Genomic DNA, 72,089 nt, shown 5'->3' on the forward strand with positions numbered 1-72,089 from the left:
TTTAGCCTATACATGCCATTATAACCAAAATTAGTTTACTATATATACCGAAGAGTCCGAGGGATAGTGTGATGTAGCTCCGATCAGCTTCCAACCTTTACGAGCCTCCGAGTTCTATAAAACAAAGGAAATAAAACAGAGTAAGCATTTATTGCTTAGTAAGTTCGTATAACGAAAAATTAACTTACCATTTATTTTCATTAAAATAAACATACAAAATGCATCCAAGTAAGTTGGCTAATAGCTTAAACACATAACTTCATCAAACATGTTAGTCATTTATTTCACATGAATATCAAAAGTTATATATGAGCTCATCAACATCAAATTTCCATGTATTTCGTGTATATACAGATAATGTTTCATTTTGAATTCATATATTTTCTTATATCAAGATTTTGCCCTTTGAATCATATAAAATATCGATGGATACCCGGGAAGTACACAGGAAGTGTACAAATCTGAGATTCGTCAATTCATATATGGGAATGCATATATGAGCACATAAACGGGAAGCTCATGTGAGCCATGTAACGGGAAGCTCCAGAGAGCCATTAACGAGAAGCTTACAAAGAGCCTTTAATCAGGAAGCTCACGAAGAGCCATATATCAGGACGTTCATAAAAGCTGCGATGTGTCCACAACACATGTAGGATCAAAACCAAATTGGGATGCTCCGAAGAGCTATTAACGGGAAGCTCGCAAGAACCATTTATCGGGAAGCTCATGAGAGCTAATAACGGGACGCTCTTTCGAGCTGTAGTGTGTCCGCAACACATGCAAGACCACAGCCAACCGAAAACCCCGTGTCCATCAAATTTCATTTATTCAAATGGGACTTAACATGTGTCGGATATATTTGGATGTGTGTTCAATTTTCATACATGTCAATTACACAATTTAATTCACATACACAACATTCAATTCAAAAATATAAATATACAATTTAGTTACACGAACTTACCTCGACAATGTTCGTGTATGCAAAATCTACTAATCCGACACTTTTTATTTTCCTCGATCTAACTCCGTATTTGGTCTATCCAGGTCTATAAGAATGAATTTAACATCAATTTAATACAATTAATACTCAATTCAATCCAATTCACATCTTAGAAAAAATTATCATTTTTCACCTATACTTTTAATTAATCCTGATTTCGTCCTTAAGCTCAGAAAATGAAAGTCATGAAATTTAATCTTCATTCCAAGCCTAGCAATTTTCATATATAAAAATAGCAACCCATGAATTCCATAAAATTCAGAATTTTTCATGAATTTTGTATCTTTTCAATTTAGTCCCTAAATCACAATTTCATCAAAATTCTTTAACAAAATACTTTAAATTACTCATCGACATCTCAAATTCATCATTAAATAACTAAAATCATATAAAATCATCAATGGAAACTTCCAAAATTTTCAAATAAATCAAAAATTAAGGTAAAGGTTAATTGGACCTAATTGTAACAATCTCAAAAACATAAAAATTTCAAGAAACGAGTAAGAATTGAACTCAATTGATACAAAAATATTAAAAACCAGCTTGAGCTCTCTCCCTTGTCTGTTTTAAAACTGAAATTTGGAGCCTAGAATGCTTTTAAAATTTCAATTTGTCTTATTTAATTTCAATATAATTATAATTTTACCATTATTTCTTTTTATTTTATTATTATTTTATTCATATGCAGCCTCATCCATTAATTTAGGCATATTTATCACTTAAGTCCCTTCTTATTTATTAATCAAACCATTTAGTCACTTTATTATAATTAGTAAATTTTACATTTTTTTCAAATTAGTCCTTTTTAATTAATTAACTGTCGAAATGTTAAAATTTTTTAATGAAAATTTAATACTATCTTAATAACACTCCTTAAATATTTATAAAAATATTTATGGCTCGGTTTATAAAAATGAGATCTCGATATCTCATTTTCTAAAACCACTTGACCTAAGTTTTTACCACTCGAACCTAATAAATCATTATAAAAACATAAATTATCAATTCAAAAATCTTTTTAAAACTCTATTTGACTCATAAATATTAAATAAATAAAATTTATGAACTTACTCGTCAGATTTGGTGGTCTCGAACCACTGTTTCCGACACCACTGAAAATCGGGCTATTTCACACTTAATCTTTTACTTGCTTATTTAAATTGATTAGTTGTTTGAATTGACATAGTGAAATGTTCAAGAGATTAATTAATTTAGTAAGTCTGTATGTGCTATAGTTAACAAGTTATCAAGTTGTCGTGAATTTATTCGTAACAACATGAACATTGTTTTAGTAATATTAAGTTAAGAAATGTAATTAATTTAACACAATTATGTCATCTTGATTAAAATCATCTTCTGAAATTGTGCATTGAAATTTTTATTTTTATTTTATTACTTAGGTAAATTTCAGTTTTTAATCACTTTCTCAAAATCAAAATATTTTTAATCACCAAAGTGTTTGAATTTCATTTTATAAATAATTTTTCTTTAACACTCTCTGTGGGTACGATAACTTGACATTTACTTGTCACTTTATTACTTGTTGCGATTGTGTACACTTTACACATTTTCATCGTTTCAAGTTTTTGGCGCTGTTGTCAGGGACTATTTTTAAAAGTCATTATTTGTGAAATTGTTAATTTTGCATTTTGGTTTATTTTTCTGTTCAATTTTAACTTAGTCAATTTTTCTATGTTTGTTTCAAGTGTTTATGAGTATTGATCGAATTATCGATTTACTTCTCATAGATCATGAGAGTGAAAGAAATTTTCGACAAAGAAGAAGACAAATAGCTCAAAGAAGGACCGAAGAGATGAACTTTGAAAATCTGAATCAAGGAAACGGAGCAAACCTTGCTCAAAATCCTATCATTATTCCTGATGATAGGAATAGAGCTCTAAGGCAGTATGCCGTGCCAATATTTTATTATTTTAATCTAGATACTAGGAGACCCAAAATCGAGGCACAACAGTTCGAGTTGAAGCCAGTCATGTTCCAGATGCTTCAAATAGTGGGCTAATTTAGTGGAATGTCTACCAAAGATCCTCACCTTCACTTAAGACTGTTTATGGAGGTGAGCAATTCTTTCAAATAAGTCGGTCATTGTTTAATTAAATTTATTTTTATCTATAATTTTATATTTTACATTGTTTTTGCATATATTAAAAATATTATGTTAAATTTAGGTTCATTACAATGTCATTTTTTAATTACATAACTACTAAGTGAGTATTTTTTATTTAAAAATGTGACATCAACAAAATTGACAAAAAATTTAACGGTGCCAACAATTGGACTTGATTTTTAAATTTGAAAAGTAAAGGGACTAAATTCTTGAAAATAAAAGTACAAAGAGTAAACTGCAAACATATGAAGTGTACATAGACTTATGATATATTTTAACCTTTATACTACAAAACATTTATTATTAATATATTTATAATTGTAATAAATATTTATTATTAAAATATTAGTATTGAATATTTTTAATAATATGTGAATGATATTATTTAAAATTATTATTTTTAAAATAAAATTGAAATGTTAAATAATTTATTAAAATAATAAATTATTTTTATTATATTAATAATTTATTATATGACTAAATATAAATAATTAAATATGTATGTTTAATAATATTGAAAAATATAAATATTTTTAAATATATATATAATTTATTATCAATATGATAATATTAAGCATGATTTAAGTTAATTTCATATAAAAATAAAATTATTTATAGATAAGCTCTTTTTCGGAAAATGACTTACGCTTTTCAAAAGGGTAAGTCATTTTACAGGAAAAATAGCTTATTTTACGTTAACCTGTAAGTTATTTTCCGTTGACTAAGTTGTTTTCTATGAACCAAACACAGGAAAATGCAGAAAACATTTTCCGTAAAACCTTTTACATGTAAACAAACGGACCCTAAGTTCCTTCAACCTCTCTAGCCATGCCCCGCTCCGTCAGGTTTTCGAAAATTTGCATTAGTCTCTTGAATTTTTTTTTTTGAAAATTTTAATTAAATCCTTCAAGAATTTAAAAAAAAATTCTGATTAAACCTTCTACAAAATTTAGAACTTTGAATTAAACCCTTCAAATTTTTGTAATTTCCATTAAGCCTCCAATTTGTTTTGAAAGTTTTACTAAAAGTTCTGCAAATTCTCATTAAATCTAAAAAATAAGATAGATTCAAAAAATTGAATGTCAAAATCCATCCCTGTATTAAACTTAAAACCATAGCTAAGAAATGTCAAATTCACTGTCAACCGACCCCAGGTGAGCTCCACCTATTCTCGTATGCTTGTTATAAATTTGCAACATAATTTTTAATGAAACAATTTAAAAAAATAAACGTGTTAAAACTTTAAGTCTGTATACAAGTTGTAGCCACATGTCTCTTTATTTTTCTTACACTGCATGTCGGAAAAACAGGTTAAACAATACAATAGAAATAGAAGTAGACAAGGTGTACAAGTATTTTAATCCGAAATCAGTGTTGGGATTTACATTTGGACCTTCCTTAATTGCTGCTTTCAAACCTAAACGAGTCATGCCCCACTGCCAACCCACACCCCACTTTCCTAGACTCCGGCTACGTTGGCTCAGAGTAGGATGTTTTAATCTTCTCTTTCAAAGGTTTCATAAATCGAATAAGGTAGGTTAAACATCAAATTTTTTTAAAAAAAATTAGGTTATATAAGCTGGTTGATTCTAGATGAAGAGTTATTTTTTCAAGAGCTAAGTTAATCCAAGTCTATCATATTGATTTAAATTAGACCTGTCTAAGGATCAGGTTAACTCGAAAAGTGGTAGGATATGAATAAAAATATAAGCCAAAAAAATGGGCTTTGGTAAAAAAAATAAGACCCATTTAGAAATGAGTTGAGCCTCGAGTAAGGTTTTTTGGCCCTTGGGCTTGACCTGAATCGAAATAGTAAAAAATTTTACTTTTTTTTTGTTTTCTCATTGTTTTGCTACAATTTCACTATTATATTATTATTATTTTGTTGTTATTGTTTCAATATTTTATAACTCTTATTTTATTGTTAATTTTGTTACTTTTTTAAAGGTATTTTCTTGTTAAGTTACACCTATGTTAGTGTTATTTAAGTATAAATATTTTTTAATTTCTTTTCAATTTGTTGAGAAACATTTATTTTAATGTTTTTAGTATTTTTGATGTATTATATTAAAAAAATTATATAAAAAATTAATCCGGTCGGGCAGGGCCAAACCTAGGTTTTGACATTTTTATCCAGATTGAGCTTGGACAAAATTTTAGATCTATTTTTGGAGTCAGACTGGACTCAAACCTAGCTATAACAAACCTACAATTTTGGTAAGGTCCGATTTGAACTGACCTGACCTGACTCGGCCCATGAACAAACCTAAATCCAGACTTGCTAAATTGATTTGGATTCATTGAATTAATAGGCTCAATTCAAAATTATTAAATTAGAATATTATCTAACCTTTAGACAAGTCTATAACCTCAAGCAATAACAAAATGCTTAATACTAAAATTGCAATGTTTCATCATCATTACTCAACCTCTAACTAACTGCTTAAAGCTACTAATTTCAACTCAATAAAACATAATTTAGTGATAAGGAAAAGCAGAAAAGCCTTTGAAATTGTCTCAGGATAATTTGTTTTCTTTCCATATCATCATAATGGGCGTCACTAGTTGTCAACATAAGAGTAAAGTTTTCCATTAAAGGAAAAGGGGGCAAAGGTATAGCCAAACATCAAAGCAAGCTATAGCTGAAACCTCAAGCTCACGAGGCTTCATTAACTTAGCTAAAGAATCACTTGAGTTAAATATGAAAAAGTTAGGCCATTTCAAGGTAGACACATCAAAGTCCACATTCAGCTAAGTAATCTTGTCCCAAATGCCCATTTAAATTTGGACTGATGTTAACAAGCTAACTCAACCACCTCCAATGACTAATAACTAATATTTTAAAGAGTTTACAAGTATATAAATAATATATATTTAATTAATTAGAATCAGAATTAATTTAATACGACGCATGATGGCTTGAAATTTAGAATATATCTTGACAGAGTTTACATATGATGGAACTTAAATTCAAAATAATCTAAAAAAGAATACACGCATAACATTTATATATAATGAGCTCAAACCTAAACCATTAAAACCCCAAAACCTCGACCTTATCGATATACCGGAACATCATTAGTATAATTAATAAATAACAAAAGATTTGGCGCCACATTGAGATATTATTCATCAATGATTAAATTTATGAACTATATGATGGTGAGATGTCAAATAGGTGTTAATGAGTCAAGTTAAGGTCCGATTTCAAAAAAAAATCTAAGCCTGACTTCAAGCTCGGCCCACTCAAATGATTTATTTTTTATTAAACATAATAAAAAAATATATTTAAATTTAATTATAAAATATAAAAATATTTTATGTTTTTATTGTTTCTAAATAATAAAACCAAACTGAGCCGTGGGATTGATGTAGTAGTGAAGTAGCTCACGGAGGGTTTCATAAACACACGCCAAGCCACCTGAAACACATGAATTGTACCATAAAGTCAAACCTAATAATTATCTTTTCTGTTTGGTCCATTTCTCACCCTTTCCTTTTTCTAAATAAGTTAGGTTTGACTGATTTTTGAGTTAATTTAAATTTTTAAATTTTTAAAATTTTCGAATTATTTTGGGTTTGATTCTTTAGACTTTTTTTTAATAAAATTTTGAATTATTTTGAATTTTTAATCGGATCTATTTTAGTTGAGTTTGTTTATCAAAAATTTTAATTCAGTCAAATTTGATTTAGGATCGTTTTAACGCAAAAACAAAAGGGAAGAGACGTTATTTTGAGTTTTTATTTTATCCCGACATACTGTTTCAAATCATTGCATATTTAGATAATTTTAAATTCAAATTAAGCGAATTTAGATAGTTAAACTAGATTAAATCATATTAAAATTCGAGTTAATTAGGCAATTTGTATATACTTAAAGTTAGAGTTATATATTTATTTTTAAAAAATTATAAATTTCCTAAACTATCCTCTAATCTGCCTAAACCGTTAACTAATTACTCACTTGAAGAAAGTCATTAGACGCCACCTTCAAGAATCTTCATGAATCTTTGATTTTTTTTTATATTAAAAATTGAAGGTTAATTCTGCTATTAGTCCCTGTACTTAATAAAAATTGTAGATTTAATTCCTATTTTTTAGTTTTGTCTTTGTACATTTTGGATTTTGAAACTTTAGTCCTCATTAAACCTTAAATTCACCCAATTAAGTTATGTATTCCCAAAACCTAATGATACAAGAATATCATCATGTGTGATTTTATGTCAGCTTGTTATTTTCATATATTACTCACTGAAAATTTCTGTTAATAGATTTACTATTGTCATTCGTGCCAAGATTGAAATTTCAAATTTTGAAGAGTATTAAGACTTAGAATAGTCCAATTAAAGAATATAGGCTAAATCTACAACCGCATGCATAGCACAAGACCGATAATTGAATTTAACCAAACAAATTTAATTGACCCTGCTTAAGTCAAGACTAAAATTTTAAAATTGTATTGGGACTAAAATTGATCAATTCAAAAAGTACAATGACTAAAATTGACCAATTAAAAATAAAGAAACTAAATCTATAATTTTTACAAAATAAAGGGACGAATAGCAAAATTTAACCAAAAATTGAAATGTTATGCCTAAAAAAGTAAGACTAAAATGAAACAGAAGTACACGGTTGCTTGCGTTTCATTCATGACAGCTAAAGCAGATTATGATTTAATTGTAAGGAAAGGACAAAAACATGAAATGGGAGATGGATTTTGCACATAAAACACCATCTGCAACAAAGAAATGTTTTATATACTAAAAAAAAATAAACTCAACAATGAAAGCAACATCACACCATAATTTAAAAAAGGAAGAGGAAAAAGATGCAATTTCCATTTTCAATCTTCCACGAAAGAGAGATGACGGTCAACTTTAAACATCATCATCATCATCCATTAACTACTGTGGGTCTATACCTCACATGGGTATAACCAACAAGATGCATTAACTGACAAATGAGTTCCCATTTCAATACAAACCATATGTACCCAACAAAACACTCACAATCAGATGCCTACCAAACATCATCATGGTAGTAAACTGATAAAAAAGTTTTAAGACAGAAGGTAATAAAGAAAACAAAAACCCCATACAGACAACACATCTAACTTATTTATGAGACAGTAATATCCTATGTAAATCAGTAGCAAGATCCTATGCGGCTTTCCGTGTTTTTTTTTTTTTGTTTTTATTGAAGCCCCATATGAAGAGCTGCTAAGCTTGCTTAAACTTCCTACAGCTACACACAAGGAGGAAAATTACAATAACCAAGTGAAAAAAAAAAAAAGGGTTTCAGCTAGTGCATGTTCCGACAGGCGTTACAGTCTTACTGGAACCAGATTGAAACATCCTGCCTTGGGATGGTGTCCATCCCAACTGTTTGAAGATCTTCCTTGTAATCGAAAGTAGACAAATCGAATGGAAACCCGAACATCAGCGGGAAGCTGTTGTTGTTGTTATGTTCGGTCTCAAACAGAGAATTCAGGCCCTTGAACCGGTCAAATTGACCTTCCCCTTGTGGAAACATCTGATGGTTATTGGGCATGCTGGAGTCCTCGAAGAAGTTTCCTTGACCACGAAAGTATTCATCCTGTGGCTGTTGGATTTTCGGGTGAAGAATATTTTGGCCTTCGGCGATTGGATTGTTACTGGGATTCATGTTTTTGCTGCCTTGAATGTTGTTATCGTAAACCGACATGAGTTCGCTGATCATTTTCTGCCCATCTTCCGGAACTCCAAGTCCTGAAAGATCAAATGGTGTTGAGACGGAAGTAACCGCTGTTGCAGTTGGCTTGGATTGCGCAAATGCTTGAGGCAAAATTACAGGTTTCACCTCGTTAACATTAAAACTTGAACCACTAAACAGTGCAGAGGAGTTTCGATACGGACATGTTAATTGATGATTGTCCCTGGCAATCCTGTCATGAAAACCTAAGCGATGTTCACTATAGGGACATTGGACGAACTCGCATTTGTAGATCTTATGTTCCATGATGTTTGAATCATTGCTTGGTTTCCTCTTTCGCATAAAGTCCAAATTATTGACAACTTCTCCCTTAATAGAATAAGGTGGTTGTTGGATGGCCCTCATTCGATCCACACTCAAATCAGATGAATTTAGATTCCCGGGTTTGAGCTCTTGCACATCGAAGTTTGGCTCGTTGTCTGCCCCTTCAACATCATACTCACTGCAGTCATTTATAACCAAAGATCCACTTCCTCCACCGGAGGACAAAGGTGGGCAGGACTCGGGGTAAAGCTCTCGAGCCAAGGTCTCCTCCTGGTTGATGATAGCAAGCCATGTTGCACTTTCCTTTGCAGTCATCTTGTCCTGCAAGCACTTAGACTGCCTTACAAGCTTGCGAATCTTGGCTATATCGGGAGACATGTGCTTGATTACTGCTGTGAGAACCCCGACTTTCCAAGCCTTCTTCAAGTCATGAGGTTTCTTATAAGGGGGAGGGCCTTGATCTTTAGGCAATCCGAGATGCGGCCACCATTCCTCGTTACCAGTAGGCCACCACGGTGGGTGAACACCTTTCTCTAAAGGAAACCGCCTCTGAGGAGGATCACAATGCTGCATCAGTGCAGACAAAAGGGAACCGAGCGTTGTATCTTGAAGTTCTTGCAAGGTGTGTGGTATTGGACCAATTGGGTTACACCCATCATTGTTGCCGGGAATCGAATTATTAGCCTGGTACTTGGCAATAGCGGCAGGACCATTACGATCAAACCTGACTTTATCCTTCCACCATTCCCGAAGATTATCAGATGCCCCAGTTACCGGCTTTCCTTTCTCCGGGATTATTCCGTAAACAAAACCTTGAGCCTTGCACACTTCCATCATCTTCAACATGTACTTCAATATCCCATCTTGCGCCCTCGACATCTTCTTTTTCCTCGCCTGTTCTTGAGACTGTCTCTGTTTCACAATATCGACCCCATCCTTGCTCTTGTTCTGTTCTTTAAGTCGTTTGAGACGCATTTTGTCCCTCCACATCCTTCTCTCAAGTTCATCCACATCAATCTCTTCATCACTATAATCATCTTCCACTGTGGCCTCTGGTTCAGTACGCAAAGCCGCCAACGTTGCCGTGGCCGCATCTTTTTCCCCAAAAGGAGCACTGAAGAAATCCATATCCCCACAAATTCCCATATCATCAAACATCATCATTGTTCCAAGATAAGCCTGAAACTCAAGGGAATCTCTCAATCAACCAATAAGCTTCAACTTCCCCAAAACTATGTTTTCTCCTGTTACCAGTAAGTGCTGATATAAATTCAAATCACCCACAAACAAGCCTTTGTTAACCTGTAATAATAACAATTATAAATTACTTAACAAAGCCCATCTAATACAAGTCAGATTACCAGTAAACTAATTTTTTGATTAAAAATACCCCATCAGATATAATCAAGACCTCAATTTTATCAATCAAGAACAGAATTTTTAGGGGTTTTTTATATAGTAGGGGAAAAAATCCAAAACTAGGCAATTAAAACCTCAGCTGCATCAACCAACAATCAAAAGAAAAATAAATTAACAAAATCAAAAACCTCATCTTTATCAATCATGAGCAAACACAAGAAGGAAAACTATCAAAAGAAACCAAAAATAGAAATCAAAACCTGAAATTCCATGGATCAATAATCAAAACCCAAAGAAAGTAGTGAAACAAATTCATGTGCATGTAGATAGATCCACTCAACCATATCTAAAAACAAGACTCACCAGGAAAAACCCACAGTTTGGGTTTATTCCAAAAAGCTGAAAGAAGTAAATTCAGCAACAAACAGAAGATTTTCAGACAGAGAGAGAGAGAGAGAGAGAGAGAGAGAGAGAGAGAGGGAAAAAGAATATTATTCCTTTAGTTTGTTTTATAAGTTGGAACCTTTCTACTAGTGTAGAGAGAGAGAGAGAGAGAGAGTTATTGTTTATTGAATAGAGAGGAGATGGGAGGTAGGGGGAGGAGAGGGTGGTGGCTACTTATCTCCCTGTTGCTGATTGTGAAAGGAGGGATATACGTGGAAAGAAAAAAGAGAGGAAGTGGGAGAAATTATTGGAGTTTTGTAAATTATTATATACGTTTAATTCTGCTTTTAATCCCTATACTATTTGAACTTTTAACATTTAATCTTTCTATTTTTATTTCTAAGAATTTAGTCCTTTTCTAATTTAAAAATGTTAGCTTTTTAATGTTTATCCCTTTTGCTACTTTAGTCTTTTTTTTTTTTGTTAAGATAATTTTACCATCAACCTTTAATTTTAGTCAAAAGTGTTGTTTTTTTTTAAATAAAAGCTTATTGGAGTTAATTTTTTTAATGAATTTTCTAAGTTTTTAAATATTTTTTAATATTTTAGAATTTTTATAAAGTATACATGGACTGCCCCAAACTATTAGTTAGTCATTAAATTTTAAAGGTTTAAAGAGTTTTTTTATTGTTTTTAAAACTGGATTGGACCGGCTGAAAAAAAAATAAAATAGAAAGTATTGATTTTTTTATGAATTACAAGAAGAGAATAAAGTCCTAACAACAACGTGATTAACACGACTTGAACTTAAGCCAGACATGCAACGATAAACACTTTAACTATGAGGTTAACTTAACAGTTTAGAAAGAAGTGAAAATGGAAGAAAGCGAGCAAATGTCAGTTTTATCCAAATCTTATTGAATCTTCAGACAAAAATATAGTTTTTTTTAATATCTAAAATATATAGAAGGGTCTAATTTTGTTTTAGTCCTTTTACTATGCTATAAATTAAGAATGTAATCCTTAAAGTTTAATTATTTAAGGGAAAACTATCAAAATAGTCACTTTTGTTTGCCTTAGGTTACATTTTAGTCACTTATGTTTGAAATATTACGTTTTAGTCACTTACGTTATCGTGTTGTAACATTTTAGTCACTGAGTCGTTAATTGCCAACAATGGTGTAACGGTAAGCTGATGTGGCATGTTAAATCATCATTTCAAACAAAAATTTTAGGTTAAATTCTACAATTGGTCTCTATATTTTTTCATTTTAAACAATTTTAAAATTTTCTTTTAAGTTCTTTTAACTTTTTTTTCTATTATCTTCTGCTTCTCCCTCTATTTTCCTCCCTTCTTCATTTCTTTTAACATAATTTTTCTATGTTTTCCATTTGTAACTAGTCCAAAAGCTCGCCTCACTCGAAAAAATTAAATTGTTCAAAAAAATAAAACATAGCAAAACTATGTTGAAAGAAATGGAGAAAGGAGGAAAACAAAGGGAGAAGCATAAGAGAATGGAAAAGAAAGAAAGTTAAAAAAACATAAAAGAAAAAATTAAATTGCTCCAAACGAAAAAATATGGGGACCGATTGTATAAATTAACCTAGAATTTTTGTTTGAAATGATGATTTAATGTGCCACATCAGGTTATTGTTACACAGTTAACAGAAATTAACGGCTCAGTGACTAAAATGTTACATCATGATAACATAAGTGACTACAACGTAACATTTCAAACATAAGTGACTAAAATGTAACCTGAACCAAACAAAAATGACTATTTTAGTAGTTTACCCATTATTTAATTTCTTTACTTCAGCCATTAGTTGGTCCAAATCAGATGCATAGGGAGCGGGGCAAACAGCGTCACTGCCCCCCTCTTTGTATATATAAATTCCTTTATAAAAAATAGATTTTTAATATTTTTACGCCTAAAATAGTTTAAAAAATTATTTCGTTCTAAAAATTTTATGATTCGATTTTTTTTTATCTTAGTCCCTTCAATATTTTTTTTTTTGGGGTTTACTCACTACTTGTCCAAGTTAACATTGGATCATTCCGATTAAAATAATATATTAATAAATTTACTTTTTAATTTTGTTAAATTAGTCTTTATTTTTTTAAAGAAAATATTGACTAAAATATTAATTTTTAATCATGTTGGAGTAGCAATTCACGCGACAATCTATTTCTACTCCATTCTAATATGACACTATTTGTCTTATATGCCATGTCAATAAATAAATAAATTTTAACATATTAAAAAATAAAAATTTTAAAAATTAAAATAAAATATACATGGATTATCATGCGGATTGTCATGTTTAAAAATATAACGTTTTAGTAAATATTTTTATTAAAAAATTAATTTGACTCTTTTTAAAAGATTAACAATTAAATTCAACTTTTTTTAATAGGTTAAGGATAAAATTTAGCTAAAAAATTAAATTGATAAAAAAAATATTTTTGCGTTGGGGTGAGTTTATCGACATATTAATAGAAATAATTCAGGGAATTAACTATTTAAATTAACTAATAGTAATATAAAAATAAATTATTAAATTATGTTAAATTAAAGATAAAACGCTAAATTCAAAATTGAGTAAAGTAGATGGACTGATATCAGAAATTGACCAAAGTGTAAGGCAGAACCTGAACAGTCACCAATTATTTCAGGCCTTGGAGTTAGGGAGGGTACTGGTTTCACTTCATCCTATGTTATCTTCTTTTATTATTCAATGTAGGGCATCTCTTTTATTGATTAATAAATATATTATTACGAGGAAAAATATTAATAAAATATATTATTAATTATCTTTGTATGTATTATATGAACATATATTATGGCATATAATACTTGTTTTTAAAGGGTTTGTTTGCAATCACGGTCCCCAAGTTTTAAGGAGGATTATGGCTAAATCCACATCATTGATTCTTTTTAAAGATTTTATTTTCAATATTTAAGACCAATTTAATATTTTGTTTACAAAATCTTGAAATAAAAACCCTTAAAACTCTAAATCCTATAATTTTAGACCCTAATATTTAAACCTTAAAATTATATCTATATTAAATTAAAAAAAACAAAAACTTAATAAAAAAACTTTATCTGTAAATTTCGTGGAAACTTAGTGTAAAAACAACAGTGGCGGTGAGATTAGATACTGTAGCGTGAGACAAAAAAGTAAGCTGAACGCACCGCCCCTCCGAACCCACCCTTATGGATTGTGAGCTTACCAACTCTTGTTAGTAAAATAATAAGATTTTTAAATATGGATTTGCATTTGATATGTGATGTGGGTGAAAAATAGTATAAAATATATTTATTAGCAGTAAAGGCGAAGCCAGAAATGTTTAGTGAGAGCTGAGATTAAGTTATATATTTTTATAAGAGTTAAAATCTAATTCACTTTTATATTGATTTACATATTTATAGTTTTTAGAATTAAATTAAAATTTTATTAATTTTGAAGGATCTAAATCACAATTTTTCGATTTTTGGAGGCCAAAGCCCTTACCTATGCAAATTGAAGCTTTGGTTTAACTAGTGAAATTAAAATTTTAATTGTTATGGGTTAAAGTTTGAAGCTTTGGTTTAACTAGTGAAATTAAAATTTTAATTGTTATGGGTTAAAGTTTAAAATAAGTGTCTTTTTATTGATTTAATATAAAAACGTAAAAAAAAAACAAAATATTCTCAATGAAATAATTTATTTTATAAAAATACGAGTTTTAGTCATTTCACAACTGAATTGAGATTCAACTAATAGGTGACATCAATTTAATCAAATGCTTAAATAATAGTATCAATAGACAATTATGAACTTATATTATCGGAATGCATTATTATCAAATGTAATACTTAATAACTTTATGCATCATTTGTACTTGGCTTAATATAACATTTGGTAACTGAACTTGACATTTTTTCCTAATCAATACCTAAGTTTTTTTTGGTTCATTTGGTGCTTGAACCTAACATTTTTTTCCTAACTTGGTACCAAAGCTTTGTTAATCCATTTTGGTACCTAAACTTGTTAAATGTCATACAAATTACCCCAAAACAATAATTGTGTTAATTTTTTACGAGGGTACAAAAATAACTCATGCATATTGACATGTTACATACGACATGCAATTTAATGGCAAAAATGATAAAAAGGGACCACATACTTAAAGCATGGGTTGGTTTTTATAAAGCTCTCAATTCCAAAAATATATTGTCAATATTAGAAGAATTTCGTGTTCAAAAATCGTGCTTTGAGTCAAGCTTAACAAATTGATATTTAAGAAGAAAACAAGAGTTTTAAAAACCTAAAATAAAAATAAATTCATTATGTTAAATTAAATTTTAAAATAAATTAAACTAGAAGTAATTGAACATTTAAAAAACAAACAAAAAAATCTATGTCATCTACTACATGTCGGTCATACATTGTGTAATACCCCTTACCCGTATTCGTCGCCGAAATATAGTATGATTTTACCGAATTTTTTTTTCAAGATAGATTTATCATATTCATAAGATAATTTCATCACATACCAAAACCAAAATTTGTTAGTCATACCAATGGCTAACCATAAATTCATTTCACATTAACATCTAATTTACTAGCTTATACATGCCATTGATTTCCAAAATAAAGTTCCTTTATGTACCGAGATCTCGAGATTGATAGTGTGAGGTGTCTCCGACCAAATCCGACCTCCGAACTCTTAACTCTACAAACAGGGGAAAAAGAAATAGGGTAAGCACTTTGTGCTTAGTAAGTTCATGCAACAGGAATTATACTTACCATACTTATACATCCATCATTTAATAACACAAGCACACATCCAATTCACATAAACATATACCTATCACATACAAACTCAACCTCATGCAAATTCATTACAAAGATAAATGATTGATGAGCTCATCAATTCCATGATTTCCATTTCCTTGTTATTTTTCCATATTTATCCCGTTGAATTACTTGGAATTTCGATGGATTTTCAGAGGTACACTTTAGTGTACAAATCCGGGTCCGTCAATTCATATTCATGTGCGCACATTTCCGTTTCAGAGAGCACACTCCCGCGAACCTCATCCTTACAGCGGGATTACCAGTCCAGGCTAAATCCCCTGTAATATAAACTCATAGAGTATTGTCGGGATTACCAATCCAGGCTAAATCCCCTGCAACGACAATTACTCTAATGAGCTTGGATCTAAATTACCAGTCCAGGCTAAATTCAGACCCTAATTCGGATTACCCGTCTGGGCTAAATCCATTTTCCACATATTCTTCAGGAGGGCTATATCAGGATAGGATCACTCGTCCGGGCTAGATCCTTTTTACCGTCAATTCCTTTTTCAGAGATCCGTCGAATTTTTCCTTTCATTCAACCGGGATTTATTTCCTCTTTTCATCAAGAATATCAATACTTCATCAATTATCATACATTAAACATCCAAATCATATTCACATCAATAACAAACATTTCAAGCATTTATGAATATAATTCAAGTTACATGAACTTACCTCGACAATTGTTCGTAAACAAAAATCTACTAATCCCGAACTTTTTCTTTTCCTCGATCTTGCTTCGTATTTGAATTTTCCGGATCTAAATAAATAAATTTAATCATTAATCTAATACATTTCATGTTCATATGTAACTTTCTCTACAATTCCATTATTATTTATAGTGCATTCAAAGTTGCCTCACTGAGTCACAGTCACTAAATTATTTATATCTTGAGCTACATAACTCAAAATTAAGATCCGTTAATTTTCCCTAAAAATAGACTCACATATATTCTTACCATAAACATTTCAGAATTTTTTGTTTAGCCAATAAGTACAGTTTATTCTTTAAAGTTTCTCCTATTTCACTGTATGACAATTCTGACCCCTCTTCACTAAAAATTAATTATCTCACTGTATAGAATCAGGATGATGCTTCCCTTTATTTCCTCAGAAAATAGACTCATTAAGGATTCTAAGCATATAAATTATAACTCATAACCATTTTTGTACAATTTTTAATGATTTTTCAAAGTCAGAACAGGGGAACCCGAATTCATTCTGACCTTGTCTCACAAAATCTATTATATCTCATGATTTACAATTCCATTGCTTACACCGTTTCTTTTATAAGAAACTAGACTCAATAAGCTTTAATTTCATATTTTATTCATCCTATAATTCGATCTATACAATTTTTGGTGATTTTTCAAAGTTAGAGTACTGCTGCTGTCCAAAACTGTTTTAGTGCATGGTGTTAATTACCATTTTTCCCCTAAACTTTCAACAATGATAATTTCGTCCCTGCTCAATTAACCTCTCAATTGAGCTGATTTTTCTCAATCAACACTTTATTATATCACTTTAAACTACCTTATAACCTTTGGAAATCAGAATTTCAGCACTAAACTTTAATTCCAAACTTTTTCACAATTAGGTCCTACAAATCAATTTCTATTGGAATTACCTAATAAAATCATCTCATAAACAAATTAAAGCATCAATTTCATCCTATTTCCTCATAAACTTCTAGCACATATTCATATCAACTTTCAATATCATTCATAAAACCAAAAACTAATGAATTAAGTAATAGGACCTAGTTGTAAAAGTCTTAGAAACGCAAAAATTACGAGAAAAAGGCAAGAATTAACTCACTTGGTGAAAAAATTATGAAAAACCAGCTTGAAGAAACCCTTAGGACGTTTTTGGCTGATGAGAGTGCAGAAAATTAAAGAGAAATCTAGATAATTCCACTTTAGTCCTAACTTTTAAAGCAAATTTTGTAATATTCCAATTTTACCCTTATTTCTTCAATTCTCCTGATTTTTCTCAGTGTATGCCGCCCAAAATATCTCCTTTTGGGGTTATTTTCAATTAATGTCCCTCCTCATTTCACAATTGAGCTATTTAATCCCTCTAGTAACTTTTACATTTTTTTCAATTTAGTCCTTTTCACTTAATTGACTACCCAAACATTAATATTTTCTAACGAAATTTTAATACCATATTACTAACACTTCATAAATATTTATAAAAATATTTTTGACTTGGTTTTACGAGATCGAAGTCTCGATATCTTATTTTTACCTAATTCCTTCAATAATTTCTTTTTCTAACTAACCACTTAATCAGTAAAATTTTTCTATCGATATTTTCATACGATTTTTCCTATCATATCAATATTCATGCAAAAATATTAAAATAAATTTCTCTTTAAATCGGATTTGTGGTTACGAAACCACTATTCCGATAATTTTGAATTTGGGCCATTACACATTGATTACTTTTACTAGCTTATAAAAAACACTATTAGCACGTTGGAGTAGTTTATATTAGGCTTAATGACAAATTTGGCCACTAACGCTTGCATGTTTTGTCAAATTGGTCCTAATTGTAATTTTGAGCCTTTTTTGGCCATCAACCTTTGTTCTTTTTTCAATATGCTTTTTCTAATAGATTTAATGAAAATACAGTTAAAAAAGTTAATAAGAATGATGTGGAATTTCATATGTGAAATATTTTTAATGAGATATAATTTATTACTTAGATAACCCAATAAGATGATTACACGTGGGAAATAATAAAATAAATAAATAATACATTAAATTAAAAAATAACTTATAATTTAAAGAAAATAAACGTAATTGTCTAAAAAAATTAACTCAATAGAAAAACTTCTCAGTAAACAAACATAAAATCCACTTTTAACTTCCTTTCTCCATAGCCCAACAATCTAAAATGTTAGTTCAAATTAAAAGTGATATAATATAATTAAAGTTTGTTGAGTTTTAACCATTAAATAAAATATCAATCGAATATATGTAAATACTCTGATAACTTCTTTTTAATTGATGATGGGCTAACTAAAAATTAAGGTTAACGTTCTAACATTCCATATTCAAAAAAAGAGATCCACATTCTTTAAAGTGGAAGATCAGAACTATAAAACTAAAAAATTTAAAGAAATCTATGGATTTAAGTACGCTTCCATATTTTATATTTGTTCTTGATGATCTGACATAATAGATTTTAATTCAGATTTTTATAGTTCTATCAAGTGAGACCTAAATCTCGTCGTTTCAAATGGTTGGAAATAAATAAATAAATTTTTTAATTTTTGGAATGATTCTCTTTTTAAGTTTTATGGATTTTATGTTATGATTTAATATTTCGATTAATTGAATGTTTGAAATTCATGGTAAAAACTGCAGGGCTTCGATATTTTATTTAAGTGATTTTTGGTTATCATGCTTTAGTCGATTTTTGTATAAATTCATTGTTATTCGCTATTCACAAGTAATAAATCCATTGGTATTCAAGATTCTGGTTATAGTACCATCAGCTTTCGTGTTTAATTCTACTATTATATATATATATTAATTATTTGTTTGTATTAATTATTTATTAAAAATTTAAAGATTAAAATATACTCTAAGTCTTCCACTGAGTATTAACTCGGTTGGTATTGAATTTTTTGTCAATATAGAAAGATATAATGCATTTATCCTCCTATTTAAAGGTGGGAAGGGATTTTGAATAGTTCTAGACATTGTATCAATATATATATATACTCTAAGTCCTATACACTTTATAGATTTGGGATTTAGTCGTCCTACTTTTGTTTTAAAGAATTTAGTCTCTCTATTTTTCAGATCTAAAATCTACTTTCAAATTATATATAACCATAGAACATGTTAATCGAAAAGTTAACGATATTAATTATTTAGACTAATTAATGACATTATAAAAATATAGAAACTAAAATTATGTTAGAAATCGAAGCATAGTATTAAATCTCATATTTAAAAATAATAGAGAGATTAAAATTGAAAATTAACCAATTTTCTACAATGTAAAGGAAAAAGGAAAAAAATTGAAAGTTAAAATATGCTAAGTTTGAAATTTAATCTCCCTATTTTTATTTTAAGAAATTTAGTTGTTCTACTTTTTCAAAATTAAAAATTCAGATCAGATTGTTATTACTATTAAAATCCTTTAATTAAATCTACTTTTTTTTAGCTATTAATCAAAACGGAAAATTTACAAATCAAGTCCCTAAATATTTTAAGTCAACACATTTCAATCTAGTGCAGCCAATATGTCAGTAATACTATAATAAATTCTTACTTTTGTAATTAATTATTTTTTATATTATTTAGGTAAAAAAAGTCCAATGATGTCAGTGAAAAAAATGTGTAATAAAATTAGAACATATAAAATACTTAAAATAAGCTTTAATTGAAACAATAAATTTTGTTTTGTAGATGCTAATGACATGGATCAAATCTCAATAAAATTTACCTTGATTTATATTGTTTTATTGAAAATATAAAAAAGAAAAAAGACAAAAATTCTCTCATAATCGTATTACTTATTTTATACATGTAATGGTATGTCGTAATTTCTCTCCGACTAACTAAATTGGTGATCAATTGAATTGTGACACTAACTCAATCGGGGTTAAAATATTGCTATAAATAAACCACTTACCATGCTTTGAACCAAAATAAATTCAGAAGTGATATGAGAAAAGATGGGCAAATAAGGATGCACGCAAGAAGTAACCTTGTCGCTACCATTACATCAAATACTAGTTTGTCTGAAAACATCATAGGAAGAGCATGATAGTTTTTGTTACATATGCTAATAAATTCTGATTTACAGATACTTATACGAGATTGCATTTCCACAATTACCCCATTATACTCTGATAATACACTTAAAAATCTTGTGACTACATATTTAAATTCCAAACTTTTGTAGCATCAATCGGTTTCTTCACGAGCAGTTTGTGTCGTAACTTGCAAGCCCCAACAACTCCGGGCCTTCGAGACGAGGGTTTTCCTCGAACCTATACAATTTGGAACAACATTTAAGATCAGTCACTTTTGCATACAGGGAAAACAAAAATAAACAAATGGCATAGTTCCATAAAAGTCAAAGCATCTTCACATGGAGGTCCCACCAAAGCAAAAAAACACAAGAATAGAAAGGATTTTAATCTATGCTATTCGGACTCGGGGATCAGTATCCGGCACAGGTATGGCAAGATTTTTCCAAGTTTTACATATTTGGAGGATCCTTGGAAGTCTATCCCCATATCCATGAGTGTCGGAATCGGGTACCTTAAGAAGAATGAACAGTTCAAGCAACATAGTTTTCAATGGGGCATGTTTTAAAAACCTTGAGTACGGGATGAAATATGAAAAGGTGCACAATTGGGAAGATATGTCGATACCAAGGTATAGTTTATGCAAAGGAAATGACGTAGTATCAAGACTAGCAAGCAAGGTGCCTCGAAGATACATAATTGCACCATAACATGCAGATACTTCCAACATGCAGATACTTGATCGAAAAAAATAAAGCAAATAAAAGAAACAACGGTGAACTTACTTGTTCAAAGGAATGTGCTCAAATGGACCACTGGTAGGAATTGTTCCACACAAATCATTGTTTGAGACGTCGCTGGAAGAAAAGAGGTAAATGTTTTGATAACCATGAGCTTTAATGCTTTGCAAAACAATACCAGAGAATTGTATTTTGGAAATAAACTATTTGAAAAATTGCAAGACTTACACAACTTTGAGGCTTGAAATACCAACAAGCTCCCTAGGGATAGGTCCAGTTAACCTGTTGTCATTAAGCCGCCTGTAACATGAAACAACAATGAGAGAGAGATTAGTGTTTATAAATTAGAAATGACTAGCATTCCAGTTTGTGAAATGAGAATTAACTAGGAATGGCGTAATCATGGTGGCACAGAAAGAACTAGGAGCTCGTAGCTTAGGTAAGCCCCAAATAATCTACTATTAATTCATCATTGGTTTTTCAAGTGAAGCCAATAAGGGAAGACAACCGAGAGAAATAAAGCTTCATGATAGTCCAATCATGCATGAAGAGACAAACATTGAACTTGAACACTCACAAGAATACAAGAGACTTAAGTTTCCCGAGTGAAGGAGGAATGGTGCCGGAGATGTTGTTGTTATATAAGTCCAAACTGATAAGGCTCTTCAAGTTGCCAAGCTCAGTAGGGATGGTTCCTCGAATGTTATTTTTGTAAAGCTCCCTGCATGATAGGAAAAAAAAAAGTTCAAAATGAATAACAATACTTGAATACCAACAGTTGTATCCCGTAAATGTTGGAAACCCCAAAATGCCTCTATTAAGGGTGAGCAAGAAAAAAGTTCAAGAGAAAAGAAGCAGAACATACAGATACTGCAAATGCTCAAGCTTCCCGAGCTCTGGTACCAAATGTCCAGATAGGTTTGAATTACCTAAATCTCTGTACAAAAAAGGGGGGAAAGAAACCATAAGCGATTTACCATTGAAAAATCATCAGAATACTACTTACCAATTTGGAAACTACAACTAAGATCATATACTCAAAACCATCAAGCACCTAATTGTACCATTTTTATGTCAAAAAATTATAAACATATTCTTCTAAAAAAACATGTAAACCATAAGCACATCAAGAAAAACCTGAAATTTCAACAGAAAACAAAAACTCCAATACAACCCAATGCTTAAAATGGAGATAATACATAAACATTTCTTATTGACAGAGTCAATTCTCCAGCTTTTTTCGACTCGAACACACCTATGCCAAAGAAATGCTAAAGTAGATCAGCTTATAACAGCCTAAACATGATAATTATTGCATCCAATACACGAATCTCAATAGACAAAAGCATTAAAACACTATTTTAGAACCTAAAACATTACCAAAAACTTCTATAAATAGTGTTATTATCCCAACTCTATCATTAATCCAGATTGAACCATTTTTACCACCATATTTGCCCTTGTTCAATAACTGTTTATGAGCAAAATACAAACTCATATACAAGCCAACAGTTCTTCAGTGAATTCACCAACTTTTTTCCCCCACCATAACATTGCCATAAGCCCACCAAAATAAAATCTACAATCCCAGGTAATCTAACAGTTTCACAGTGAAATTGTAACCATCATTTCTTCCCTCTAAAAAGGGGTAAAAAGCCCATATAAAAGATAAAACAATAAATTAAATTAAATTAACTAAAACCCAATTTAAGCAACGAGTTTTACTACCATCAAACAATGAAACTAAGCCCTCTCCAGCCAAAAAATGAAAATAAAAAGAAAACCCATATAAATAAATGAACCCAAAATCAAAACATTGTAGATCTTCAAAAAGAACAAAGAAGGGAAATGAGCATACACTCTAGTGACTCGATTATCTTGATTGCAAGTGATTTGGAACCAAGTACAAGGGTTAACAAGGGTGGGATCCCAGCTCTGGAGCACGTTATCAGGATCCGATAGGCTTCTTCTCAAAGTATAAAGAGCATCGCCTTCTGAGTTTCCCAAAACGGAAGGAAATAGAGTTAGGGCTACGTAAAAAGCCCATACCCAGATCGGTGCCGCCATGGGTGATGATAGTTGCAGCTGCTCTGTTAGAAATTAGGTTTTTATGCTTTGAAAAACGAACCCAGAGTAAAGAAGGAACAATAGAAAGAAAAAAAAAGTTAGCTTTTTTAGCACTTTTTTTTCTTTAAGATTCTATTACTTTACTTGTATCAAAATTTCTAAAGTAGAATCGGCTTTGGAAATGGCAGCGAAAAACATGGAACTCTTTTGCTTTTTCTGGGTTTTTATGTTAAGAGAAAGGAAAATTGAATTTCATGTGAATTTATGGGAAAAGAAAAACCTTCGACTTTGGTCTTTGATTTGGGTTGACTGAGTTAATTTAATTATTGAGTTTTTTTTCAATAATTAGTGAATTTAAACAGTATAAAATTTATTTACGAATAATTTAATCTTAACTCGATTAACATAGATATTTTAGGACACTTTTAGAGAAATGTACCAAGTACAATAACTAATCAAGTAATTTTAAAAACATGTGTACAAGCTCGTAATGAGGGACATGACTTTGCTCACGAGGATAATGAAATTATCCGCGAGGCTAGTAAATGGAGTCCTAAACTAGCTATTGCTTGTGAAGTATAGAAGGTGATCAAATTTGAATTCGAAACAATGTATACTTTGTAATCCAGTAATTATTGCATGCTACTAAATTTGTTATTTTTTTTAATAAATTTAAAATCGTTAAGTTTTTTTTTCAAAATTTTTATGTGACAAATGTACAATATTTGTTTGTTATTTTAAATAATAGTCATAAAATATTGATGTTATTTTAATTAATGTATTTAACTAATTTGAATCATAATTAAATTTTAAAATAAAAACTAAAAGTGATCAAATTGAAAAGGAGTAATTAAATCTAGCATTTATGCATAACACAAGATTAAAAGTAAAATTTGATCTAATAAATTTAATTAATATGAGCAAGACCAAAATTTTAAATTAGAAAAGTACAGTCATTAAATTTTATTAAATTAAAATATAAATACTAAATTTGCAACTTATGCATTGTACAAAATTAATAGCAAAATTTGATTAATTTAAAAATGTATTAGTTTAATTTGGTTTTAGTCCTTCTGTGTTAATTTTTGAAAATTAATCCTCTAATTTGATATGATTTAATTATTTATTATTAAATAAGTTTTATGAAACCAGAAGACTTAGGCTCCTTAAAATTTTGAGAAATTTTTTTTTCTTTGAAATTTTTAGAAAAATTTAATTAAACTCTCTTAAAATTTTTAAAAATTCTAATTAATCTCACAAAAATTTCAATTAGACCCTAGAATTTTCTTTTATAAGAATTCATTAAACTCCTAAAATTTTTGAAAAATTTACTAGGCCCCTCAAAACTTAGTCCTAGGATCCACCATTGCGTGAAACCAATTTCATTATTATTTGGTTGCAAGATAAAAATCACATGAAAATTTAATATAACCATATTCAACCAATAATAATTTTATATGACAATAAAATCTTTAAGTTAAATAAAAATAAACTTCCGGACATCATTTTAACACAACAATTAACAATGTTAGTAATTTAGACATACTAATAATTATAAAAATTTAGTGCCGTAGGTAGACTAAAACCATAGTTAAATGTTTATATATTTTAGAGATAAAAGCAATATTTAGTCTTAAATTTTACGATTTTTTTTAATTTTGGTCTATGTGATAATATCATAAAAAAACTATAAATTTATTTAAAAAATGTGATGATTTGGGATAACTTAAAAGTGTCAGTTCATCGTATGGATCAAATTTGGGAAAGTTGCCAATTTTCAAGACTAACATGAAAAGAAAACAACAATAAGTTGAAAAGATGGTCAAATGTAGGACTAAATGTTGACTTATCTCTATATTTTATTATTTAGACATTAAAAACCTTGAATTAATAGGTCAATTTTTGGTACTACTCCCTAAACCATGCGCAAGTTACATGTTCTAATTAATCGTTTTTACTTTTGAAATTTCAGCCCCCAATCAACCGATAGTCAGTAAATTTATTTAAGTTAAATATTGTTATTTCTAAAATATTATATGGCAAATATATTAATAGATGTGTAAGTGACATGTCAACTTAATGTTTTCGTAAAATATCACAGGAAAAACAATTCATTTTAGTTAATGGATTTAATCGCTAACGCTTTTGAGTTTAGACTAAAATTTCAAAATTTTAAAATATATAGACTAAAAATGATCAAATTACAAATTAATTTAAATTTAAATATGAATAAATCAAATTTTAAGTAAAATTACAAATTTAATAATTCAATAAATACAAATATTTGACTCGATGTCATTTCAATTCAAAAGGTGCGACCCACTAAAGTATGGAAAAAGACAAGCCTAGCAATAGCTGGTCCATTTGCTTTATATATATATATATATAAAAGTTAACAAAAAACACCTAAAATTATGCACATTGAATGGGTCATAATTATTTATCAAAAACCCAAAAACACGAATAAAAAATTAATTATATTAAAAATATTTAATATAAAAAATATTTAATATGGATATAGTTATATATGTAAAAATTTATAAATATTTTTAATAAAATAAAATTTTAAAATATATGTTAGAATTAAATAAAAATATTTTTTAAAATTTAAGTTTTTATCATATAGTGGGACCATATGTATTAATTAAATAAAATTTTGAAGATTTTTTAAAAAAAAACACCTCTTTAGGTGGAATTTAAAAAAGGAAATTGAGTTATTGAGAATACTCATCAATTTTGAAATTATCCGATATATTTATCCAAATAAATAAATTTATTTTTAGAATTTTGAAATTTTTGATATAAATGAAATGTTTCCTACAAAATTTTGATATAAGTTTTTTATAAATACAATAACTAAAAAGTTTAAAAAAAAACTCTAGAAGTTTATAATTAAAAAGAGTAACAAATATTTTCAATCTTTCATATCTTCAAACATTTATTTAAAATTTTGAAACATTATATGAAAATTTGTATTATGATACATATAAATTAAGTATCTGGAAATTTTGATTAACTGAAAATTAATATTTTTAGTAATTTAATTTTTTAAATGCGTTAGATAACTTAAAATAAAATCTATTTTCAACAAGTAGATAAGAACTATTTATCGCTCATCGCTTAATGAATAATCTATTATTTAATTTATTTATTTTAAAGACTATATTATCATTTAACCGTTTTACATTCTTGGTATATTCTTTCATTCTCTTAATGATTTTTTTTTCAAATTAACTTTAAAAAGGGGAAAAAAAAAAGAAACCCTAATCCAAAAACAAGTCATAATTGGGAGAAGAATCCATGGCAAACAAAATTAGAGACAAATTGGTTTCAAAATTCAAACATTGAAACAAAATCATACACCTTTTTGTATGAAAAAGTTTCATCATTTTTCAGGCAAATGGAGACAACTGTAATCATCAAATCGTATTTGGTGTTTTTTTTTCAATTAAATATTTATGTTTTTTAACTAGAATATGTGTGTCGGATATGTATTGAACTACATAATTTTGTTTGATTTTGATATCAAATTGAACATTAAAATCAAACTCAGATATTAAATAAAATCTTTTTAACTCCAAAATAAATAAAACAAGAGTAATAATTAGCTCAATGTTTTTTGTTTTTGAGCTGCCTCATGTTTTGAGTACTGCTAATAAAGAAAACAATACTAAAAACACTTTACTCCCATTTAAAAATTTTGCCCAACTCGATTTCAAATTTAGTCCGTATCTAATGTAATTACTCATAATTTATATAAAAAAAAGTTGAAATATCTCATGGGTTTATATATTCTTCATAGATTTAGAATTTTGTCTTTGTACTTTTATTTTTAAGAATTTATTCTCCTCACTTTTTGTATTTCAAAAATTAGGTCTGATTTTTAACATTGTTAAATTTGGTAGTGATGTAAATAAAAAAACAGTGTTCTAATGAACCTAAATTTAATTGAACAATTGTAACCGTATAAATAATTGAATCTAAATTTTAAAAAATAAAAATAAAATAATTTCTTAAAATTAAAAGTATAATTTTTTTTAAATATACACATAAAATCACCGAAAAAGGTTGATTTATGAGGGAAAGGGGGAAATTAGGGACGAAATTTTGTGCGACAATCAAGGGAAAACATGCTTGTCATATGAAAATGACGCACAAAACTGTAGCGCCTAATTATTTTCTGACTTCGGATTGATTATAATATGAAATTATGGTTATTTTAATTTTTAAAATAATTGAACTGTATATTAAAATAGTGTTTATGGTATTGCCATGGAATAATGGATAATTTTGGACTCCACATTTTGTGGGAGAAAATGTTGATTTTAAAATATATTTAGGGAAATGGGGTTCGCTCTTAATTTGATTGGTATGGACATTGTTGTTAAGGTAGAAGGATGTGGTTCGAGTGTGCTGAAACATATTATCTTCTTATTTATGGGTTAGGAAGGGACTATGGATAGTTTTAGGTATTATATAAAAAAAACATATATGATTAAATTTTGGAGAGAGAACCAGAAAACGTGGGAAGCATTTTCTATTGAAAATACGTACCGTAGGATGCATTTTTTAACTCTTTTAATACATTAGCTCATTTGGTCAAATGATTAAATGTTAGTGGTTTTGTCCTTTAATCTCGGGTTCAATTCCTCCCCTATTCACATTTGTATTTTTATTTCATTTTGTTTCAAGTTTTGTTTTTATTTTTAATTAATGTTTTTAATATATTAGCTTCTTTAGTTAGATGGTTAAATAATAGTGTTTTATCCTTGAGTTCTAGATTCAATTCCTTTTTTAAGCACATATTGTTTAATTTGTTTTTAATTAATAAACATATTGTTTTCAAGTTTTTTTTTCTAATTCATATTTTTAATTAATATTTTTTATTTATAAAATCAAATAATTATTTTTAAATATCATTATTTTTAATAAATATAATTTGTATATGTGTAATATTTATTTTTTTAATCCATATCATGGGTGTAGTAAATTTTAGTATTATATATATTTTTTATGTGTATTTGAAATATTTCACATATAAAAATATTTAAAGTATCATACCCACGACAAAAAATAATTATAATATTTTACATATAAAAATAATAATGATGTTTGAAATAATTATTTAATTTTATAATATTAGAAATCAACATACCCACAATATAGGTGGAGAAAATAAATATTTGACATATAAATATTATATATAAAGAAAAATATATAAAAAAATTAGTTGATGTTTTTAAAAAATAAAATATATTTAACAAAAATGATAAATATCAATTTTATCAAAAATATATTTTTTATTATCTAATTTACAATAATTATTTGATTTTATAAATAAAAGAGTTATTAATTAAAATAAAAAAATTGAAAACAATATATTTATTAATTAAAAATATAAAAAAAGCTTGAAACAGTATGAAATAAAAAATATAAATGTGCATAGAAGAGTAATTAAACTTAGAACTCAGATTATTTTACTATTATTCAACCATCTAACTACAGAAGTTAATATGTTTAAAATAATAATTAAAAATAAAAACAAATTTTAAATTTTTTATATATTTAATATATAAAATATTAACAGGAATTAATTTAATAATTCAAAACTATATATAAAATGAAGGTGATTTGGGTATATGATTTGTTTTCTTTTATACTATATGAAAATGTTAAATTTCAGTTGTAGTTACTTTATCATTTGAAATTTAATTTTTATAATTTAATTTTTAAAATAATTTTATCTCTATATTTTTATAATTTATTAGTTAGATTAATTAGTTAATATTGTTAACTTTTCTATTATAGTATTACATGATTATATATAATTTGAATGCCATTACGGTCTTTGCTTGGGTTTGCCTTTGTTACATTATAATTAAATGGTCAAATTTTAGTTTTGGTCCCTATACTATGTTGAGACTTGGATTGAGTCCTTTTCCTTTAATTTTTGAGATAATTTGTCCCTCTATTTTTGTAATGTCATTAGTTAGCCTAAATAGTTAATAATATTAACTATTTCAATTACAATGTTTATGTCATTTGTTTCTTAAGAACACTATTACAACAACAACAACAAAATTATTATGACGGCATTGAATGGGTGTTTTTAAGAAAAAAATCCACATCAGCATTTTCAATGTTATTTCTTTTGTTACATTAGTATCAAATGATTTAAAAAAAAATTAAAATGTCACCCCAGTAAATTTAACAAAAGAATTTTAGCGATGATAGCAACTAGACTTGGATTTTTAAAATTGAAAAGTAGAGTGACTAAATTCTTAAAAATAAAAGTAGTGAGATTAAATTTCAAATTTATGAACTATATAGGGATTTGAAGCATATTTTAACCTTCGTACTCACGTACTCCCGCACTGGCAACAATGTCAATGCTAATCGAATTAAGATTTAATCTACAAAAATTATATTAGTTAAATATTAAAGGTAACTGAATCAAACCAATATTTTACGAGTTATTAGTTTCTAAAAGTTTAAAATATATATACCCTTTTAGTTATTTTCATTCATTTATATATATGTATATATATTAAATATTTATTTTTCTGTTATAAAATATAAAAATTTAAAACTAATTATAAGCTAAATAAAAATATAATTTTATTCGGTTTGGATAATAGAAGCTTTTTTTTTTAATCTTATATACTAAAAATTGAATTGAATCATAATAATTAAACCGAAATTGATAAAATCAAATAAAAATTAAAAATTTTTATTTTTATTTTTATTTTCTTAATTTTTTTTCTCAGCCCTATTTCATTCACTGCAATAGGTGTTCTTAAATTATGAGTTAATATTTTAAATTGATATAAACTTTAAAATATTTTAGTTGAATTATCAAATTAAAATGGATAATTATATAATGTGAACTTTTTATTGATGGTATATTCACCCAACTCATTATAGCTTAACTTGAATTATTATTTTAGGTCGACCTGATTCCATACTCTATTCACTGATTAACTTTAATGGTTCTGATTAAATTACAATGAATATGATTGACGTGTCGTGTTAGTTAGGAATTATTCATGTTATATTTTAAACTGAAGTCACATAATTTAATTAAGCCCACTTCATAAAATTAATCTCTTTTCTGCTATTACAAAAGGACTATTTTGCTTGTTATTATAAAGTAGAGGGATCTTTGCGGTCATTTTAAAAGTATAAAAATCAAGATTTTTGTACTATGATGCATAAACCTGTATCCTAATTAAAATCTTTCCATTCAAAAAAAATTTTAGGAGGCGAAACTAAATTGAATATTTTTGCAATAGTAAAAATATAATTTTATCATTTTAATAGTCTATATTTTTATAATTTTTAAAAGATTAAATCAAAATTTTATCACTTTGAAGGACCAAAATATAATTTTACCATTACTAATTTAAAATTTTATAAACTATAGAGCTAAATAAAAAATTTTCTATTTTAAGGGACCAAGACTCCTACCAGCCCCGGCCACCGTCTCTAGCCCTCAACATTTTTAACTTATTATTATCATAAAAGAAATATCATAGATTAAGTAGCATACACATCATGATACATAACAACCTTTGCGATCTCAGAATGCAGAAAAGGGATCAAACAGGACGGAGAGACATCACATTGCCCGACAAAGAAGGGATCTAGTAAATGCATCTAAACGCATGCCGGAGAAACCTCAAAACAATAAAAAGCCAATCATTGGTAATTCATAAATAAAATCCAGCCAACTTCATCCACAATAAACCTTTACCATACCAAATATATATGATCTCATATTAGCAAGTAAAAATGAGGTGAAAGAAAATGATTTACAGTGTAAGATTAAGAATTAAATCTCTTATTGTTCAATTTCCACCAGGTTTTTACAACGTTTTTTTTTTTTGGGGGGTGGGGGGCTTAAAACTTGAAACTTGTCCAGTTTCCCTTATGTACAACAATTTCAAGGGGGAAGTTAAAATGATCAAAGAAAAACACAGGCATGCCATTGGAGATGGCATCTCCACAAGCTTGGCAGATCACTCAAGAAAAAAAGATATACCCTCGAGCCAAAAAAGCCTACACAAATATCAGGAAACACAAAAATGGATAGCCTCCAGAATCGGCAGCCGCACCAGAATTTATCTGACCCCCTTCCAATATACATTACACAAAACTCATCTTCCCTCTGCATTCATAAACCAAATCATAATTCATATAGACCTTGAACTCCTTCCTACTCTCTGATCCAGTCATCAGAGTTGCTTGTCAAAATTGGGGTTCAATAACACTAGGGATCAATTACGTCACTCATCAATGGCGCTCCTCTCTTGTGCTACTAGTATTCTTCTCTTTGGTACGGAAATCTTCCAATCGCCGGTATTCTTCCCTCAGTAACCTATCCAGTTCGGGATGTTTCTTTATCGGTTCTTTCTGATCTCGGAAGTGATGGAATGCCCTGCCGGATATTTGTAAATACTAGTTCAATTAACAGCCTTAGATTTGTAAGCAAGAAACCGAAATATTATTTCATCTCCAAGAATCAGGATTCTTTTTCTACATACTCATTTTCAAACATAAGCATGCAGCGCTCGTTTCAAAGCCATAAATGTTAGGCAAAAAAAGGAAATTACCAGTATTTTTCAAGGCCATAAAGATTGCCCTTATGATAGAAATCAAGGGTAAGTTGTTCAAAATCGTTATAAAGATCATCTCGATATTTCTTCTCTAGACCATAACTGAAAAAAATGAAGAACGTAATCAGTACACATATAGAAAAGAAAGAAGTAAAGAAAACAACTAAAAATGAACCAAAATTATCTTTTTTTTTGGATACCATCAATGTTACCTATAAAATCTGAAAAGACACTCTATCCCATAATTGTAATTTGCAGCTGCATCTTCAAGAGCAAGTTTCCGGAACTCATTATACATAGAAGGGACAAACATGTCCCTGAGGAAATACGACCAAAATCTGTATAGTGAATTCATTTCCTGCATGCATAACCAAGGGGAACCATTAGAAAAGTTATATTTCTTAACAGCTGGAAAAATGCATTCAAATGCTTAGCTATAGTAGCTTTGCAGCATTGATGATGATATGATTTAAAGAAACAAGAAACATGTCCAAACAGATATGAAGTCTTAGGAATACCATATATATGTGTATACGAGGATAAATCAGCTATTAAACATTAACACATATTCAGGGCTTCAGCTTCCGTTAAGGTACAGTGATTACAAATGGCAACAATGGGGCAAAAAATGGAAAGAAACTGAACAACTCATTTTTTTGTAACGGAGATTAAACAATATAAGATGTGCAATAGTGGCTTTTTCATTTAATGTAAAACAGTTCTTTAATAGCTCAGAAAGTTCAAATATAAAGTCAACCTCACTGCATCCAATTCCCGACTTCTTCCTGTCATTCAGGCAGCGCTTGTGAAACTTTAGGTACCTGAATGTAAAAATATAACTAAATTAGCCAACTTTTCTTCACAAGTGCTCTCTCTCCATCGCTCCCTCCCCTCTGTAAGGAAGTACAAGTGCACGCTGATGGACTCAAGAACAAACCACAAAGTATATTTTTTTGTGCAACAAAAATCTCATCAAGTCATGATGAGCATAAGTATACACAAATACATATATATTAGGGAAAAGATCCACCATTCCTTACTTCTGTTGCTTAAAACCATTTTCTTCTAATAGCTGATGACTTGGATGCTGAAAAGGTGGGAATGACTTTGGCAAGGAACCGACTGGTGGACTGCTGGAAAGAGTCCCATGTGGTGAACAGCTCAACTTCGAAGGCTGCCTAGGGCTGTAAAAAATTGAAGCTTAGACATCAATTAACTCGGGAAAATCTCATCATCTAGTCAATTTAATTAGGTTTAATTTATATTTGAAACCTATAGTAACAAGTCTATATTCTTGCACTCTATAAAGTAAAGGAAGTTACTACTGAAAGAAAGCAAAAAGAACTTACAGAAGTCGTGATATTTAAAGTGAAGAAATGGTCACTTATAACTAACCCGTGACTATCTGGGGGAGTAGAACCAAAGAAATATCCAACTGAATTACTTGGTGGACTTTCTGATATTATTGCAATGGAATTACGACTAGCTCCATGATTCTTTGAATTGCCGGAGAAAAATCTCTGCTTATGGAATGACTGTTGCTTGGAGAAGCCTTTATTTTGCTTCCTTCGGGAACTCGATCCTCCAGATTCTTCAAGATTACTGCTCCCAGCAGCATTTTCACCCGTCTTCAGATTTGATACTCCTAATGCACCCCTTGGAGACCTTGGATTTCCGTCTTTATTTTCATAATTAGAATTATTCTTTCTACGCCTAGATCGTTTAGTTTTCAGCTCCTGCTTGCAACAATCATGTTCCAATAATTAGATTACAGAAAATAAAACAGCAAACGAGAAATTTATTAATAAATTAGAAAAAACTAGTGCCAACCTGTTCATAGAAGACAAGACCATCATTTATCATAGCAGCAAGCTCACTGGATATGGCCTTTGAATCTTTTGCACCAGCTTTTGATCCTTCAGTTATCCCACTATTCTGCACATCAGAAGAAAAGATATGTTCCGTAAAAATAGAACCACAACCATTCTACAGTTTAATACAAGTAAAACATTACCCAAAGAAAGCATACGCTTACAGGCATAAGCTAAAAACAGAGAGAACATACCAGTCCCAATTAAGATTAAAAAAAGTGGAAGAAATTGGGAGGTAAGAGATGAAAGGGGAGTAGGGGTGTAATGAGACACCGATGCTCGCAAGCTACTTGAGTTTGACTTGAAAAGAACTCAAATTTGATTCAGGAATTATTGAGCCGAGCTACAACTCAAGTAGCTCGAGCTATTGATCAAAGCCCAATTCGAGCACCATACGGCTCACATGCCTAATCAAGCTTTTCATTAAATATACTTTTATATTATGCAATGACATTCTTACCCTTATTATATAGAAATAGTTTTAAGTACAAACAAACTCGAGCTTTTGAGATTGAGTAGCTCAATTAAGTCTCGAGCTGAGTTTGAGCTTAGAAATTGATGTTTGATCAAGCTCGAGCCTTGAATTTCAAGTGAAGCTTGAGCTTACCACTATTTGGGTTTGACTCGGCTTGATTACACCCCTAAAGAGGAGGGGAGAGGAGTGAGCAGAGCCAACTATTCGCTCTTAATGTCTCTAAAAGCTAAATCACTACCGATGTGAAAAGGAAAAAAAGTTATCCATCAATTTCACCTGAGGAAGAACACTGTCCCTCTTGAATGAAGTTTAGAATGCTTCAACTTCACAAAATGGAAGCATTACATAATTCATGTATATGCTTCATAAATTCAATGCCTGTGAAAAAACTGATTTAGATGGGGTAATTTTTCTATACATATGTATAATCTTTTTTGAATTGGATTTCCATTGGATAGCAAATATAAGTCGGGGATTCTTATCTTCTCTGATGATATTGAACAATCAATATGATACTATTGAAGGTCATGATAGTAAGAACAACTATTATAAATTACTAAGTAAAAACACAAACTTAGATGCTCCGATGCACCAATCTTTAAACATTAAATACAATAATAAGGCTGAAAAAGAATTCATACAGAGCTGTAAGACATTACCTGGGTAACAATCACAAGTCTCTGAACATCCTGATCATTGACCATGTCATCCTCTTCCTCATCCAGTCTGAAAAAAAAATGCCATTCAGATGTTCAAGGGATCATTATTAGCATTTGAAAGCATCGAAATAAGCCTTTATTCAGATGCAAAAATTTTCCTAGCTCAACACTGAAAGAGATAAGCCATTAAATACATACACAATCTAGTACCTGTTAAATGCAGAAAGAGTTTTTGTTGTTTTTTGCTCCAGCTCCAGCTCTTCATCCAGCATAAATGTATGTGCAAAATCATTTGACAGGTCAGCAACATTCTGTACTACTACAGCTGGCGATAATTCCACACTTTCAGTTCTGTGGTAATTGAACCTTATGCGATCAATTCCTTGTAACTGATCAATATCTGAGAATTTAATGTTGGAATCAACAGTTAATTTCCTGTTCAAGTTACCATTTCCACCAGAAAATGCTCATTTCTCACCATCTAATTGAACTTGCACGGCTGCATGTTTTCTGTTACTTTTATACATCACTTCTGCATGATTTCCCTCAGCTGGTACATGATCCAAGCTCCCACTTTCCAAAGGAATATTGAAGTTTTCTTCACAGATGTCCTTTGAATTATCTTCATTCAGATCATTTCCACAGGAATCAGTAACATTCTCTTTTGGCTGGTACTGAGTAGCCTGAGCTTCCGACGACAATGTTGTTGTTGAACCAACTGGGATCCACTTGGACCACTCATCACGTCTTCGTATCTTGTCACCCTATAATATCAATTACCAAGTAGAGACAAGGTCATTGAGGTGAAGAATAGCATCAAAAGGCAGTATCACTAACCAATGTACCCACACAACAATGACAGATAAGACACAATTTAAACGGTATGAAAATAAGCACCATCACCACCATCAATTCATAATTATAGCTAACCAAACTTACTATGAATTTGGTTCAATGGGTAAATTAAAGCTAACCATATGGAGAAGATAAAAGTATATCAATTCAGAGGTCAGAATTGAACATGTGGCCTGATCCGAACTTGCATACATTAGTAAAAGATCAAATTTCAGAACAGTAGACCCAAAAGAGAAATAAAAGTCTTAACCTGCACTTCTACAGTTCTAGAACTCTGAAGAGCATCAAGGATAAACTGTATGTCAGTACTCATTCTCTTAACCTGCAACTCAGAAAGTGAAAAAACCACACAAAAGCTTTAGTTCTCAGGCTAAGGAAAAAAAATGAAGAGATAGAAAATCTATTCAATCAGTTAATGATGCAACAACCATAAATAAAACAGAAAAAACCCAACGACACAAAATACAGCAGTGGCACACGCCGCCATATAAGCTAAGTAGTAGTGAGTTAACATACTCTTTTAAAGTCTGCAATTGTGGAGACTGGAACCCATCCTTGATCATCCATCAAGGAAATCAGGTAATGGTCATTTTGAAGATTTTCATCACTAAAAAAATAAGAGGGTAAGAAAGGTCAACAACTAATACAAAGATATGCGCATTATGTAGCGCTGGAAAAACAATTAAATCTACAGCAATCATTAATGAAAAACAATCAAAAAGTTCATATTTTTGGCCTCTTAATGTGAGCCAATTACATGGAGCATGAAACTTATGCCAAATACCTAAGACTATGATTGCTATACCAAAAACTCCAATGACATACAAAAGATAATTGATATGAGGTCATAGAAAACTTTCTAAAGTGGCTACCACAATATCAGTTTTATGTAAGAGTTCTTGTCCCTCAGTGGCCCCATTAATAACGTGTGCGCACAATCAGACTTGGAAGTGCAAAGATTTACAGCAAATGAATCAATCACCTACTAGCAAAGCACTAAGTAAAAATACCCATAAATGCCAACATTGATAATGGCATCTATAAATGGGGGAAGTGGAGGAATTTAGAAGCAATTCTAGACTGCGGTACCCAGAAAAAAAGATATTAAATAAATAGGAGGCAAAGAAGCCTTCCTCACCTGAAATAATACTCGATTTGTTTCATTATATTAGCCCTCAAAGTTACCATCTCCGGAGGGAGCACAGTAGTCTCTGGATTTATAGGGTATGGAACAAAGCGTGGAGAATGCGGTCCCCTAATGGAGCCTGGAGGAGCGATAGGCACATAGCACAAAGCTCCTGAAGGTCATAATAAAAAGGAGTTTACTCCATGAAAGGCATAATACAAAACAAGAGCTGAAAAAAGAACAAAAGGCAGTATCATCCGAGAGGCTGAAATACACACCTTACCTTGCTGGCAGACATAAACAGCAAGGAAGCTTGACAAAGTAAGAAGTAATGAAACATGTTGTAGTGTTTTAAACAAAAATACGGGGATTGAGATATTACCAGGGTAACCTGGACCAATCATGAACCCAGGAGCTGGACCAAAGAATGGAGGTCTAGCAAAAGATCTCGGTCCAACACCTGGCTGCATGGGAATGGGTTCTCTAGGATTAAATGCCCGTTGATGGTTCCAGCCAGGATTAAAATGTCCACCAGGTTCTTGCACATTGGGTCTTCTATTAGGGAAGTTGGCAGGATAAGCATTGGGATCTCCTCTGGGAGGAAGCTGCATATTTCTGCTGGCATCAACACCTTGAACTGGGGGACCAAAGGCTTGCATTGTTGTCTCAGATCCAGATTTTACCAACTGAGGATCAATACCGGGAAAAGGTCCAGGAACAGGGTGGTAAGCATACCCGGGTCCAGGAACTGCAATGTGTGGTGGAGGTACCATAGGATGAAAAACAGCTGGCACCGGTGGTTGATAATAAGGTAAAGGTACAGGAAAACGAGGCCCAGCATTAGGATTGCGTTTAGTGTCTGACTTCTGATGGCGTGCTGATGAATGCTTATAATAAGCATTGGGGTTTCCAGATCCATTTGATTTCGGCTGCCCAGCTGCTCTCTGAAAGACCCAAAAAATGAGAAAGATGATAAAATTAAGGTACACTGAGACAACAATTTGTTCAATTTTTCTTCTTAATTGCAAGGAAGAAAAAAAGAAGTACATTGGCAACAACTAAATATATCATGCCTCAATATGATGACCCGCAATATAATCATACATAAAGGTAACAGAAAATGCAAAGAAGAAGCAAACACAGACAACCAGACTGACTGAGAATCAGAGATGGCTCAATGATGTAGGGAATTCTTCAAAGGGAAGTTATATTCCACAAAGGTTTATTAAGAACACTCATCTGACATATTTCAATTCTTCTTGACATGTGAAAACAACTCCTACAATCATCCTTTTAACATGTCTAACAAGCGGACGTCATGAAAGGGTGGTCATTGCTCATTAGTCAATATAGCTTAGTCTCTCTAGAAGACTTTTAATTGATATAAAGTGATCAAAGAAATTTAAGAAACCAGAAAGCAATTGACTGATATTCAAATGAAATATATAAGTAAAAGAGGCTAAAGACCTGGTCTTTCAAATTGTCCTTTTTAAAAAAGAAAACACACACACACACACATTAGCACTAATAATTCCATAAGACACACTTAGTCTACCAAAACAAACTCAAATTACACCTAAAGCTAGATCAAATTTATCCAAATTTCACACTCATAAACGTGATCAATCACCAATGCAAAGACTAACCTGACCTACTGAAGGGTTGGGAGATAAACTGATATTCAAATCAAAATTATAAGAGGCTAAAAACCTGGTCTTTCAAATTGTCCATTTGAGATCACATTAAACCTAATAATTCCACATGACACACTTAGTCTACCAAAACAAACTCAAATTACATCTAAAGATTTCAAATTCATCCAAATTATACATTCACTCCTAAAAGCGATCAATCACCAATTAAACAAAAATAAACCCCAAAAAGCAATGACGAACCTGCTCTACTGATGGGTGTGGAGCTGCTGGGGCACACACATCAGCAGCAACCTGAGGGTTGTTGTTTAGAGGGGTTTGTTGATTCCCACCAAGGTCAGGCCAAGATTGGGTGCCCATAACAGGAGCATCACCCACTTTCTCCCCATCAATTGCAGGAGTCTTCCATGGTGACTTGACCTCGTTATGACCATCCCCTGCTTCATTATCAGCCATTACCATAATCTCTACAACCACCCACCAAAATTCTCCAACAAACCAAAAAACAACCCAAAGTCAGTAAATCAATTCAATTCGTAACAAGAAAAAAAGAGAGCATACAAACAAACAAAAAAAGCACTCTTTGATTCACTAAATGAAGGTGTTATTCAAAAAGATCAAAGGTTTTGGGGTGGGTTTTTAACAGTATTAAAAAGTGGGGTTTTTTTGGGGGAAGTATTTGAGAAAGATTGACAGTTGCAGATAGAGAGACCAAGGAAGTTTGCAAAAGTGATTAGTGAGGGTTAAAAACTTCAAAAGGCCAACAAAGGCATGAATGTCTGCTTTACTTTTTTGCTTTGGTTTTATAGTATTGAGAGAGAAATAACTATTGCCAGGGCAAGTTTTCACTATTTACACACTTGAGCTAACGCAATCTATATAGCCGGAGACGAAATAGAATTGGATTGGAAGTAGGAAAAGAAAACGTGGCTTGGGAAGATAGATTTTGCGTAGGATGGGTCACATCAAAAACCCTAGATTCAGAGCTTTTGGGTCGGCCCGGATCCGTTTCTATAATAAGAGACCCTTATATATTTAGAAATGGCCCAAATTATGTAGGTTATTATTATTATTATTAAATAAAAAACTTACCTATAGTTATTTAAAAAAACAAATTATGAGTTTTACTTTGATTAATATCCTTTTATATCAATATAAAAGGGCGTGAGTTCGAACATGTTGAAACATGTTTAAATTAAAATCACGATAATAAAATAAGACGAATGTAGAAGTGTTACAAAAATATTATTATTTAAATTTGATTATAAAAATATATAAATATTAATATAAATTTATTTTTTTTACCAATTTTAAATTTTTGAATGATGAATCAAGTCAACGCTATTTAAAAATTAAACCCAAGTGAGCCGTTCGACCCGTAAATGCCTTTTGATGAAGAAAAAAAGTTACTCATTTAAATTTTTAATTTTATATTTTAAATTTTATTTTATTTTTAATAATAAAAATAACCATTCACTAAAAAACATTTTTATATTTTAAATATTAAATTATTTATTGAATACAAAAGAACAGCTAAATGTTATTAATACTCGTTGGATTTAATATCACTAGGACTTGTTTGATATTTCATTCAAAAGGATTTTCAATTTATCTATACTATTATCTTAACTCTTAATTAAGGTGGTGTTACTAAACAGCCGAATACTAAATTGATTAAAAAATTACTATGAACTTTTTATTTTAAAAAAAATTTTAAATTAAGAGTTTCTATCTTTTATATTTTTATAAAATATTATTTTCAATGTTCTCATTTAAAAACCTTTAAATATTACATTAGAAATTAAATATCAAGAGGAAATTACATTAGAGAGTATTCCATAAATAAGAATTTAAATTAAATATTTTTTATTAATTTGGATGTTAACTTTTTTTTATTTAATATTTGACATTTTTAGTTTTCTCATTTTTAAAAAAAATTATATTTATCAAATAATATATCATTTTCAACACTTAATTTTCAATAAATGCCATACTATTAATGTTTATTACACTCAACATTAAAAATTTAACTTTTATTTCCTAATTTATCAAACAACACCTTTATATCACCAACTCTATTTTAAAAAAAAAATAATTTAAAGTATTCTATACACTTTCATTTGAATAACTACCTTTATTAAAAATATCACTTGCATTATAACCTATCATTCATTTGGAAAATATTTCTTGCCCACAAATAGCGTACCAACTCATTTTAGTATAGATGAACAAAGACATTCAATTGTGTATTTCAATATTAATCTATAGTATGTAAAAGAACGACCAAAACATCATTTATTTTTATCATGTTACTAAATTGATCAATATTTAAAAATATCGACCATATAAAACTTTAATAAGGATATCTTTTGTACTTATCATGAACCATAAATATAACATATTGTTTTATCTTTGCTATTTTAACATAATATTATAATTTACCTTTCTAAACTTTTATATTTTTTATTTATTTTTATAAGTTAAAAAAAACGCATTTTATGAGAAAAGAATCTAATATGCTACTTAAAAAGTCAATGAAATTCTAAAACCATATCACAGTCGTTTACTTAAAATTAATTCATAGATAAGAAATTTTTGTTAAATTAAATTTTTTATATCTTACTAGAATACACATCTTCCTACTAAATAAAAAAGAAATTAAGTTAAACAAATACTAAACAACTTTCCATCTTCAAAAACATTAAAATTTTTATCTCTAGTTCTAAAATTACAATATATTGTAATGCCATGACATTGTGATCACAATGCATGGAGTGCCTTGTTTTTGCACATTGTCACGATGAAAACATTACCTGCACAAATCGATTTCCTTTCTATCTTTAACACTTATCTTTCCGTATAAACATATGTATATAAAGGAAGGCATTAATATTAGGGGCAACCAATTTAAAGATGCAGGCAGGTAGACAGTTCTCTTTCATAAAAGGGGTGAGGACCAACCAAGACCAGTTCCATACCTGGAACAAAGTAGATCCTTTGCCTGTCAGGTCCCAGCAACTCACCTAACAACAAATTCTTTGCCTAATGAATCTTAACTCAATTAACTCAAACAAGATGAAGGCACAATTTCCAGACATGTTGGGCACTTTTTTTTGTTTATTTTTACAATAAACAACAGGTCAGAGCATCCTCAAAACATGTTGGCTGGTTCCATTCCCCATCTCGAATCGAGTGCAAAATATGTTGACCAAAATAATTTACATGAACAAACAATTGTCACTGAAGACAAAGGTGCCAGTTCACAAGTCGTTGTAGAAAGGAACACCAATAACTCCACTTGTTCATTCTGAAGGCAAGGATCCTCAACCACCGAGAAATATATGGAGAAAGGGGTTGGGAACTTGGGAGATTGGTAGGAGCTGGGGGTGCCTAAGTTAGGAATATATTAAGGCTTTGCTTTGTACGAATGATGAAAAGGAGTGAAGATGTAAAATTTGTTAATCAAATAGTTTAGATCCATAATCATTTTATACTTCGTAGCTTAATCATTAGATTAACAAAATATCCATCTGCACTCTTTTCCATTCTTCATACCAAGCAAAGCCTAAGCATGAAAGCAACGGTCAGGACCATATATAGCCATTGTACCTGCAGTTCGAAATCTCATTTTGTCCAATACTTGGAGCTAACGACTTCACAATCTGGTATGCTACACAGACTACCATCAAAGTAATGGAAACAGCAATCTATATGAAGTTAAACTTGAGGAACGCCAGCAAAAAAAAGGGCAATTTATGATAAGGTAAAACTAGTTTAAAAAATCACAAGAAACCAAGAAAATGTAACAATACCTTGGAAAAGTTTTGTCTCGCATAAAACTAAATTAAAAACATTCTGATTCATATAAGAAATAGTCACCATAAAACATCTGTCAATTTAAGAAAATGTTCAAAAAGAAAAAAAGAAAAAAAAGGTCATTGTTTGCGTAACACTTGAAAGCCTGAAAACAGCAATTGTGTCCTCTGCGAGGAAATTCTACCTGTTCCCCAACACTTTTCAAGAAACGAATATCCAAGCTGAAATAGTACATCTTTTTTTAAAACAAGTGAGGGGGAAAGAGTTCTAAATAGAAATAAAAATACAGGTTTGAGGTTGACTTTTGTTACAAATTTAAAGACCACATTTGCAAAGAGTGCCAGTAACTTCAGAATCACCAGAGTCGAAAAAAAAATGATTGATGCATCTATGAGAGAATCTGCACAATAAATAGAAGCATAAAAAAGAGTATAAAACAAAAGATTCATGGAAAAATGGTACATGATAAAGATGAACTAGAATTTCATATCTTAGGCAAAACCAAATAAGACTCTGTTTTCATGGTTTAACTAACTAAAATTTCTAGTCCAGCAAATGCCAGAATACAAAATGAAATTCAATAAATAAAATAAAGTGAGATGATGTTCTCTTAACTTTGAAAGGAACTAAATTATGAATGAATTTTAAACAAAATGTTGATGATTATGAAAATTGATAATAACCCTTCATATCAGTGGAGATAGATAAGCTAAGACTCAATATACCAGTCTTAAGACGACCAATCTTTCTCAAACAACAAAACTTAGTTTGCAAAACTAGTGTTAAACAATTAAATCCAAAGTTAAAACATACTAAGAGCTTTTTTTCAGTTGTTTAATACTCGTTAAAAACAATTAATTTTAAAGTTAAAATATCAAACAATATAACACAAGTCATCTCAAGCAATCAACAATTGAACTCTTTAGAACTTACAGAATAAACACCTACGTGCTTTCAGAAAGGCAAAGCAAGCTTGTACTACATTTTTATGCAATTCCTTTTTAGGCTTAGAAATTACATAACCTGCTCCTAGACACTACTCATCTCAAACAGTGTGAGATCATGATTAGCTTTATACAGTATCACAAGTCAGTCAATTATATTAGGTTTATCATTTTGACGGTCAATTACACATGCAAATCAATAGCTATAGAAATGATATATAAGTAACCACGAAATTATATACATTTACCTTGGGGCTTACCTAATGGCCCATATAAGGAGCACCACCACCAGGTTGAGACCTACCAGCACCGCCCTGCCCCAATTGTGGGTTATGATACCCACCCTGCACCCCCATCTGGTTTCCGTAGCCTCCTGCAACCTGATTCCCATAACCGGCAGCATGTGCTCCCTGGTTCGCAGCCGCACCAGTAAACCCTCCAAGCAGATTACCGATCCCCAAACCAGCTCCCTGTGAAGTGAGCAACGCAGTCAAAGCTTGTCCCAGAGCAGGGTTTAAACCCGGTGCAGCAGCAGCCACTCCAGGGTTAAACCCAGCAGCAGCAACACAATGGTTGAACCCAGCTCCAGCAGGCCCTGATGGTGCCATCAAATGACCAGTCTCTGACCCACCAGTCGAATACTTTCCCTTCTTAGCATGATGGTAATGAGACTGGCTCTGATGTTGCCCTTGGTGATGATGCTGATACTGCTGATGATGCCCACCAGAAACACCTTTAGTCTGTTTTGGCCCATCAATGGCCTTTTGGCAATGAAGAACATGACCTTGAAAATTCTTATGAGGCTCCTCTAACGCTTTTTTTGCACTCTCGACCGACCTATATACAAAAAGAGCAAACCCTTTAGGTTTCCCTGTCTGCTTATCAAGCCCCATTGGACCTTCTTCAATTTCCCCATACTGTTTAAAAAACTCAAGCAAATGCTCCGGGTCCAATTCAGGCGATACGTTACTAACAAAAATCTTCCTCTGGGTATACTCGGAAACCGGTGGACCAGTGGGAGGCGGAGCAGGAACCGGTCCTTGCGCTGCCAGCTGACAAGAAGTGGTTCGAATACCGATCTTCTTCTGTGGCTGTTTCAAAGCCCGCCGCGCCCCACTCCTATGTTTAAATAGAATAAAAGCGTACCCTTTCGATTTCCCGGAAACCCTATCAGTAACCGCTTTGCATTCTTCGATCTCGCCGTACTTTGAAAACTCGGCGGTAAGGGTTTCGGCAGTGGTATCCCAACTCAACCCGTGTACGAAGATCTTCCGATGGGCCGGGTCCGCATCCGCGAACTCCCGAACCGACGAGATAAAATCCGGGTGATTCTCGACCGCTTTTTTAATAAGGGTAATCAATTGATCTTTAGCGAACGGTTCTAGAATTTTCTCGACCGGTTCGTCGTCGGATTCATCTTCTCGACCCGCTTCTCTGGGTGCTCCGTTTAAGACGGCCGCGTATGATGAACCTACTAAGGTTTCGTTTTCCGCTTCTTCGTCGTCCTCGTCATCTTCCTCCTCCTCCTCCTCCTCCTCCTCCTCCTCCTCTTCAAATTCCTCTTCTACTTCTACTTCTTCTTCGATTTCCTCTTCCACTTCTAGTATTTGCTGTTCTTCGTCCACGTTTGGATTCGGGTTCGGATCTTCGGGTATGTATACAGGTTGTTGCCGCTGTTTTTCTTGGACCGGTTGAGGTTCCGACGCTATTTTCGGGGGTTCTGAGTCAGAGGAGCTTTGCTTTCGCTTTCTGGCCATGGAGGAATTCAAAGATTTGCAAAATCAAATTTAGGGATGAACTGAGAATCGGGACAACCTAGGGTTTACTCTTTAAGTACTGGTATCATATTTTGTATGGGTCGGATCGGGCGCCCATGGTTTCTTTTGGGCTCAATAAACTTGGCCCACGCCTTTTTATCTATATTTATATTCCCAGCATCTTAAGAAATTTTATGAGTGAATTTTGACTCCAACCAAAACTTCAACTCCATCCCTTTCAATTTAAATTCCTTTCAACTTGAATGGTCGTAAAAAGACAAACACCTGAAACCTCAATTCACTCGAACCCAAAATAATGTCGTATTGACATAACTCCACTTGATACGCTCCACACTTTCAAAATTTAGCAATATTTTTTTAATAAAATAATAAAAAAATTTAATACTTAATTATTCAATACCTAAATTTTTAATTTATCAGAAACAACTTTAAATTAAACCGATACACTCAATTTAAACTAAAATCAATTCAACCCACACATTGAAATGGGTCAAGTTTTCGTTATTAATTCAATCAACTATTCCGATTTTTTTAATTATTGTCTAAATAATATTTTTATATTAAACATTATATATATTTAAAAGTATACTTAATTGTACTCCAAGTAATTATCTATTGATAAGGTGTTCATCTATTTCAAAAATTATCTGAATTCGAAATATCGATAATATTTTATAATTTAAGAACCTAAGAATATATATATCTTAAGGGCATATAAATAAACACGACAATGAATTTTATTATAGATAATCGAGTTTTTAATACTAGTGATAGACAAGAGCAATTTAGTGCCTTCATGATCATATATATATTATAGTAATATGAGTTTAAAAAAAATGAAATAAATAATAATGTTTGTATTAGAGTTTACTGGCACATGACATTCTATTTGAAACACTTATTTATAATTTGGGTAAATTACACTTTTACTCATTTCTTTTAATTTTTTTAAGTTATTAAATATTGTTTAATTTTTTTCTTTATAAATTTTTATATGTTAAATATAAAGTTAATTTTAAATAAATTATCTCTTAATTTTAAGATTTTACTTAATTGAAATAACTTTTAATATTGTCGTTATAAAATTAATGAATATTAAATTATTAACTTTAAAATATAGTTTTAAAAAAATTGATAAATTTATATTTTTCAAATATAATAAGAGTTAATCATGTTGATTGATTAAAGCAAAGTAGAGATAAATATAAAATCACAAAAACCAAATTACTGACAATTTTAACATTAAAACAATTTAATTTAACAATATATATAATAAATAACATGTAAAAAATTATTAATTATAATATTTAAATTAAAGTATATTATTATTAATCTTAAAATTATGATGAATTTTTGTATTATTTTAATATTAACTATATATTTTTAAAAATTAAATAACATTAATATAACTGATTCTAAATCAGTTAAATATTTTTAAAATTTTAATTTATTAATGATTTGTTTGAAGAAATTCATTAAAAAATTTGAACAATAAAAAAATATATTATAAATTTAATATACACAATTGACTCACGCATCGCATGGGAATACAAATTAGTATCATATATCTATAATATATATAAAAGCACGAGTTTAAATAAACATTTGAATCAATGGGAACACTCTTTAATGTTCATTTAATTGCTAAACAAATATTAAATAAATAAACCTTTTTAAATAATAGAGTTTTTATTCATTTGAACTATGCAGTTATGAATAATAGATAAAATCATATGAATTTTTTTTATTGAATAGAGTTTATATTGGTTTGAACTATAAAATTGAGGATATTAATTATTAATAATATATATTATTTTAAATAAATTATCATTTAATTAGTGTTACATTTATATACTGGTTAAAATTAAGATTTATCATTATAAATAGCATTCAACATATGGAGATTATTAGTATTAGTACGTTTGAATTGTCTAGAAAATAATGGAATATTAAAGTGATGATTTTTCTAAGATAAATCAAGTCATAGTCAAATGATAATAACATCGAAAAGTGATGAAAGATCATTTTAATTAATGCCGAGATAAAAAATTATAATATTCATTTATCATCGTTGCACATTTATTTAATTCGTAATACATGTTATACTAAATTTATTTTAAATTCACCCCTACTTTCCCTTATCATTTTCTAATGTAAATGTTCTGATTAATTTTAATTTATATTATTTTTTAATTTAGTATTGTAATTGTAATTTGCAATTCTGAAGCAATTAATTGCACCAGAAGTCCAATGCCTTAATATTGATTGAAGATAATTAGATCTATTCATGAGTTGGGCTCGGTAAAAAAATGAGTAGGTCTAGATGATGATAGATTGAAGAAGAAAAAGATCAATATGAAAGACGATGATAGTTATATTGTAACAATATTTTAATTTGACATGTTTAATTTAACATACTTTTAAGTATTAATAATTTTGTTGATTGAGTTTGTGTCACAAGTTAACTCGACACTAACTCAAGTGATCATCAACGCAAGATTGATGACAACACCATGATAAATAACTATAGTGCATTTGGTATTATTAATATGATGTATTAACGTGTTTAAATTTTATTTTACTCACAATTTAATTTATTAATTAGTTTCAAACCGCACATTTCATTATTTATTATATATTATTTTTAAACTAACCTCTGTGTTTTAAATACTAGTTTCCACAAGAGTAGGCATGGGATAGACTTTGTAATTCTTAAATAAAATTAGAAATCCTATCACGTGTATGCGTGTGGAAACCATATATTTAGAACATAGATACGTGTTTATATATAATATACAATAAATAATGAAACGAATGGTTTGAAATTAATTAATTATAATAACACATGAAATAATATGTACGGTAATAAAATGTATGAAATAAAATGTATGGTAATAAAATGTACAAAAACATTAGATTAAATAGTGAGTATATATACAACTGATGGAAAGATAATAAAGCATGTATGATAAAATAAAAATACATTAAAAAATATATATAAAAAAAGTTTGGTTGATTGGTAAATTTAAGATTTTATTAATCTAATTAGCCCTACCTGAGTTGGGACCCAGTTGATGGATCAAAACTGGGACTTGTGGGTGCTGCTGATCGGGGAAAAAACATAGTCATACAACCAGTAGATGTGTCACTGAATTTGAATAAATAGAAGCACGCTGCATGCGCATAATGGAAAAGAAAATGAGATGTTTAGATTTAGTGAAAAAAGTGGCACCTCTCAAGAGTTGCAATTGAGAGTTCATAATATAATTTCTGGGTAGCAAGGGAGACCACCGGATGAGATGATGGGGAACCATTTCCATGATTCGGTTGAGTTGAAGTCGACAATGAAAGAGTTGGTTTGTGACCTTGAAAGGATCCTTGAGAAAACTCTTATGGAGGGTGATTCTCGATTTGTCTAGGAGCGTATAGTTGTTGAGGATGCTTGGAATGATGAGTAAATTAGTAGAATTAAGGTTATTACATCAATTGCTGCGGTGAAGATGGGAGGTTCGTGTCCGACATATTTCGAGGATCAAAATGGGGTTGTGGATCATATAGCTAAATGTGCTAATACAAAGGACTCTTTGCTCATTTTATTTATAGTTCTGCCGGTTTCAATTAGAAATTTATTGACTGAAGATAGTAATAGATCTAAATTCTTCTAATTTATAAATTGATTATTATAATTGCCTCTTTTAGAAAAAATCTAAATTCAATATAAAAAATATATCATTTACAACATTCTCATTTTCGTGATTAAAATTTTTATTATCATCTAAAAAACCATAAAGAAGAAGTTAACTTTTATTTACCTATGACCATTTATTTGGGCATACATAAAATCACGTTTGTCACTTCAGAAAAACTGAAACTGAACTGAACTAAACCTAGTAGTACTCCGATAACTCCCATGGCGGCTTCACCAAATAACCAACTTTCTGAAACTAAAACCCTAGACTCCGCCGCCCAAACCAACGGCCAAGATTCACCCCAACCTAGTTGCGAATCAATCCCGCCGTCCGATCCCCAATCAACGGCCGACACCAACCCCGGAGAGAAGCGCAAGCGGGACGACGATGACCCGACCCAGAACTCGTCTCCCCACCCTCTATGGAAAACCACCCTTTGCTCTTACTTCAGGCGTCAAGATGGGTCCTGCACTCATGGCAGCACTTGCAAGTACGCGCACGGCGAGGAGGAGCTCCGACCACGTCTGGATAACTCGTGGGACCCGACCTCAGAGCGAGCGAAAAAGGCGATGAAAGGGGAGAATGGGGAGAAGGTGGCAGAAAAGGAAGAGGAGGAGCAGGAGGTTATGATGACGGAGATGGTTATGGATGGCGGGGAGGACGGTGAAGAGTGTGGAGACCCTCAATTGAGTAAATGCTTGGTGCATTTGCCAAGGAAATGGCATGGGGATAATTTGAGAAAGTTTCTTAGTGAACAAGTAAGTGTGTTTTATTAATTTTGAAGTCTTCATATAAACGGTTTTGAAGTTTCTTGGATATTTTACACAGTTAATTTAATGTTAATTTTCACGTAGATCTATTATTAACAAATTAAGTCATGTATGTTAATTTTGAGTAATTCTCATGAAAAGTTAGCTCCAAATATATTTGTCACTCTGTTTAGAAAGTAAGTCATGAATGCATGTTAAGGCAATTTTTACATTAAAATAATTTACCAAAGTTGGACAAGTGATCTAGTTTGTTGATAGTTAAAGTTCAATCATGACTGACATAATTTGATAAATTCCATGAATTGCAACAGAATGTAACCCGAAGTTTTTTTTGTTTTTGGTTTTGTGTTTCATATGAATTGTTTTCTTCTTCTAGGGAATTACTTTTAAATCTGCAAAGAAAAAGAAAGGCATGGTGGTTGGTTTTGTGAGTTTTGAAAATGCAGAACAATTGAAAAGTGCAGTTGAGGTATATCTCATGTTTCAGTTATATAGAAACCCAATGATCCATAAACATGTTGTAAGTTTCTGACTGGCATAATAAATTTTGTTCAATTTGAAAGGAATTGGAAGGGAAATCTTTTGGCAACAAGAATTTGAAGGTTGCAAACGTCATTCCTCGACCATTTGAGAGGAAAGTGAAATCAGCAATGGCTGCGACTCTGAGCTCTCAACAGACTATTGATGATGCATCGATCAAGGAGAATGCAGGTGTCTCTATCGCTTCAAACGAGGTACAAGATGGTGCTACAAATTGTGATGGTTCTGCACTTGATGATTCCACCTCAAAGGCAAAATGTGCACGTGATGCAGTCACTCCCCTTGCTCATATGCCTTATGGTGATCAATTGGAGCACAAGAAGAATTCTGTCATGCAGATGCTCAAAAAACTTGTTAGAAACGCTTTTCTTCTGCTCTGTTTTTGCTAGGATGATTTTCGTTATTAATTATATCAGACTCACTGTCCTTTATTATTTGGCAGACGAGAAATGCACGTAAAGCATGTCCTAACGGTGTTTCACTTCCTCAGTGGGTTCTTCAGTCTAGGGAAAGAGGTATGTTTCACATTTACTCATTAAAAACTGATCCTCTCATTGAGCTTATATGTTGATTATAATAATTTTAATTTGCAGTTCAACAAGTACTCCATCAGTTCTTCTTTAAATCAGAATGAATGGTAGGGTCACTAATGGCTGTGCTTGTCTTTAATCTTGATTTGTATAGGCGGTCTTCCATGTGAAGTAGAAGGTATAATTGAATCACCAGTTGTAAATGGATACCGTAATAAGTGTGAGTTTTCTGTTGGATATTCTCAACAGGGAAAACCAACTGTGGGGTTCATGCTTGGGAATTTTAGGTAATACTTCTAACCTGCTTGGGAACCTCTTTTTAGCTGGAATTTGCCTCTAAAGACAATAATCCTTTCAGGGAGGGTGTGACGGCTGTTGAAGAACCTGTGGACTGCCCAAATGTTTCTAAAATTGCTTGCAGATATGCTTCAATCTTTCAGGAGTTTTTGCAACATTTAAGCTTCCCAATTTGGAACAGATTTAAAAATACAGGATTTTGGCGTCAGTTAACGGTATGTTTTTTCTTGAGCAATGGCTTTGAGCATAACAAATTTACCAAACTAGTACTAGTACTATTGCTGCCTTTAGTTCTGCTGCACTAAATCAAATTGGTGGTAAAGTCTGTTTAATTATATGTTCAAATTCTATTTCAATTTACAAGGTCCGGGAAGGAAGATCAGCTGGGAAGGTTGCAGATGAAAATTTTGAGGCCAATATTTCAGAGGTCATGCTCATTGTTCAGGTCTGTGTCTATTCCAAAAGCTCAATTCTCATCTTTCAGGTTACTTTTGTAGCTATATCTTGTTATTAAGATGCATGGGAATGCTCTGGTTAAGAATGAAGGAGAAAATACTTAAGCCTCAAGTTGTTATAATCTTTTCAGTTGGGTGGGTAGACTAAGTTTTCATCATGGATGAAGTTAAAATGACCAATATACTACCTTAGACAAACATATACTACATATCTGCTAACTTGTTTGTTATGTACTGATTGCTTAGGTTTGCTCAGTTGGGCTTGATGAGGCACAAGTAACCAATGAGTTTGAGAGGCTCGCTCAAGCATTTGCAGCAGGTGCTGCCGCAAATTCTCCTCCTCTGCCTTTAAATGTTTTTGTTGTTCAGGTAGTTGTTCCATTGTAATTCTTTTGTATTCTGCTGAATTTTATAATTTGCATCCAGTCATAATTCTTTTCTCTACCATTGTAATCGCGTGATCTAAGCCAGGTAGCATATGTTGTCTCCTCATCTAATGGCTCTTCCTTGTGGTCATTGTTTTCGTCCAGGATCATCAAGGAATATCAAACGTGGCACCAACTGATGCTCCATTGCGTTCAATACCCATCCCGAAGACGGAAAGCAGCCTTCAGCCAGAGACAGCCAATAACATCATAGAAGCTAGAATTCATGATTGTATAAGCAACCTTCGGTTTTCAATATCTCCAACAGCATTTTTTCAGGTTAGGACCTTGTGCCTGAGTTCCTTTCTTTTCTGGTTGAAACGTTTTTGGTGGTAAATCTGGATAATTTGCAACTGCAACTCTATTGCAGGTCAATACTCTTGCTGCTGAGAAATTATACTCACTTGCTGGTGAGTGGGCTGGTTTGGGTCCTGATACCTTACTGTTTGATATATGCTGTGGGACCGGGACGATTGGACTCACGTTAGCGCATCGTGTTGGTATGGTAATACCACCATCCAATTCCCTCCCTTCATCATGCACGATTGAAACTCTACATCCCTGAATATATGACATAGATTGAGCTCCATGTTGGATAATAATTGAAAAGAGTTACTATGCTGAGGCTTGTTGATTTTGTTCTTGTGAAGTATTAAACTAGTTGATTATGATTTCAGTTAAACTGTATATACATAGCAGATTCTCCCTTTTTAATAGCTGAACTTGTCTCGGCATTAAAATCTGCAGGTTATTGGCATTGAAATGAATGCTTCTGCAGTTCAAGATGCGTATAAGAATGCTGAGATTAATGGGATAAAAAATTGTAGATTCATATGTTCAAAGGTTTGATTTTCCTGCTTGCCTCCTTGCTTGATTTAATTATTTTGAGAGAAAAGGGGGGGGGGAGTATAGTTGTCGAACTGCATTTCTTTATTTCGTTATTTATTTATGTGCTCTCTATGAGGAACAGGCTGAGGATGTAATAGGGTCTCTGTTGAAAGAGTACCTCAATGTTTCTGAAAAACAAGGTCAACTTTCAAGTGCCTTAGAAAGTAGTGAGAAAAGAATATTAACCGGTGAAGAGAAAGATACATGCACAACCAATGCACATAATGATGGAGAGAGCTCGTGCCAAGAGCCTGAAAAATGTTCTTCAGAAAATGATGGAAAAGAGATCCAAAATCAACTTCAGGAAAGTTCCACATCCAAAGATGGAAATTCTTCGGTGCCACAATTCAAAAATGTTGTTGCTATTGTTGATCCTCCACGTATGGGACTTCATCCCACTGTAAGTATTTGTACTCTTGATATACCAGCAGTTGTATTTGTTCCAATTCCTTTAAGCTCTATGATTATGACATGTATTTCATTATTGCCTTGTTTAAATTTGATCCCTGTCAAGTAGCAGTTATTTTGAAGATTCTGGATCCATGCTGAATTCTCTCTAAAATTAGATTGCTTCACTGTTTTCAGAACCAGACCGGTCCATCCAGTTGAACCAGGAATTAGCTTGGGTACTGGTCCAGAGCAAGGGGTTGGACCAGTTGACCCACGAACTGGTTGAACCAGCAGTTGAACCCTTTTTTTCTTTTTTTAATATTTATGGTTTTTAATAATTTATTCAATTGAACCGGCCAAAGCAGTCGGATTGAGAATTGGTGGTTTGACCTGTTTGACAACAGGTCCAGTTTGAAAACCTTGGATGGCTTTAGTATTAGACACTGTTCTACTATCAGTTAATTTTTGCAAACCTATAGGTTTAAAAAAAAATTAAATGTAAATCTATCTCATCTTGTAATCTTGGATCTCATTTATTGTTTTCTGAAAAATCAGGTGATCAAAGTGTTAAGAACTCATGCTCCATTACGCAGGCTTGTGTAAGTTCTTGTTGTGAGCTTTTTATTTTGTTATTTTGGCTGTTTCATTCCCTCTCTTAGCAAACCTGAATTCGACCCTCATTCTGTTTCGTAGGTATATTTCTTGCAATCCCGAAAGCTTAGTGGCAAATGCCATTGAGCTCTGCACTCCATCTCCCGAGAAGGTTGAGAAAGGGAAGAAAGACAACCGGGGTTGGAGGAACATGAGTAGTGCCGGTTTAGCACGGCACAGAGCCAAGTCTATGCCTATTTCAGAGCCTTTCCAACCTGTAAAAGCCATGGCTGTCGACCTTTTCCCGCATACTCCACACTGTGAAATGGTAATGCTCTTGGAGCGATAGTATGGCCTACACTCAGTGGAACATGAATATATTGCAGAAGATTTAGTCGACAGTCTAGCAACATAAATTTTGATGCTCAAAGTTGAATCCTTCATGTTTGACTATTGTTTTTAAATTCCATAATGAAATTTCCCTGGCATGGGTGAACTTCCTCTTATTGTTGGTCTCTCTCATATATGCTACTATAAGAATTCTCTTGGTCGACCTTGCTTCAAACATTGAAGTTGAACCCCTTGATTCTGGTAAGTCTCTCTTACTAATATGTGGTTGGTTCAACTTGTTTGTCACGCTAATGGAGTTAGTGGACCTCAAAGAGAAAAAGTTAGGACGGACTTGTCTCCACCATGAATAGTAAGATTTCGTGGATGACGGGTCTTGTGGGATATGATAGTGGTGCAGTCGCTTGAGTTTTATTTGCTGAGCCTGCCCTGGCCTTTATTTTTCCATTCCTTCCCTCCCAAGGCAAGTCCCATCCCACCATTTTCATACGTTTATATCTTTATGCAGTAGTTCCTTCTGTCTGTTTATTCTTTTGTTTCATATAATTTTACCCTAAACAGTTATTGGAAAAAAAAAAGCCATATCTCATCGAAGTCATATATATAGAGTTATAGACTAACTGGTTTTCTCTGCACTTCTTCATGGTTCATATCTTCTTTTCTAACACTTTTGATGTGTGTTTGTATATATTATATTGATTAGATTATAGTTTTGGTCTCTCTACTATGTTTAAATGTTTAAATTTGAGGTTAGTCTCTTTATTTTTATAATGTCATTAGTTAGTTTAAATAATTAACATGGTTAACTATTCCAGTTAAAATATTATCATGAATTTTTCTTAAAAACACCCATTTTAACCAATGATTTTTAAATTCGGATTGGTGGTCGAATTGGTTTGATTAAAAATTTAAAAAATTAGAAAAACTCGGTTCAATCACCAGTTTAATTGGTTTGTATTGGTTCTTGATCTAATGGTTTAAATCGACTCTTCGGACCAGTATCTTAGTTAGTTTTTCGTCCGATCAGCCGGTCTAGTTCAAACAACAATGATTTTAACTCATTGAGCTGACATAATGCTGTTTTTGGAAGGATTGTTTTAAATATAAAAAATTCACCCTAGCATTTTAATTGGAATAGTTAACTTTGTTAACTATTTGGATTAATTAACTAGGAATCCAATTATAGGGATCAATGTCATAATTTGACCTATAATAGATATACCCTTGTTTTCTTTATTGACAAATATCTTGCATCTAGTCCTAAATCCTAATGATAGTATTAGTGGGGGATGTCCCTTTTTCTCAACTCTTGTATGCATACATGTATGGTATTTTCTTTCAACCATTATGGCACTTAGCTGCCTTGAAAGTCTTGTTGGGGGTCCCTCCATTTTCCCTTTCCCACCTCTGGACATTTATTATATATTCTTTTAATTGCCCACCTCAGTTTTTTAAATCCAAATTATTCCCTCCACCCCTCCATGTTTGGAACATTCTTACATGACTGCTGTACAAGCCCAATCTGAACTCACCAGCCCAAACCCAAGACCCATTACAGGACAGCCCAACTAGCCTAACCCAATCAGCCCAAACCCAATACACCCAACTACCCTAACTCATGTTCAGAAAAGAAAAAGAAAAAACAGCAGCAACCCTAGGTGCGCCGCACCTAGGGCCTTCTCACCAACTCCTCTGCACCGCCGTAGCCACCAACTGCTCTGCCACTTGCGCCGCGCACGTCCCATCGTCCTCCATCAGCCCTGCAAAATGAAGAACACACGCAAGCAGCAACAAACAATAAAATTTTTTTTGTAAAATGGCTATATAAAGCCATTCGAACATCATAAAGAGGGGGTTTTTTTCTTTTCATCTATTTTGTAATTTTTACCCGGAAATATAAACAAAAAATCGAAAAGGTGATTTTTTTCTTTTATTCTCTATATTTATTTATTTTAATCTTTCGCACATATATACATATATATTAAAAAGCAGTTTATTTTAAAAAATAAAAAAAATACCTTTTTTGAATTTCCGGCCACCGTACGGTGGCGCGGTGGGCCGACGGCCGGCGTGACGGGGGGCTTTGGAACCCTGAAAGCTGAGCAGTTGAGAGGAAAATGTAGGTTTTTTTGAAATTTTTTTTGAAGGGTCTGTAAAAATGAATTTTTTTTCAGAAAAGTGGGGTTTAAATACCCAGATCAAAACGACGCCGTTTTACCCTTAAGGGTCAGGTGTCAAAACGACGCCGTTTTGCCCCTGACCCGCGCGGTGACCCGACCCAGAGGGGAGGATCCGCGTGTTTTCTTAAAAGGGGGTATTTACGCGCGCAGTCCCTCCTATTTTTCAGCGCATTACAATTTAGCCCCTTTTCGTTATTTTCTTTTATTTTTGATTTAACCCCATAATTTTATTTTTCTTTAATTCGATCCTTTTTAACGCTGCGTTTTGGGGATTTGGGGTATTTTTCTATTTTGATCCCCCTCTTTCGGCGCGTCACAATTTAATCCTCTTTACTCTTTTTTTTATTTCGATTTTGCCCAATACTTTTGTTTTTATTTCTATTTAGTCCATCTGTTTTATTTTTGTATCTTATTTTTTTTTACTCATCTATTCATTATTATATTTCTATATTATATTATTATTTTTGTATTATTATTATTATCATTATTATAGTTGCTCTTATATATACACGTATATTTCTTTTATATAAATATATTTTTCTATATATTTACATGCATACTTTTTGTACTATATATATACATATACACTATTTTTATACTTTATTTGTGCATGCATATATGTTCATAATAATCGTACATATTTCTAATCTTCGTAAATAGTACATATTTTTACATATATATATTTGTATTACTTCTATTTTCATAATTTTTATGTATATCTATACACATATATATTTTTATGAATATATACACATACTTATGTGTCCCTTTTTTTATATATATGTAAATCTCCATATATTTTACATATGCATATAAATTCATATTTTTATATATTTTATAATACATACACGTACGTATACTTTCATATTTTATAATTCTCGCATACATACATACCTATATCTATAAATATTATAATGTTATTCATTAATCATTGTTTCATTTGATGGTAATTTATTCATTTATTTACATGCTCTTTATTATTTTACATAAGTGCTTTATTTATTTTATTTTATTTTATTTTATATTGTTTCACACGTTATTGATTTGTTTTGTTATTTATTTTATTTAGTTGTTATGGCCTGTATTATTTTTATATACATTTTCGTATCTATCATGGTATTACCACGCATATCGATAATGGAATTAGTTTCTATCCCTTTTTTATAACGACTATATATGTTGTTTTGCTCGGTATGACAAAATTTGTTTTTTTAAGATGGCATTTCGTGTTTAGATTCGTGAGGATCGTACCCTAACTTACTGGGTTTCAATTTTCACGGTAAATCTAAATGCACGAATCCTTTTAAACTCAAATTTTAAATGATCTCGGGATTAAAAAATCGCGTCCTAACTTACTGGTCGTGATCTCATTTTTAAAATCCGAGATGGCTAAATTTTTTTTAAATTAGTATTTTTCATTCGCGTATCGAGAATTCGAGACATTGTGTCCTAACTTATTGGATATGATTCTCTTTCTCGAATAACGTGAAATATGTTTCTTTTCCAATTTTTTTATTTTATTTTAACACGAGGATCGTATTTTTAATTTTTCCAAGGTTCTCAATTTTTGACATTAAGACATTAAATAATCAACTAGGTACCAATTTTGGGCGTATCGAGGGTGCTAATCCTTCCTCGTGCGTAACCGACTCCCGAACCCGTTTTTCTGAATTTCGTGGACCAAACTTGTTGTTTTAATAAAATCAAACCGTTTATTAAAAACAACCCCTCTTCGAGGTGATCCAATCGCACCTCATAAAAAAAAAAGAGGATTGGTGGCGACTCCCGTTTCTTTTTTCAAAACCCAAGTCAACCCCGTTTTTCATCCAAAAAAAATGGTGTCAACAGCTTGGCGACTCCGCTGGGGACTTAAAATAGGAGAGTCAAGTCACGAGTTGATTATTTTTTGTCTTTTTGTCGAAAGTTAAAATTTTGGTTTAAATTTACGATCCTCTCATTGCATTTCATTTGTTTTGAGTTATAGTTTTCATCAAGTTTTGTATTTTAAATTTTTATATCTTTCTGCATTGCATTGCATGACCGTTGGTCACACCCTTTTAAGTGGGAGTGAGAAACTACGCCTTCGTGAGGTTTTCACCTCCGCATGGGATAGTGAATCGCTTCCGGGATACATCCGTACCTATGTCTTCGTGAGATTTTCATCTCCGCATGGCCATAGGGAAATGTATCCCCCTGAATCGAACTTGGTCCGTATGAGCCTATAATGGGTGAGGATCGAGGAATCTGCTGGTTCAGGTACCCTACTTTAGAGCCAAACCTCATGTAATGAGCCATAGGAACTGACCTAAGTAGAGCTACTCCAAATTTTTAGTGCTTACCTAAATGAATGTTGTATTTATTGTCGCTTATTTTAAATCTTATTCTGTGTTTAATGCTAATTTACTTTGTTTGTGATTGCATGGCATCTTCATTCTAAAAGAGGTGTCGATTCACGTTCAGTTTCTTGGTAGAAAGCTTATCATGGAAAAGGGGTTTGTTGATAAAGTAGAGGATAATGCGGCTGTGCGAATATGGGCTGAAACGACACAACGGGAGAAAGGCGATAGTCTTACCGAAGGGTACGTGTCAGAATTGTGGGATTTTACCCGTATCAGTGTAATCCAGAATGACCTTCGAGAAATGAAAGAAGTCTGGGATCAATGGGATGTCGAGGCCAAGCAGCTGTTCTATTGTAATTACGGTGACCTACCTTATCTGCTTAGTGTCAAAGTGGACAAGTATTTATTCCGAGCCCTTGCTCAGTTTTGGAATCCTGCCTACAGTTGTTTCACTTTTGGGAAGGTAGATTTGACACCTACTGTGGAGGAGTATACGACCTTGCTTCGGTGCCCAAAGATTCAAGTCGACAAGGCTTATTCCAGAGCTGCTTGTGTCCCTCCGTTGTTAAAGAAATTAATGAACATCACTGGGATGAGCGAGCAGTGGGTCGCTGCCCGGATCCAACAGAAAGGCGACAGTAAATGTGTTCCTTGGAAAAGTTTGCGAGATTTGGTGCTTGTACATCCTGACTTAAAGAAAAGGGTCGATGTCTTCGCTTTAGGTATCTATGGACTAGTGGTTTTCCCCAAAGCTTTAGGACACATAGACGAGGCTGTATCTGATTTGTTTGATCGGCTTAGTAAAGGGGTTACACCGGTTCCGGCAATACTCGCTGAAACTTTTAGATCCTTAAATGCGTGTCGAAAAGCAGGGGAGGGAAGGTTTATTGGATGCGCGCAGCTCTTATTGGCATGGTTCCACAGCCACTTCTGGAAAGTCGAAAAGGTCTCTTATCGGGTATTCTCCGATAGCTACTCCCCTCTAGGAGAATTGGTGGCTACGCTAAGACGGGATGATATTTCAGAAGGAAAATGGATAGAGATACTCCAGAATCTCCAGGATGAAGATATTGAATGGAGGGCTCCTTGGTTAATTCCTGATGAGATATTGTACCGATGTGGAGATTTTGACTGGGTTCCGCTGCTCGGAATATGGGGAGCTATCGGATATGCTCCTCTACTCGTATCAAGACAGTATAGATCACGACAATTCATACCAGCAACGCAGGGGTTGGCTTATAGTGATTTTTCCTATAGGGAGGACAATTACAAGAAGAAGGTTCGAGAAATATCTAGTGCTTGGAACCAGACTCGTCGAATGAAGATCTTAGCCGTGGGTCCGACAATTACCCCGAGTATGGTCAGTGGCGTGATCAAAGGATCAACGACAACATCCCGGCGTCAAATTCAGAAACTGCTCGATCTTTAGAGGAACACTTACAAGTTTTGCCTTCTGAGATAGAAATCATCAAACAAGAATTCGAAAAAAGGAGTTTAGAATTGGGGAAGAAGATAGAACAACTAGAGGAAGAAAAATGCAGTTAGGACTGGATGTGGACATTCAAATATTAGAGGCCAACAAATTGAGAAAAGGAAAGAACAAAGCAGAAGAAGATTTGGACAGCCTGAAGACAGATTACAAGAAGTTGCGTAGGTCGGTGAGAGCTGCTGGCTTGGGTAAAACGCCAGAACAATGGCGACAAGAAATTCAGGAGGAAAAGACGAAAGCTAATCAATGGGAAAAGAAATTTCAGGATACTCGGGCTCGAGAAGTCGCCTTGGGAAAGAGTCTACTAGTTTGCCAAGACGAGAAGACGGAGTTGAAGGTCCGGATAACTGAACTAGAAAGATCGCTTCACCAATACTGTAATCATGATGCTACGGTTGAATTAAGGGCGAGCTTAGACAAAATTGAAGAATTAAAAAGACAAATAGGAGGGCTAGAGAATGCATTGCAAAATAGTGAAATCCGGATAGAGCTTCTGGAAGAAAATAATGAGCAGTGGCAAAGACAATTCCGTCAGTCTCAAGAGCAGATTAGAAAAAGAGATTATATTATGGGAGAGGCGGTGACTCAAGTGCGCGAAGTAGCTGATCATCTGCAAACTCTAGCGGTTCAGGCTGATCTATTAAGTTTGAAGTATGAGTCAGAGTCCGACAGGGGCCGAGAATTAGCTTGGCTTCTTAGAAAGGTTAAGGCTTTAAGTGTAAGAGCAAAGCCATATATGTAGTCTATTTTATGTAAAGAAACTCTTTATCTAGTAAAGTTTTCTAATGAAGTTGAATTAGAATCAGTGCCTCTTTTTCTTTGCATCCTTTTCATGCATTGCATCACATCATATGCATTAATGACCATTAAAAAAAACCTAATCGAATAAAATCATTTCAGTTAACCTGGAAAACCAACAAAGTTACGGTACCCGAGCTAAGACAAAAATTATGGACCAAAGGTTGGAGAAGCTAGAACGACTTCAAAAAGAAATGCAAGACCAGTTGCAGGCGCAAATGAAAGAACAAATAGAAAAGATTCAGCGTGACATGGTGCAAAAGATGGAGGAGTCCCAAAATGATCTGGTGGCTAAGATGACGCAATTATTGAAGGGAGTAGATAAGGGTAAAGGTCCTGTGATTGTTAGTGAAGAAGAAAACAATGGTGAACCACTTTATCCTCCAGGTTTCACGCCTCCGCATGCGCAAGTACAGACTGAGCTGCATCCGCGGAGACCCTCTGTGTCGGTTAGACCCCAGCAGTTCCAGAGCGATGCTTCAATCCCAATGAATTTTCAACCCGGAGCGGGCTTTAATCCCGGTGATAGCCCGAATAATATTACTGTCCCAGATCTTGACGAGATGGTTGAAAAGGACAAAGCGAAGGAGGAATTTCCAAAACAATTTGAGGAGAAATGGAAATGGATAGAAGAGAAGTTTAGGGCAATAGAAAGCATCGAAAGCAAAAGATCTGAGCTTGGTTCCGGACTTGGTGCTCCCTTACAAATTTAAGATGTCGGAATTTGAGAAATACAACGGGACTAGTTGCCCAGGATCCCATATTACTATGTTTTGTAGAAGAATGACGGGGCATATTAATAATGATCAATTATTAATACATTGCTTTCAGGAAAGTCTTACGGGAGCGGCGTCAAAGTGGTACAATCAGCTGAGCCGAGCTAAAATTGCTACTTGGAGGGATTTAGCACAGGCTTTCCTGAGACAATACAATCATGTCTCAGAAATGATGCCTGACAGGATAACTCTGCAAAATTTAGAGAAGAAATCGAACGAAAGCTTCAGACAATATGCGCAGAGGTGGCGAGAGGTGGCGGTTCAGGTCCAGCCACCGCTTTTGGAAAAAGAGATGACGACGCTTTTTATTAATACTTTGAAAGCCCCGTTCATCACTCACATGTTGGGAAGCGCTTCAAAAAATTTCTCGGATATAATCATGAATGGTGAAATGATTGAGCATGCCATTAAAAGTGGAAAAATAGATGGAGGAGAAAATAATAGGAGGGCACCCCTGAGGAAAAGAGAAAATGAAGTGAATAATGTGAATGCTTATGGTAGGTCAATTACCGTGAATCAACAAAGAAAGTGGTTGCTAATCAACAGGGATCATCAAGACAAGAGTCAGGAGCTAGGCAAACTACTGAAAAGCCCCAATTCACGCCAATCCCGATGTCATACAAGGAGTTGTATCAGACTTTATTCGATGCACATGTTGTTGCTCCTCGTTACTTGAGTCCTCTACAACCCCCGTATCCAAAATGGTATGATGTGAACGCGCAATGTGATTATCATGCGGGAATTTCTGGGCACTCGATAGAAAATTGTACTGCCTTCAAGAAGGTAGTAGAAGGACTTATCAATTTAGGTGTTGTCAAACTTGACGACTCACCGAACGCACAGAATCCGTTACCAAATCACGTAGATAAGGGGGTGAATATGGTTAGCGAAGGTACGGGAGAAGAAGTCAAGATTGACATTGCTGAAGTAAAAACTCCATTGAAACGGGTCTGGAAAGAAATGGCGAAAAGAGGTTTGGTTATTTCAGATTCTGAGGAAGGGCATGAGATGGGAAATTATTGTGAATTTCACCATAAAACAGGGCACGAAATCCAAGAATGTGAAGGATTTAAGGCTTTGGTTCAAAGCATGATGGATAACAAGAGATGAGGTTTTACGAAGATGCGAAAGAAATGAGGAGCATATGCGCGACAGAGTTGGGAACAAAGGCCCAAATCATCCTGTGGTCATTATCTCACGCCCTAAGGGTAATGAGGTTAGGGCTCAGGTAACACCGAAAATTGTAATCCAGAAACCATCAAATTTCTCTTATAGGGATAACAAAATGGTGCCGTGGAATTACGGGTGTAATGTGACCGTTTTGGGAAAAGAAGCAGAAAGAAATCAGGAAACAGGTTCTTACACGCGCAATGGAAAAAGATATGACGCTCAAGCAGAGTCGTCCAGGGAAGAGAATTGGAAGAAAGAACAGAGGAAAGGGAAAGCAGTAGAAGTTGAACCATTGGTAAATGAACCAATAAAAGAAGAGGAGGCAAAGGAGTTTCTGAAGTTTTTGAAACACAGTGAATACAGTGTTGTGGAGCAACTACACAAACAGCCAGCCCGCATTTCTGTATTAGCTTTACTCTTAAACTCGGAAGTACATCGGAATGCATATTAAATGTGCTAAACGAAACATATGTCGCTGACGATATTTCGGTAAACAAGCTGGATCGGCTGATCAACAATATTGGTGCTGACAATTTTATCTTCTTCAGTGATGATGAAATACCATCCGGAGGAAGAGGTTCTACTAAAGCCCTACATGTTACTGTCCGATGCAAAGGGTACACACTCCCGGGGGCCTTGGTTGATAATGGATCGGCACTAAATGTATTGCCTTTATCCACTCTTAGTCGATTACCAATAGACAGTTCGCACATGAAACATGCCAGAGTATAGTAAGAGCATTTGATGGAACAAAAAAGGAGGTTATGGGGAGAATTGAGATACCATTAAGGATTGGCCCAGTCAATTATGAGGTAGATTTCTTGGTAATGGATATTAAACCCTCCTACAACTGTCTATTGGGGAGACCGTGGATACACTCAGCAGGGGCAGTACCTTCATCATTACATCAGAAGGTGAAGTTGGTATCGGAGGATCGGTTGGTAACAATAGATGCAGAGGAGGATATTATCGCAATGATGACTAGCGATGCACCTTATGTGGACATCAACGACGAGGCACTAGAATGTTCTTTTCGGTCGTTAGAATTTGTGAACGCGATGTTTATTGCGGAGGGAAATAGAATTCCAGTACCGAAAATATCCAGGACCACTGAGATGGGATTGCGATTGATGGTAGGAAGAGGAGCCTTACCCGGGAAAGGATTGGGAAAATATCTTCAGGGAAGGATTGAGGCACCAATACCGAAGGAAAAGTTTGATAGATTTGGTTTAGGGTACAAGCCAGACATGAAGCAGAAGAAGAAAGAAGTAGAGAAGAGACAGAGAGAAGAAGGGCGCGTTTGAATGGACATGAAGCTAAGTGTGAGCCTTTAACCTTCCCCACATATCTGCATCTTTTGTGTCGGGAGGATTATCCATTCTGAATGTGGAGTGTCCGGTAGCGGCATGGGAGGAATGTTGGAAAATGTTTATACCAACGCCATAGAAGCAACGGAAAGGAGGGCTTTGTTGGAGATCTGCCCTTATGAGCCTGGAAGCGAGCTAAACAATTGGACTGCTGAAGAAATCCCTGTAGTCTTTAGGGCTTATTCAGAGTAATGCTCAAAACATTCCTGTTGTTTGTTGGCCTAGAAACAATATGAAATTTTTTGTGAAATAGGCATGGGGCCTAAATATCATTATTTTAATGAAATACATGTCAACGTTCATCTTGATCAGTTTTTTTTCTTCTTTTATATTTTTCATTTGGTTGATTGTCTTACAAATAATTCTTTCATTTGTAATTCTTTTGCACAAACATATTCATAAATTTATATTCTTGGTATATTCTTTGATATGCCTTCATAGGTCTTCAGATATCAATGACATGAGTGACGCTGCCTCAAACACGGAGCCTATTTTTGAGCAGGAGTGTGTTCAGAGGATCCCACGACTTTGAAAATGACGAAGATTATGATGCATCTCCGGACTTGTTAAGAATGATGGAACAAGAGGATAAGCATATCCTACCTCATAGGGAATCTTAGAAATAGTGAGCCTAGAGGATGGAAAGGAGGTGAAAATTGGAACTGAAATCACCGCAAAGACAAGCAAGACCTCATTAATTTGCTCCGAGAGTTCAAGGATGTTTTCGCGTGGTCGTACCAAGATATGCCTGGGCTAAGTACTAACATTGTGGTGCATCGTCTGCCCATAAAAGAGGATTGTAAACCCGTTCAACAGAAGCTAGGAGAATGAGACCTGACATTGTGTTGAAAATAAGAGAAGAAGTCAAAAGACAATTCGACGCTGGTTCTTACAAGAGGTCAAGTATTCGGATTGGGTAGCCAACATCGTCCCTGTTCCCAAAAAAGATGGAAAGGTACGAATGTGTGTGGATTATAGGGATTTGAACAAGGCTAGTCCAAAGGACAACTTTCCACTGCCTCACATTGATACTTTGGTAGATAACACGGCGGGCTATTCATTGTTTTCTTTCATGGACGGTTTCTCTGGATACAATCAAATAAAGATGCATCCTGGAGACATGAGAAAAACCACATTCATTACCTTATGGGGAACATTCTGTTACAAGGTAATGCCCTTCGGATTGAAGAATGCGGGAGCAACGTATCAAAGAGCTATGGTGACTTTGTTTCACGACATGATGCACAAGGAGATCGAAGTCTATGTTGACGATATGATCACGAAGTCTAGAACGGAAGAAGAGCATGTTCAGGTCTTGAAAAGGTTATTTTTGAGATTAAAGAAATTTCAGCTCAAGCTTAACCCGGCCAAATGCACGTTTGGAACCAGATCAGGGAAGTTATTAGGCTTCATAGTTAGCAAAAAGGGGATCGAGGTTGACCCAGACAAAGTAAAGGCAATACGAGATTTACCTCCCCCGCGCACTCAGAAGGAGGTTCGAGGTTTCTTAGGGAGGCTGAATTACATTGCTCGGTTCATCTCACAACTGACAGAGAAATGTGATCCAGTATTCCGGCTCTTAAAGAAACATAATCCGGGTGAATGGGATGAAGAGTGTCAGAGGGCTTTCGATAGATAAAGCAGTACTTGGCTAATACTCCAGTCTTATCACCTCCTAGTCCAGATAGGCCATTGATATTGTATCTGACAGTGTTGGAGAATTCCATGGGGTGCGTATTGGGCCAACATGATGAGACGGGAAAGAAAGAAAGGGCAATATACTATCTCAGTAAGAAATTTACCGATTGCGAAATGAGGTACTCATCAATTGAGAAGTTGTGTTGTGCTCTAATCTGGGCAACCCGAAGACTGAGGCAGTATATGTTGTATCACAGACTTGGTTGATTTCAAAGTTAGATCCTTTAAAATATATGATGGAATCGACTGCTTTGAACGGGAGAATGGCTAGATGGCAGATCTTGCTCTCAGAATTTGATATAGTATATGTCAGTCAGAAGGCCATAAAGGGAAGTGCAATAGCCGATTTCCTAGCTAGTAGAGCCTTGGAGGACTATGAGTCTTTGAATTTTGATTTTCCAAACGAGGATTGATGTATGTGGCGAATACTGAAGAAAATCCTCAAATGGATCACGTATGGAAGTTAAATTTTGATGGAGCCTCGAATGCTACGGGTAATGGAATTGGGGCAGTCTTGGTATCCCCAAGTGGAGATCATTATCCTGTTGCTAGCAAGTTGGACTTCGATTGTACAAATAACATGGCAGAATATGAAGCATGTATTATGGGCATTCGTGCAGCCATTGAACGGAACATCAAAGTACTGAGAGTATACGGGGATTCAGCGTTGGTGATATACCAACTCAAAGGGGAGTGGGAGACTAGAGATCCTAAGCTAATCGGTTATAGAAAACTAGTTCTTGAATTGGCTGAGGAGTTTGACGATATCACCTTCTATTACCTCCCACGGGAGGAAAACCAAATGGCTGATGCATTAGCTACTCTAGCTTCGATGATTCAGGTGAATAGACTTGAGGCAATGAGGCCTGTTCAGATGAGTATCTCTGAGACCCCGGCTAATTGTTGCAATATTGAGGAGGAGGGAAAAGATGATTGTCCTTGGTATCGGAGTATCTTACAATATGTGAAGAATCGGGAATACCCTGATCAAGCGACAGAGAATGACAAAAGAACTCTGAGAAAGATAGCCATTGAATATGTCTTAGATGGAGAAGTGTTATATAAAAGAAGGAAGGATCAAGTACTGTTAAGATGTGTAGATGCGGTAGAAGCCAAGAAAATTTTGGAAGAAGTCCATGAGGGTATTTGTGGGACGCACGCCAGTGGTTTCACGATGGCCAGACAGATCATGAATTTGGGTACTATTGGCCCACCATGGAAGGAGATTGCATTGATCATGCCAGGAAGTGCCACAAATGCCAAATTTACGGAGACAAAATACACGCGCCTCCTTCACCTCTTCACGTCATGACCTCTCCTTGGCCGTTTTCCATGTGGGGTATGGATGTTATTGGGCCAATATCACCAAAGGCTTCTAATGGGCATCGCTTCATCTTCGTAGTAATTGATTACTTTACCAAGTGGGTGGAGGCTGCTTCATATGCAAATGTCACAAAAGCAGTAGTCAGCAAATTCTTGAAGAAGGAGATCATTTGTCGATATGGGATGCCTGAGAGGATCATATCCGACAATGCGATGAACTTGAATAATAGCACAATAGCTGAAGTTTGTAGCAAATTTAAAATTAAGCATCATAACTCATCGCCGTATCGTCCCAAAATGAATGGTGCAGTGGAGGCGGCCAATAAAAACATTAAAAGGATTGTGGGGAAAATGACTGAAACCTACAAGGATTGGCATGAGAAGTTATCATTTGCTCTCCTTGCCTATCGAACATCTGTTAGAACTTCTACTGGGGCAACGCCTTTTTCTCTGGTTTATGGAATGGAGGCAGTATTACCCATTGAAGTTGAAATCCCTTCTCTACGGGTGTTATCTGAGCTACAGTTGGATGAAGCCGATTGGATCCAATCTCGGTACGATCAGTTGAACCTAATAGAAGAAAAGAGGCTAAGAGCTATTCACCATGGGCAAATGTACCAGAAACGAATGATGCGAGCCTATAATAAAAAGGTTCGCCCCCGAGAATTTCGTGAAGGGGACTTGGTACTAAAAAAGATTCTTCCTATGCAAAAAGATTTTAGAGGAAAATGGATGCCGAATTGGGAAGGCCCTTATGTTGTAAAGAAAGCCTTTTCTGGTGGAGCTTTGATCCTATGTGAGATGGATGGCAAAAGTTTACCAAATCCGGTAAACGCAGACTCCGTCAAGAAATACTTCACGTGAAAGAAAGGGGAACCAAAGTGAAAACCCGTAAAGGGCGCTTTGCTTCCTAAAAAAAAAAAAAAACTTTGGAGAGGCTAAGGTGGAAACCCGTAAAGGGCACTTTGAGACCAAAGAGGGCTTGAGTCGAAAACCCGAAAAGGGCGACTCAAGTATTGAGCAGGATTGGAACATCAGGACTTGAGCGGATCAAATTTTGATCAGGGGCATATGATGATCTTGCTTTACCAATAAGAAAGGATATGCAACATCTTGGAACATTGACAGAGTATTGCAGATCTCCTGAACACATGTCAAACTTAGAAGGGTCTTCGGAAAGTTTGTACAGAGAAACTCAAGCGGCGATAACTGGGGCACCTAGTTCTTAGGTGTATTCTTGAAAATACATTTTTATTTTCTTTCTTTCTTCCTTTCCTTTTGTGAAAACGTACATTCTCAATCCACTTCTTTGTTACCTTTCTTTCGCCATCTTTGATGTTTTATTTGAGTTATAATCAGAACTAGCTTTATTCTTATCCATTGTTATGATTTTTTGCAAACATGTTGCATAGGAATAATGATTAACGAACTAATAAAACTTTCAGGAAAGAAGTTTTGCACATTACTCTGGAAAATTTCTAAATAATATAGGGACCTGAAACATGACTAATGTTTAGAACACGCCAATTTTAAAAGTTGGAAATCTAGGAAGGAAGAGTCTAAATTAAAGACTATCCTTTCAGATTTTGTCGTCTAAACGTTGATTGAACAAAATGACAAGCTGTCGTGTTAATTACAAAGCTTAAATGAACAAGCAAGCAATGATCATCAGGCAATAGGAAGAGGTTACCTCGGAGAAAAGAGCCTTCACTTGCTCATAAGACTTTCGTACGACACCTTGAGAATGGTGTAGGAAACCAGAACGGTTCAGATCCTACATCCCCGAATTGTGATAAAAGAGGACAAAGGAAAAGCCACATATTTCTACCCTTAGATTACTGTGAGAGAATGATGGCACAAATCTTGGCGTCCCAGTGGATATAACTTTGAGGTTTACAATGGGGACAGTCTGGCTAAATGTTTCTTCAGAAAAATCAGTCAAGCGAGAAGGCATTGTAGCACATCAGTCACAAAACCTTGATAAACTTCGAGTAGTGATAACCTAAGCGAGATCATTCTCGGAAAAATAAAATTCTGCATTCATGCAAACACCATTCACATATGTCTAGTTAGGAGCATTTGTTTCATTTTGATCATGTCATCCTAATCATTAGGCATAATTAGGTTTATTATACAGGTCTTATCTCCCTGAGATTACAGTGGAACAGACCAAAGAATTTCAGATCTTATCTCCCTGAGATTACAGCGGAGCAGATCAAGGATAGTAATCCTATCTCCTTGAGATTACAATGGAGCGGATTAAAGGATCTTATCTCTCTGAAGTTACAGTAGAGAAGATCACATCAGGTCTTATCTCCCTGAGATTATAGTGGAACAGACCAAAGAATTTCAGATCTTATCTCCCTGAGGTTACAGTGGAGCAGATTGAAGCCAGAGATCTTATCTCCCTGAGATTACAGCGGAGCAGATGAAGACACTATCCTATCTCCCTGAAGTTACAGTGGAGCGGATTAAAATAAGAGATCTTATCTCCCTGAGATTACAGCGGAGCAGATCGAAGACACTATCTTATCCCCCTGAAGTTGCAGTGGCCCAAGTTGAGGATATGAGTCCGATCTCCCTGAAGTCGCAGTGGAGCGGGTCAAAATGATGGACCTTACCCCCTGAAGTTACAACAGAATGGATTGAAGTTACAAGACATATCTCTCTGAAGTTGCAGTGGAGTGGATTGAAGCAACACGACACATTGGATTGGAATGAAACTACTTGAAGAAGAGAAGCGTCAAGAGAAGTCGAGACTCGACGAGACCGGGCGAAATTGGGCTTTCTTAGTCTTTGCTCTGTTATCGTTACACGACAACGAGCAAAGAGGGGCAGCTGTACAAGCCCAATCTGAACTCACCAGCCCAAACCCAAGACCCATTACAGACAGCCCAACTAGCCTAACCCAATAGCCCAAACCCAATACACCCAACTACCCTAACTCATGTTCAGAAAAGAAAAAGAAAAAACAGCAGCAACCCTAGGTGCGCCGCACCTAGGGCCTTCTCACCAACTCTCTGCACCGCCGTAGCCACCAACTGCTCTGCCACTTGCGCCGCGCACGTCCCATCGTCCTCCATCAGCCCTGCAAAATGAAGAACACACGCAAGCAGCAACAAACAATAAATTTTTTTTGTAAAATGGCTATATAAAGCCATTCGAACATCATAAAGAGGGGGTTTTTTCTTTTCATCTATTTTGTAATTTTTACCCGGAAATATAAACAAAAAATCGAAAAGGTGATTTTTTTTTGTTCTCTGTATTTATTTATTTTAATCTTTCACACATATATACATATATATTAAAAACAGTTTATTTAAAAAAAAAAAAAATACCTTTTTTGAATTTCCGGCCACCGGTACGGTGGCCGGCGCGGTGGCGGTGGCCGACGGCCGGTGTGACGGGGGGCTTTGGAACCCTGAAAGCTGAGCTGTTGAGAGGAAAATGTAGGTTTTTTTGAAATTTTTTTTAAGGGTCTGTAAAATGAATTTTTTTTCAGAAAAGTGGGGTTTAAATACCCAGATCAAAACGACGCCGTTTTACCCTTAAGGGTCAGGTGTCAAAACGACGCCGTTTTGCCCCTGACCCGCGCGGTGACCCGACCCAGAGGGGAGGATCCGCGTGTTTTCTTAAAAGGGGGTATTTACGCGCGCAGTCCCTCCTATTTTTCAGCGCATTACAATTTAGCCCATTTTCGTTATTTTCTTTTATTTTTGATTTAACCCCATAATTTTATTTTTCTTTAATTCGATCCTTTTTAACGCTGCGTTTTGGGGATTTGGGGTATTTTTCTATTTTGATCCCCCTCTTTCGGCGCGTCACAATTTAATCCTCTTTACTCTTTTTTTATTTCGATTTTGCCCAATACTTTTGTTTTTATTGCTATTTAGTCCATCTGTTTTATTTTTGTATCTTATTTTTTTTTACTCATCTATTCATTATTATATTTCTATATTATATTATTATTTTTGTATTATTATTATTATCATTATTATAGTTGCTCTTATATATACACGTATATTTCTTTTATATAAATATATTTTTCTATATATTTACATGCATACTTTTTGTACTATATATATACATATACACTATTTTTATACTTTATTTGTGCATGCATATATGTTCATAATAATCGTACATATTTCTAATCTTCGTAAATAGTACATATTTTTACATATATATATTTGTATTACTTCTATTTTCATAATTTTTATGTATATCTATACACATATATATTTTTATGAATATATACACATACTTATGTGTCCCTTTTTTTTATATATATGTAAATCTCCATATATTTTACATATGCATATAAATTCATATTTTTATATATTTTATAATACATACACGTACGTATACTTTCATATTTTATAATTCTCGCATACATACATACCTATATCTATAAATATTATAATGTTATTCATTAATCATTGTTTCATTTGATGGTAATTTATTCATTTATTTACATGCTCTTTATTATTTTACATAAGTGCTTTATTTATTTTATTTTATTTTATTTTATATTGTTTCACATGTTATTGATTTGTTTTTTATTTATTTTATTTAGTTGTTATGGCCTGTATTATTTTTATATACATTTTCGTATCTATCATGGTATTACCACGCATATCGATAATGGAATTAGTTTCTATCCCTTTTTTATAACGACTATATATGTTGTTTTGCTCGGTATGACAAAATTTGTTTTTTTAAGATGGCATTTCGTGTTTAGATTCGTGAGGATCGTACCCTAACTTACTGGGTTTCAATTTTCACGGTAAATCTAAATGCACGAATCCTTTTAAACTCAAATTTTAAATGATCTCGGGATTAAAAAATCGCGTCCTAACTTACTGGTCGTGATCTCGTTTTTTAAAATCCGAGATGGCTAAATTTTTTTTAAATTAG

At 32.9% G+C, this 72,089-nt stretch overlaps 5 protein-coding genes across 8 annotated transcripts; 1 reads left to right on the forward strand and 4 right to left on the reverse strand.

The window, feature by feature from the left end:
* Positions 1–7,999: 7,999 nt before the first annotated feature.
* Positions 8,000–11,183, reverse strand: LOC107943086 (protein ETHYLENE INSENSITIVE 3). Of its 2 annotated transcripts, none has more exons than XM_016876818.2 (2): positions 10,866–11,183; positions 8,000–10,445 (listed from the first exon to the last, which is right to left on the reverse strand). In XM_016876818.2, the coding sequence occupies exon 2, from the start codon at positions 10,305–10,307 to the stop codon at positions 8,460–8,462; it is 1,848 nt and encodes a 615-aa protein (XP_016732307.1). In that variant the 5' UTR covers positions 10,308–10,445; positions 10,866–11,183; the 3' UTR covers positions 8,000–8,459. The 2 variants fall into 2 exon arrangements, with proteins under 2 accessions (XP_016732307.1, XP_016732308.1); XM_016876819.2 differs by having other exon boundaries at positions 10,763–11,131.
* A 9,265-nt stretch (positions 11,184–20,448) lies between these two features.
* Positions 20,449–23,755, reverse strand: LOC107943088 (leucine-rich repeat protein 1). Its single transcript, XM_016876821.2, has 6 exons — positions 23,110–23,755; positions 22,117–22,188; positions 21,829–21,972; positions 21,480–21,551; positions 21,297–21,368; positions 20,449–20,751 (listed from the first exon to the last, which is right to left on the reverse strand). Exons 1-6 carry the CDS (start codon positions 23,316–23,318, stop codon positions 20,679–20,681), a joined length of 642 nt encoding a protein of 213 aa, XP_016732310.1. The 5' UTR covers positions 23,319–23,755; the 3' UTR covers positions 20,449–20,678.
* A 7,360-nt stretch (positions 23,756–31,115) lies between these two features.
* LOC107943087 (la-related protein 1A) lies at positions 31,116–39,433 on the reverse strand. 2 transcript variants are annotated; one of them, XM_016876820.2, is made up of 15 exons: positions 38,815–39,433; positions 37,302–37,863; positions 36,932–37,091; positions 36,310–36,400; positions 36,044–36,115; positions 35,417–35,702; positions 35,149–35,338; positions 34,939–35,005; positions 33,764–33,868; positions 33,329–33,669; positions 32,974–33,117; positions 32,691–32,754; positions 32,146–32,291; positions 31,931–32,035; positions 31,116–31,755 (listed from the first exon to the last, which is right to left on the reverse strand). In XM_016876820.2, exons 1-15 carry the CDS (start codon positions 39,031–39,033, stop codon positions 31,611–31,613), a joined length of 2,697 nt encoding a protein of 898 aa, XP_016732309.1. In that variant the 5' UTR covers positions 39,034–39,433; the 3' UTR covers positions 31,116–31,610. The 2 variants fall into 2 exon arrangements, with proteins under 2 accessions (XP_016732309.1, XP_040946294.1); XM_041090360.1 differs by lacking the exon at positions 36,044–36,115.
* A 2,978-nt stretch (positions 39,434–42,411) lies between these two features.
* LOC107943084 (UBP1-associated protein 2B) lies at positions 42,412–45,284 on the reverse strand. 2 transcript variants are annotated; one of them, XM_016876816.2, is made up of 2 exons: positions 43,592–45,284; positions 42,412–42,787 (listed from the first exon to the last, which is right to left on the reverse strand). In XM_016876816.2, exon 1 carries the CDS (start codon positions 45,086–45,088, stop codon positions 43,592–43,594), a length of 1,497 nt encoding a protein of 498 aa, XP_016732305.2. In that variant the 5' UTR covers positions 45,089–45,284; the 3' UTR covers positions 42,412–42,787. The 2 variants fall into 2 exon arrangements, with proteins under 2 accessions (XP_016732305.2, XP_040946295.1); XM_041090361.1 differs by having other exon boundaries at positions 43,580–45,284.
* A 3,655-nt stretch (positions 45,285–48,939) lies between these two features.
* On the forward strand, positions 48,940–54,190 carry LOC107943085 (zinc finger CCCH domain-containing protein 24). The gene is made up of 14 exons (XM_016876817.2): positions 48,940–49,556; positions 49,945–50,037; positions 50,132–50,461; positions 50,551–50,623; positions 50,793–50,925; positions 50,997–51,150; positions 51,300–51,380; positions 51,637–51,759; positions 51,921–52,094; positions 52,186–52,320; positions 52,563–52,658; positions 52,786–53,103; positions 53,649–53,692; positions 53,787–54,190. Exons 1-14 carry the CDS (start codon positions 49,020–49,022, stop codon positions 54,031–54,033), a joined length of 2,538 nt encoding a protein of 845 aa, XP_016732306.1. The 5' UTR covers positions 48,940–49,019; the 3' UTR covers positions 54,034–54,190.
* Positions 54,191–72,089: the final 17,899 nt, after the last annotated feature.

This window comes from Gossypium hirsutum, chromosome D03 (genome assembly GCF_007990345.1).
Source record: "Gossypium hirsutum isolate 1008001.06 chromosome D03, Gossypium_hirsutum_v2.1, whole genome shotgun sequence".
NCBI classification, from domain to species: Eukaryota; Viridiplantae; Streptophyta; class Magnoliopsida; order Malvales; family Malvaceae; genus Gossypium; species Gossypium hirsutum.

What these genes read in the sequence shown, in the direction of transcription:
- LOC107943087 (XM_016876820.2), bottom strand. Translation starts at nt 39,033, where the DNA reads ATGGTAATGGCTGATAATGAAGCAGGGGATGGTCATAACGAGGTCAAG. An exon ending in CGTGCAAGTTCAATTAGATG is followed by an intron (nt 35,339 to 35,416) that starts GTGAGAAATGAG and finishes TTAAATTCTCAG; the next exon opens with ATATTGATCAGTTACAAGGA. An exon ending in ACTCCCCCAGATAGTCACGG is followed by an intron (nt 33,118 to 33,328) that starts GTTAGTTATAAG and finishes AATTTTTTACAG; the next exon opens with CCCTAGGCAGCCTTCGAAGT.
- LOC107943084 (XM_016876816.2), bottom strand. Translation starts at nt 45,088, where the DNA reads ATGGCCAGAAAGCGAAAGCAAAGCTCCTCTGACTCAGAACCCCCGAAA.
- LOC107943088 (XM_016876821.2), bottom strand. Translation starts at nt 23,318, where the DNA reads ATGGCGGCACCGATCTGGGTATGGGCTTTTTACGTAGCCCTAACTCTA. An exon ending in CTTGAGCATTTGCAGTATCT is followed by an intron (nt 21,973 to 22,116) that starts GTATGTTCTGCT and finishes CCTATCATGCAG; the next exon opens with GGAGCTTTACAAAAATAACA. An exon ending in GAGCACATTCCTTTGAACAA is followed by an intron (nt 20,752 to 21,296) that starts GTAAGTTCACCG and finishes CAAATTGTATAG; the next exon opens with GTTCGAGGAAAACCCTCGTC.
- LOC107943086 (XM_016876818.2), bottom strand. Translation starts at nt 10,307, where the DNA reads ATGATGATGTTTGATGATATGGGAATTTGTGGGGATATGGATTTCTTC.
- LOC107943085 (XM_016876817.2), top strand. Translation starts at nt 49,020, where the DNA reads ATGGCGGCTTCACCAAATAACCAACTTTCTGAAACTAAAACCCTAGAC. An exon ending in AATTGAAAAGTGCAGTTGAG is followed by an intron (nt 50,038 to 50,131) that starts GTATATCTCATG and finishes TCAATTTGAAAG; the next exon opens with GAATTGGAAGGGAAATCTTT. An exon ending in AGGTCATGCTCATTGTTCAG is followed by an intron (nt 51,381 to 51,636) that starts GTCTGTGTCTAT and finishes CTGATTGCTTAG; the next exon opens with GTTTGCTCAGTTGGGCTTGA.